The following is a 58,104-nucleotide window of genomic DNA, read 5'->3' as shown; positions in this document are numbered from 1 at the left end:
AACAACCCTGCATTCTTGGAACGCAATGCCCTAGTAGGACAGTAGGGTATAATGAGTTCTTTAAGGTAAGATGGCGCCTGCCTATTAAGGGCTTTGTAGGCGAGAAGAAGAATTTAAAATTCTATCCTGTGTTCTATAGGGAGCCAGTGTAAGGCAGCCAGAACAGGAGTAATGTGGTCCCTTTTCCTAACTCTGGTTAGTACACGAGCCGCAGCATTTTGAATCAGCTGAAGCGACTTGACTGACTTCTTGGTACACCCTGATAATAAAGAGTTACAATAATCCAGCCTTGAAGTAACAAATGCATGGACTAGTTTCTCTTGTAGAGTTATATTTGTATTTATTCATGTTAGCAAACTATGGATAAGCTTAAAATGAGAATAATTTGGGTAAAACTGTGAGCTGCATTTGGGGCCTGTTGACATGTGTTTTTGAGGACAAAGGAAGATGGGGGAAGGTGAGAGCATGTCCTGATTTGCATTCAACTTAGATCTAGCTACCGTGTTTGTGATATTAAGAGAGGTCCCTTGGGTTTCTCTGGTGCTTATCAATAGTAGCAGTTAAGTGAATACTGTTCAAACAATACCTGTGTTTGTGTTTTATATTGATTTCTCTGTTTTATCCTTTCATAAATGTAAGGACTACAAATGGCTATAAACATTCTGGGCTGGTTGGAGTAAACAGGGTTTTATTGCTCTGTGGGGGAGGTGTAGGTATGCAGGCCTTGAGACCTTTTGTTGGAAAGTGAGCCTGTTTGGTTTCCTGCTGCGTTTCCTGCTGCGTTGCGTCTCCCAATGAGATGACCTGAAAAGATGACCAGCTGACCTAACACCAAACCCCTCCTTCTTACTCTGGTATATCTCCGGTGGATCCCTGGCGTTCGGCCTCTTCTTCACATGCTGCCCTCGGGTGAAAGTAGCTCTGCAGTATGCGGACCAGGGCAGGAGTAAGCCGGCATTACTCCTTAAGCATTACAATATAACTGTAATATATCATGTTGTATTGTAATGATTGTATTGCATTGTCATATTGCCATTAAAGTAGATTATTGTTAACGGTTACTTTGTAGATATGGATTCCTTCCTGTATTATAACCAGCTTCATAGGAACGCGCGGAGATTTGAAAAGCGGATCAGATATCCCTTTAAATCTCCAACAAAATGGTGACCCGACGTCTATAACGAAGCTGAGGAAGAATTCAGACGCTTTCAAACATCTCAGACAATCAGCAGGACTCTGCAACTTTGCAAATAAGGTAAGCAGACGATGAAAGTCGCCTGTCTGTAATTGGATACGCTAAAACTTTAGGATTGTCTGTAGGCGTTTCACAGTGTTTTTATAGTTTAAATGGAATATACAATGCATATTTTACTATGTTAGGAAAGTTATATACAAAACGTAAACGTTGATCGACAGGTAGACGAAAGTCCTGCGTGACGTAAAATAGAGCAGTTTGGCGCGGATCTGCAGGTAGTTTATTCCTGAGTGGCGTAGAGATGGTGCAGTTTGTGTGAATGCGAGGTTTGAATCCTGCACGGCAAAACCTGGAAACTCGATAAATCAGATCGAGTCGCCGTTTAAAACTGGGGTTTAAATAACAGACCAATGCTAAAAGCTTAAAGCCAGAGGTCTGTTATATATTAAACCAAGGTAGAGCGTTTCCCTTTGTCTGGAAACTTCTGCTGCTGCCATCTAGTGGCTGAAAGGGGGTATCACACCCTTGAAACTTCTGCTGCTGCCATCTAGTGGCTGAAAGGGGGTATCACACCCTTGAAACTTATGCGAGCTTAGAGTTTAATCATTACATTGCTGGCCGGTATTGAAGACGGGAAGCACGTTCCCAGTATATTAATTATAACTGATTTTGGTAAACTGGTACAAAACAATAAGGGATTGAACATTTTTTACAACGACAGCACCAGGAGATGAGTAAACTCAAGAATCTGTAGAGTGTAAATACATTGTGCAAAACACATTTTACACTCGAACTGTTTGCAAATGTAGACAATATAAATAAATGTTCAGAAAGAAGACATAGGCCTACACTTGATTCAAATGTCATTACTGTGATCCGATTGGTGTGCTCTGCAGGTTTACTATTGTTCGAAGTAACAGTGGGATTTAAAATGAGAGAAGATATGGAGATGTTCTTTCATAGTGTGTGGAATATGTGATGCTGGAAACATGTAAGTATTTCAGAGTTGTGTTGGGTAAATATGTAACAATGGATGAAACAATTTTTGGAGTGAGTTTTTGTAATATCATAAGTAGACATTAATTATGTTGTTTAGATGGCATTTAACAACTAAGACAGATAGTATGATTAGAAAGAGACAGAGTGGAAAGGGTTGGATTTATTTAACATCAGTGTGCTAGACTTCTTATAGGTAATGTGTACCGGGACCTGGACTCCCCCTCTGAGTTAGAAAGGCTTTGATCCCGACCCTCCAAGCAGACAACGAGACCTAACCCAACAGGAGACTCCTCCTTCTCCATCGTACAGACAGAGAACCAGAGCTGAACCAACAACGACCTGAGGCATCCAGAACCAAACCAGTATGCTGACAAAGAGGCAAACTCTCATCGGTCCCTCAAACAGGACATGAAGTTCCAAACTGCGCTGCGAGATTTGGCACAATAGACATGAGAGCAGAATCCGCCCTCCATAAAAACAGCAGAGAGACTGTAAAGGAGGAGTGCAACAACAGTGGCATGATGGGGCTGCAGATGTGACTGGGCCAATGGCGACCTACAAAAGTTACAGCGGATGGATTCAACAGCTGATGGACTGAAGAGAAGACAGAATCAGAGGAGTTGGCATGGTCGATTAGAAGTGAGGAGGCCGGGGTCACGGCTTGAGAAAACCAGGGGAGGAGGAAAGGAGAACGGGAATGAGTGAGTTACACATAAACACACTTATTCACGAAACGCACATTTAAATAACTTGAATTAACTTCATAAATACGTAAAGACAGAAAGATTTATTAATCATTTGGTAAATAAAAAATAGCAGTAAAGAGGAAAATATTAAAGTAAGATGATAATCATCCTAAAACACACTGACAGAGTAGAACCATATTCTTCAATATTTTCATCATGTTAACAATTCATTCTTTAAGACATTTTTATTCACGTGTGAATAAAGTAGTGATCTCATTGGTTACAATATTGATCACCATTAAAAGGATAGTTTTAGGAACCACTCTATAGGACAAATCTTTGTTTGTATTAATGGCTAGTGCCAAGCCACATATTAAATTCTAATCTAAAGTGTTGATTTCACCATTGTGGCATAGTTATTACCAGACTTCGGTTTTAAATCCTTGATAAAGGAGGGAGTAATTGTTGCATGTTCGGACACCCAAGGTTCCACACACTGCTAAAGAGTTTAACATCGTTTTTTTAAGTAGACCAGAATTATAATGAGCTATGAAATGCAGAGCGACACAGATCCTAGTAATGTTTTGACTCAAGATAATAGTTATTGTACAAAAGTTTCTGAAATAGATCATTAGACATTTTAATACTAATTAGGTGTAATTGGATTGCAGTAGTAGTGGTACTCGAAGGAAGTGAGTTTTGTACCAAGTTTCAGGAAAAGTGGGAGGCGGAAGTCCCAATGACAAGTGAGAATCATCTTGAAAATTATAGTTGAAATCGTGACATATTTTTGTAGACAAAGGATACTGGCCTATGCTGAAATGTCAAAGTCTCTGCAGAGCACGACACATGGCCAAAAAAGACGGAGACCAACTGACCTTTGACCCTGACCGACAGTGTAACTTGACAAGGCACTGTGGATGACTGACTCTGGGGTGAACCTGACCAAACTTGACATGACAACCAGACAGTGTGAGTGTGAATGAATGCCGGCATGTGATCAGTGTAACTGCATGATTCTAAAACAATAACTAACCAAGCATGTTTTTGGACTAACATATTATTTTGGAGCTCCAAGGGAAACGAGAGGTTTCCTAAAAATTCCACAAAAAGGGGAAACCGCACATATGATATTTTACTCTCACATGAGTTGGCGGTTTGCAAATGTAAAACTACAATCTGAAGATTCTGTTTCTTTTAGGCCGGAAGGACGGAGAGGAACACTTCTTTTCACTGAAGTGTTCACTGTGGAAATAATGATGATAATGTTCGTTATGTCCCTAACCAATTACCTGACAGTTTTTGTTCCCCTCCCATTACAGGCTTTTGTTACACATGATTTCATGTGTAAAAGGGGGGAGTGAGTATAATGTATAAATGTCAACATGGCTGTAAAATTCACAATTTAAATTTTTCTTTTAAGGATTGACAGAAACCTTCCGCCCCAACCCAGATGTTCAAACTGAGCATTGAATGTAATTAACCTGCTCCATATCTGGGGATAAGATACTGTTTGATGAAGGTTGAGATGTTTCTAAATATTGATTTGAATTATAACAGGTAACAAAGAAGCAGTGGCCAAGGGGCTACTGTGAAACCGAAGAAGTTGACCTGTGATAGTTAAACAATTTTGTAATATTTTAACAGACATTAGAGTAACTGAGGTTTGAAATGTAGAAAGAACATATTACAGTTAAGTTAAGCTAAAACATAGTAATGTAATGAGACAGAATTTAATTTAGACAACATCATGTAACTAGCCTGGTAAAGAAGTAAAAGCCATATACTTTATTGCTTAGGTCATTATGGGGATATACATTTCATCTAAATTTATAATAGAAAGACATTTGATGACAGTTTGTTGGAATTCTATATTCATTTTTTCAGCGTGATAATATCTAAGCACTGACAGGTAGAAGCAGTATCACCAGGAAATCATTCACTTTGTTAGTATCGTGATTTTGGTTGTTTTTGAATCCATAACATTAGTGTGTTTCTTTACCAGAAACATTAGCAGTTCATATTATATTTGGATTTTAAATAGGATTTCATTTAAAAATAAACACGGATGCTTGTCAGAAATTCAGAGCTATTGAAATATGTTATTTAGTTTACCTAAAGATGTTGAGGTTCTTATTTAGTTGGCACAGTCCAAGTATTAAGATTCTGATGCACTGGCAGATAGGAGGTCTACAATTAATTTGGAAAACCTGTTCACAGACGGCTGTTGTTTCAAGACACCCCACCAACAGGCTCCAAGTGGGTCAAAACAGCTGAGCGTAGGCTTGAGGGAGTTGTATCAGATTTCTCCACACAGGTCACTGGCGCCAAAAGGGGGACCCGAGAAGCACGAGGACAAAGTGGCTCAACCCCAGGCTCTCCGACCCCGACCGAGTGACCCAGCGGACCTCTTATGCCGTCTGCCTGGGAGAAAAGGGGGACAGCTCGTACCACGGGAGCCAGTGTGCGGCTGGGAAACCACCTGCTAGGACCAGGGGACGACATCAGGACGGACGTGGCCCTGGCAGACGTGGAATACTCGGAAGCAGCAGACTGGAGGAGCAGGACCCTGGAGACATCCTTACAGCAGACGACCCGGGAGGCATCATCAGCGGGCCGGAGAAGGAGGACCCTGGAGACATCTCTACAGCATCGACCCGGAAGCCGCCATCAGCGGGCCGGAGGACGAGGAGGAGGAAGACATCTCTCTAGCAGGCAGCCCAGAAGCTGCCGTCAGCGGATTGGGGGACAAAGACACGGCAAGCCAGGACGGCACAGGGAACTTGTCGAGGCAGCAGAGGAGTCTACTTCGCTCTGATCAGTTCCACCCGTGAAGGGCAAGCTGCATCTCCCCCTCCCTATTAGCTGTCCTTGTGGGCTATTCCTCCGAGGGGGGGGGGGCTGATGATTCTAGCACTCAGCTACCCCCTCATGGTTCCTTTACTGCCATGGAAAGTGGTGTTCTGTCTCCATGAAGGTTTCAAGTACTCTAAATACCAGCTTCGGATGGATTTACGGACACAGTAGAAAATAATGACAGTGGGTATATTTCAAAATGCCTTGTCTAAGTTTATCTCTGGAGAAGGAGATAAAAAGGGGGATTTGTAGAGTTATATTTGTATTTATTCATGTTAGCAAACTATGGATAAGCTTAAAATGAGAATAATTTGGGTAAAACTGTGAGCTGCATTTGGGGCCTGTTGACATGTGTTTTTGAGGACAAAGGAAGATGGGGGAAGGTGAGAGCATGTCCTGATTTGCATTCAACTTAGATCTAGCTACCGTGTTTGTGATATTAAGAGAGGTCCCTTGGGTCTCTCTGGTGCTTATCAATAGTAGCAGTTAAGTGAATACTGTTCAAACAATACCTGTGTTTGTGTTTTATATTGATTTCTCTGTTTTATCCTTTCATAAATGTAAGGACTACAAATGGCTATAAACATTCTGGGCTGGTTGGAGTAAACAGGGTTTTATTGCTCTGTGGGGGAGGTGTAGGTATGCAGGCCTTGAGACCTTTTGTTGTAAAGTGAGCCGGTTTGGTTTCCTGCTGGCCAGAGTTGCGTCTCCCAATGAGATGACCTGAAAAGATGACCAGCTGACCTAACACCAAACCCCTCCTTCTTACTCTGGTATATCTCCGGTGGATCCCTGGCGTTCGGCCTCTTCTTCACATGCTGCCCTCGGGTGAAAGTAGCTCTGCAGTATGCGGACCAGGGCAGGAGTAAGCCGGCATTACTCCTTAAGCATTACAATATAACTGTAATATATCATGTTGTATTGTAATGATTGTATTGCATTGTCATATTGCCATTAAAGTAGATTATTGTTAACGGTTACTTTGTAGATATGGATTCCTTCCTGTATTATAACCAGCTTCATAGGAACGCGCGGAGATTTGAAAAGCGGATCAGATATCCCTTTAAATCTCCAACACTCTGCATCGTTTTGAGGCAAGATATGCCTGATTTTTCTAATGTTACGTAGATGGAAGTAGGCGGTCCTTGAAATTGATTTTATGTGGGCGTTAAAGGATAAATCCTGATCAAATATAACACCAAGATTCCTTACAGTCTCACTGGAGGCCAAATTAATGTCATCCATAGTTAGTATATCCTTAGATAATTTGTTTCGTAGATTCTTCGGGCCAAGTACAATAACTTCAGTGTTGGTCGTGTTTAACATCAAAAAGTTTAAGGTCATCCACGTTTTTAAGTCCTTAAGGCAGTCTTGAATTTTATTTAGATGATTAATTTCATCAGGCTTGATTGATAAATATAGTTGAGTATCATCCGCATAACAATGAAAGTTTACAGAATGATTCCTTATAATATTGCCTGACGGAAGCATATATAATGTGAACAAAATAGGTCCAAGCACTGAGCCCTGTGGCACTCCATGGCTAACTTTGGTTTGCGTGGAAGATTCATCATTGACACGTACAAACTGAGAGCGTTCAGATAGATAGGACCTAAACCAGTCTAAAGCAGTTCCCTGTATGCCAACTAAGTGCTCTAGTCTTTGCAATAACATATCATGGTCGATAGTATCAAATGCAGCACTGAGATCGAGCAAAACAAGAATAGAGACACGTCCCTTGTCAGAGGCTATTAGAATGTCATTTGTGACTTTAACCAGAGCTGTCTCTGTACTATGATGTGTTCTAAAGCCAGACTGAAAAGCTTCAAATAAATCATTGTTTTTTAAGTAATCACACAACTGTTTTGCGACCGCTTTCTCAAGAATTTTTGAGAGGAACGGAAGATTGGAAATAGGTCTATAATTGGCTAAAACCTCTGGATCGAGGTTGTGCTTTTTAAGAAGCGGTTTTATCACTGCTACTTTGAATGATTGTGGAACATAGCCTGATAATAAAGACATATTCATAATATTTAATAAATAAGTGCTAATTAATGGAAAAACTTCCTTCAACAGCTTAGTTGGAATTGGGTCTAACATGCACATTGATGGTTTAGAAGAGAGAATCATTGAATTTAATTGTTCAAGGTTTATGGCTGAAAAGCATTCTAGTTTACTATCTAGTGTAATATTAGAACTTACGTTTCCGGGAGCTGTTGATAACACTATACTGGTCAAAGGCAAGAGGTCATTAATTTTGTTTCTAAGAGTAACAATTTTATCGTTAAAAAAGCACATAAAATCATTACTACTGAGTGCTATGGGAATAGAAGGCTCAATCGAGCTGTGGCTCTCTGTCAGCCTGGCTACAGTGCTGAAAAGAAATCTTGCATTATTCTTATTCTCATCTATTAATGAAGAGTAGTAGGCTGCTCTCGCTTTACGCAGTGCTTTCTTATATTCATTGAGAGTAATATGCCAAATTAAACGAGATTCTTCAAGTTTAGTGGAACGCCATATCCTTTCAAGTTGTCTCGACTTTTGCTTTATTTTGCGGGTTTCGGCATTATGCCATGGAGCTAATCTATGTTGTTTTATTTTCTTCTTTTTCAAAGGAGCAACAGAGTCTAATTTTATTCGCAGCGCATCTGTAGCACTATCAACAACATGATCAATTTGGGGTGGTGTACATTTTGTATAAGTTTCCTCCCTTACATGCAGACATGCTATCGAGTTAAGTATTGGTGGAATCTCTTCCTTAAATGTGGCTATAGCACTAACAGATAGGTTTCTGCTGCAGGAGCTTTTGACTAATGCTTTGTAGTCTCGTAACAGTACTTCAAAAGTTACTAAGAAATGGTCGGATAAAGCAGGATTATGCGGTTCGACTAATAGTTGCTCAATTTCAATACCATAAGTCAGAACAAGGTCGAGAGTGTGATTATAGCAGTGGGTTGGTTTATTTACACTCTGACAAAAACCAACAGAATCTAATATAGAGTTGAATGCAACAGTAAGGCTATTTTTATCATCGTCAACATGAATATTAAAGTCACCTACGATAATTACTTTATCTGTTTTAAGAACCAAAGTTGATAAAAACTCAGAGAATTCAGATAAGAATTCTGAATAAGGACCTGGTGCACGGTACACTGTAACAAATAAGATTGGCTGCAAAGTTTTCCAGGTCGGATGCGTAAGACTAAAAACGAGACTTTCAAAGGAGGTATAATTTAATTTTGGTTTAGTATTGATAAGTAAACTTGAGTCAAAGATTGCTGCAACTCCACCTCCTCGGCCCGTGCCTCGGGCAATATGAGTATTGATATGGCTGGGTGGAGTGGCCTCATTTATGCTGACATATTCTTCATGTCTCAACCAAGTTTCAGTGAGACAGCATATATCAATATTATAATCTGATATTAAATCATTTACCAATATTGCTTTAGATGCTAGAGATCTTATGTTTAAGAGACCACATTTAATATTCCTGTTTTGTTGCACTGTAGTAGTTGTTACATTTACTTTTATTAGGTTATTATGTATGACACCTCTATTAGGTTTTACCTTAACTTGTCCTTGGGCAGACACACACACCGCTAATATTGGGTATTTTATTGGGTTCGGGATTCCTATGGATGACTGCCTAGGAGAGAGCGCAGAGAAGCGTGTAAGACTGCGACTCCGCCTCCTGGTCTCAACTCCAGTTTGTCATGGATTAAGTCCACAAATCCCTGAAATGTTTGCCGAAATGAGATCTGCACCTTCCAAAGTAGGATGAATGCCGTCTCTCTTAATCAGACCAGGTTTTCCCCAGAAGGCTGTCCAATTATTTACGAAGCCCACATTGTTTGCTGGGCACCACCAAGACAACCAGCGCTGAAATGATGACATGCGGCTATACATGTCATCATTGATCAGATTGGGGAGAGAGGAGGTGAGGTCCCCCCCCACTTAAATCATGTTCAAATGGATAGGAAACTAAATACAGTTGCACACATCTTGTGTCCATATCTGTCTGTGTGTTGGTGGTAATGCCACAACCATGCATGCGCGAGTCATAGTAAGTGTAAGTTTCTGCATTTGGGGGGGGGGGGGGGGGGGGGGGGGGGGGGGGGGGGGGGGTGGGGGGGGGGGTTGCCAGCTAAAATCTTGCCTAGGGCAGCAAATTGGTCAGGGCCGGCCCTGCCCCCAGCCCGTCAGACATGCGTCTGTAGCGACCACCTTCCGCGATAGGACAGCACCCATAGGCACGCCCCGTACTAGAAAAGTCGGGTGCAGCCAGTGGCGCAGTGCCATTACGCATTTCATAGTGACCATCACTCTCCGCGCGCCATGACGCACGGGGTCCAGTCTGAGGGCAGCTACCCAGCGCTGAAACTCCCTCATGTGTAAGCGTCCCAGTCGTACCACCAGGATGGCTGACGCCATGAGCCCCACTGACCGCAGACATGATCTGAAGAGAACATAATCATTTTCATAATCATCATTTCCAGCCACGCAAATATTATTTGCGTGGCTGGAAATGAGCGAAGCAAGCCCTGAAGGCTTTCACTCTCTCTGCTGACAGGCGGGCTGTAAAGGGCACCGAATTCAGGCGTAGGCCCAGGAAGAGTACAGTCTGGGCTGGGGACAACATGCTCTTTTCTGTGTTTATTACGAAACCCAGGTCGAGCAGGTGTTTTACGAGGACATTCGTCTGCGTAATAGCCTCTTGCTCCGACTGTGCGAGAAGGAGGCAATCGTCCAGATAAGTTGCCAGGCGAATACCCAATTGTCTTAACGGGGCTATCGCGGCTTCCGTACATCGTACAAACACTCGTGGGCTGAGAGACAGACCGAAGGGAAGTACTCTCTACTCGTAACAGACACCCTGAAAGGCAAACCTCAAATATTTCCTGTGTGGATAATATACTGGGATGTGGAAATACGCGTCTTTCAGGTCGACTGATGTGAACCAATCGTTTTGGCGCACGAGACGCAACAGAGATGTGTGAGTGAGCATTCTGAATTTGTATCTTTTGAGATATTTGTTCAGAGCAGTGGCGGCGCTAGGGGGTGGCTACTTGGGCTCAAGCCCCGGATGTTTTCTGAAAAGCCCCGGATGTTTCACTTAAAAAATAAAAATAATTTAATTTCCATTTTTTTAATTTTTATAACGTCTCGGGAGTAATGTGCAGTACCGGAGTCCACCAGAGAGGCAGCCACTGTGGGACATTAGCCTGCGTACTGCGTAGCCTGCCCTGAAGAAGAAGTGATCCTTCCTAGTGCCTGACGAGTTTTAAGCTAATAGCCTATACAGTTATGGATATTAGAAAGTTATTGTCATCGAAGCAGGCCACAAGCTGCAGCAGCAGCAGTATCAGCAGCTGACAACAATGTCATCACCAGCAGTCAAGAAATGGATGATGTTTCAGGTTTGTGAATCTAATGGTGATATCTGCACTCTGGCTGACTGAGTAAGAAGTGAAAAAGAGTGATGTAACGTTAATGTTATAGCTAGTAAACATGGAGTAACCACACTAAGTATACCCTTATATGTTAGTATGTATACAGAACATGACTAAAAATTATCCTAAGATGTAACGTTAACCCTTCATAACTCAGTCTACTTTTAAGACACTAAAATAACGTATTCCAATGTTTCTTTTGTTTTCACACGTGGAATTATACCGGCTCTCGTTTCAGTACACATAACAACAGAACTGACAGGCAACCCTCTGAATCAGATTCCGATTGGCTGTGACTGCATCCACTCAGAGTGTCCGATTCAGAAACGTGACTCTTACACTCTTTACGTCACAAACAAAGATGGTGGATGAGAATAGATCTATAAAACGATAAGCAATGCGCCATAATCAAGGTGAGACTATCCGCATCCTTTAAAACTCTACGCACATTCGTTACACCTTAATAAGTAAACGACTATTTGAGTGAGTTAAGGCATTAGTTTGCTTCATTAAAGGGTGTTAATGAGTGTTCTCCAGTGCCTTTTGTCCGCTTTAAGGTGTTATTAAGGTAGGGTTAATGTTGCTCTCAAAGTGCACCAGATTGATGCTTTCAACTTCAATATTTTAAAAAAAATCTTCCCGGGGGAGCATGCCCCCGGACCCCCCGAGAAGAGGCGACAACCCCCCTAAAGGATGTTCGGTCCACCCCCCACTTATAAAAAATAGCACTGTACCCCTGCGAAACCCAACGAGTCCTGGGCTAAGCCCCGGATCTCCTACAATCCTAAATCCGCCTCTGGTTCAGAGCCCTCAAATCTAGTATTGGCCGAATCCCGTTCCCTCCCCGTTTGGGAACGAGGAAATACTTGGAATAAAAGCCGCTCTGACTCTGTTCGGAGGGTATTATAGATATAGCCTTCTTGTCTAGTAGCGAGAGGATCTCTTGCTCTAGAATATGGGCCGACTCTCCCCGGGCTTGCGAATGCAGAATGCCCGAAAAGTGAGGGGGGGGTGACAGCGAATTGGAGCCTGTAGCCCCGTGTTATTGTCTTGAAAACCCAAGCAGAATCTGTGAGCATCCTCCACTTTTCGCTTCTCAAAGCGAGTGGAGATGTCACATCTCTGTTGTCTGCCCTCTGTGTCTTTATTTGTTGTGTTATGGGGCCCTCTAGTGTCTGAACACGGTCGTACCCCAGATTGACAACCCCGGTCGACACTGCGCATGCGCGTGGCGGTGATGCCTTCACAGCCACGTCCATCGTCCGCCTTCTGAGAGAGGTAGCAGCCACTCTTAGAAGGGGGGTAGACGTCAGACTGTTTATTGTTTTATTGTCTTTCTTTTCATTTTTATTGACTGCGCCCTTGGCTTTAAGCCTGGAAACGACAGTGGAAAATGATTTATTAAAAGACAATAGTGATGACATGTGTTTGTGTGACTTAAACGAGCAGCGGAGCTTGCTGTCGTTGATGTTAAGTCCACTTGAGGATGACATTCTGACATCACTCGAGGCGGCGGGAAGATGGGGGCATGGTTGCACCCCGGAAACACATGAGCATCTAACACTGGAACGTGTTCTGGAGCTGGAGAACAGGGAACTTCCAGCTCCTTTATCGAGGAGAGGAGTGGAGGCTGTCAGGCCGCCCTCTTCTTCTTCCTCGTCTGGTGGCTGGAAGTCTGTGCCGGCTGTGCCTGAGCGGCTGCTGCCGGTTCCTGCTTGGTGCCGAAGCCAGCCGCGGTTGGAGGTGGGCTGCCACCAGCGGTTCCATTGGCGGCATGCGGAGCAGGCCGAGCTTCTCCATGCCGACACAGTCCAAAGAGCACCCTGGATTGGGGCCTTGTTGCTGAAAGGGCGGTCTCTCCACGAGACCGACACCTCGTCCAGCATCTCTGGAAAGACTGGGAGAAGCTGCTTCCTCATCCTCGCTGCTTGGGGCAAGTTCTTCCCCTCATAGCGAGATCTGGAGGTCTCCTTGGCCACTTCAGGCCAGGGGATGTCCAGCCTGGACGCAGCGCATTGGCACACGGTCTGCAAGTCCATACTTAGGCAGGGCGAAGCTGGTGTGCTTTCGCCCGGGGGAGCGGACATCGCCTCCGGCTTGGCAGCCTGGGCAGATGAAACGAAGATGTCATCTTCGTGCTCATCCGAGTCGGATAAGAGGAACTCAGAGGCATCCTCTTCATCATCCTCCATATAATCCAGCTGTAGGACATCCTCCGCGGGTGGAACCACGGTGAGGTCCAGTTGGGAGCCCCAGCTTGACACAGCGCGGGGCTCCGCTCTCGCGGCTCTTGCCGCCACCGGGCCCCAGCCTGACACGGCGTGGGGCTCCGATTCCGCGGCTACCACCGTTGTTGAGCCCCAGCCTGACACAGCGCGGGGCTCAATCTCCGCGGCGGTCGCCACCATGTCCCGATTGCCGGCCGGCGAATCAACGGACATGAAGGGGTCCCGTCCCGACAGGCTAGCTTGGCGCGCTAGCCGTCGGCGGAGGCTCTTGATGGTGAAGCGTGCACAATGCCCGCACGAACCGGGGGTATCGATAGCTTCCTGGGCGTGTTCCAGCCCAAGGCAGGACGAGCAGACCTGGTGTGAGTCCGTGCCCGAGATCCTAAACCCGCAGCCGCAGAGCCGAGCCTCCAACTCCTCTGGTGTGAGGGAGAGAAGGGTCCATCCTCGTTTGCCGGGGTGTCGGCGCGGAGGGACAAGCTAGTAACAGGTATGTTACCGAAAAAAATCCAACCTTATCGTTATTCCGAAAGGAAAAAACGACGGGGTAGATTTTTCTTTAAAAAATATTAACTGGTGTGTTAATATCTTTCTTATCTCCGTCTCCTCTGGTGTGAGGGAGAGAAGAGTCCGTCCCCGCTCGCCGTGGTGTCGGCGCGGCGGGATAAACTAGCAACAGGTATGTTACTATCAAAATCAAACCTTACCGTTATTTCGAAAGAAAAAACGGCGGGGCAGATTACAATATTAACTGGTGTGTTAATATTTGTTAAATTCTTCTGCAAAGCAAAAAAAGTAACCGGCAAGCGCCCGTCGACCGAATGTTAGCTTGGGTTCAGTCTGTGGACCATTAAGCTAGCCCGGTTACTGATATTCGAGATGTGCTCTGAAGCGAGAAGAGGTGTTTAAATGACGCTGCGACGTAGGCTCACGTAGCGCAAGATACTTAAAGGGTGGGTGGATTCCCTGACGTAGACGTCAAGATCACCAGCCAATCAGGATTGGCGTAATGAGATTGATGCTTCCGTTTGCATACGCGTTGAGGCGCATCCCATAGTGAGACATCGAACGGAGTGTTATGAATGAGAACTTACATTAAACTTTACCAAGAAGATATCTACTCTCATTTTGCTGACATTACCTTTCGCCTTGTTTAGAAGTAGTTGAAGTTTTATGCTAATAGAGGGGTTATTGTAGCCGGCTTCAAAGTCCCGCCCTCTGCGCAAATAGCGGTTCTCTTTCCTGATTGGCCGAGAGACGTTTGATGAATCATGATCCCTGGGCTGCAAAGTGTGTATCGTTGTGTCAATGGTATTAAGGGGGATCCCAGAGGTTGTTTTTTAAAATTACGTTTATCGGTTCGGTCGCTTGTCTCTTTAGTCATGAACAAAACAGCAACATATTTCTAAGGTGAATAGGAGTGATGGAGTGTATTATGTACCAAGAGTCATTCTACAATTTAGAGAGTGTGTTAACATTACACGTTGAACCACAATTACTGAGTTTAGCCTTGACCTGCTTGAAGAATACAGAATAAAAATACCTACATGTTAAGCATTCACGTGAACTAAAAGTTTAATGTAATCCAATTGCTTTCAAGATTCATTTAATGTGAATAATATTTTTGGGAAATTGACACATCACAGGGAAAAAAAAACACCTTTGAAAACCGACCTGGAAATGTTCCCAAAACAAACCATGTATTGCAACCAGATGTGTGCATCTTTGTTTTAGCCAGAAATTAGGTCATCATGATTCAGTAAAACAGCTTAGTTTAAACCGTTTCACACAAAAGGCAAGTCAAACTTAAGAATTTCAATTAAGTGGTTCAGATACATTGTTTTATTAGCAACATACAATCTGAAATGCAAAGAGACAGGCTCGCACTAAGCTTACGAAACAATAAAACTCAAATTCAGATTGAAGAACCCAGTCAGGGAAATGGATCCATTCCTGTTGGGAGAACAAAGTTTAAAGTAGCCGTTCAGAATAAATGAATATTGAAATATGAAACCCTTACCTTCAGGAATTCACATCTGTGATGGTAAATGGACCAATGACTGCTTTTTGTACCATTCCATGTTTCTCTGCAAACATATATATTTTAGTACAAGTCAACAAATCAAGTATAATACAGCAGAAGTTGTGTACATACCTGACGCAACACTCCTCTGCCTCCTTGACTTGCATTTCGATTCACAGCAGTCACAAAGATTGCTCTGGGCCAAGTTGTCCAGCAACTCCCAACTAAGTTCATGAAGATTGGATGAAAAGATTAAAATGCATCTCAACTCTTCTAAATAAAGTCTTCACGAAGTTTGAACAGTTATGAATGGGATCCATCTGTATCTTCAATAGACTGAGCTAAAGCTGAATAAGTCATCTCATGTAAAACAAATTAACGTACAATTCAAATTCTGATATATTGAAGTAATATTTTTACCCATGCCCTTTGACAAAGTGGCAGGCTTTCTTAGTGTTGTCAAGACCATTGGGATCCCAAGCCAAAAGTTTGCAGTGGATAAAGACCTGTTGAATAGAGGGAAAATATAGGAGTCATAAATTAATCTCAGTTTCCACAATCAAACCTTGCATCTGAACAAAAATGTACAATTTAGAAGGCCAATTTACCTCTTCTCCCATAGCAAACTTAAAGGTCTGAAGTGATAGGCGCATCTCCGATGACTTTTGCCTCGGTTCAAATTTTGATTGTGACGACACACTTTCCAAAAGACATCTGTTGGGTTAAAGAAAATTAATTAGCATATTACCAAAACACATTTTTTAAGTCAATGCTTATTGCCATTAGAGTACCCGTTATTGGAGATTATAGGGTACATGGTGCTTTCAGGGTGCAGCTCTGGTGTGGTAGCTGCTACACATTCCTCAAGAAGCAGCAGCAAGGGCTGATGGGTCTTCTGCACCACACTAGCCATGATGGGGATGATGGAGCCCAGAGGAAAATTTGTAGATTCAGCGGGGCCTGAGAAGTCGTCTAGGGCAGTAAAAAGGAAAAGAGTCATTAAATTACAAAAGTCAGGGAGAGCTGCCGTTTGTAGAGAGTTTGTCATGTTGTTTACCCACCATTCATAAGGCCAATGGTAAACTGCAGATCTCCTAGACCGTAGGTTTTAAACACCGGGTCATAGATCTGCTGGCTGGAATACCAGTCTTTGGGCCTGCACAAAATAAAGCAGAATGTGTATAGAAAATGCTGCCATGGAAATGCCACATTGGAATAGTTAGTGAAGGGTCACCCTTTAGCACCTTATGTTGTAGTTGGTATGAACACTAACCTCTCATATGCACAGACAACTGGGTGAGTGAAAGCCAAATTGTAAGAATCCTCAGAAGCAACGTAGGTCAGATCATTGCTGTACAGCAGCACATCCCCGGTGACCTGTTGACGAGACAAAGATCCCCCTGAGAGAGCTGTAGGAAATATAGAAGACTCAGCTTGCAGGTTTCAAATATATATATATATTAAAGCACCCAGATATTGTTCTAAACTGTATTGAAGTGAACATGTATTATTTGGGACTGTTTAAAGTAATCCTATATATCTAAACCTTCTTACTTACACTCCATGACCCAGAGACCCTGACACACACGAGGTGTGTGTTTCAGTCTCCATGCAGCACACACACATAAACTCCTTAACCCAGATATCAGCAACACACACGCCTCTGCTTATCAGCATGCACACACACACATACACTTTCCCTCACTAACACACACATGTTCTTTTTCCAAGGTTCTTTCTGTGGCAAATAATCCCAAGCACCAATATATCTGTGTACAATGTTCAATATATCTGTGTACAATGTTTGATTGTTTTAAAAGAATAGTTTGTGTGAAACCTTCCCTGGGAAATTAAAGGAGTTGGGTCCGGTGGAAGATAAGTAGATGTCCGCCCCAAATATGTCCATATATACTGTTGTTTCTTCATGCAAAGGGCCCCCTGTTTCTGACTGGCTGGTCCTGATACCTGTATCGCACAGCAGTAGAACTGGGAGTCCGGAGTACTCTGTAAACTTGTATTGGTGTTTTTTTACCATTAAAATCAGATTACTGTTATAACTTTTATGCCGGTGTGTTGAACTCCCTCTTTTATCAATCTGACCAGGCTCATCTAAAGGATGGCGCGGAGCAGAGGTGGGCTTTAAGCCACCACTATTGTGTTTGCTCCTACAATATACACACATACCAGTATCCTAAAGTTACAGTCAGTGAGATCCACATAGAAGTAGGCCTCTCCTGCTGAGAAGCTGGTTGGGAAACAGCTACCCAGACGGAGAAGCGACGTGTCGGCCTGGGGTTGGCTTTCTGTCCACATCAGCGTCACAAAATCTGGCCCACAGTCCACTTTCATGTCTGCAACACAAATAAATTAGCTTTAGACTCAACTATTTGAGTCAAGGATAATAACATGACTTTAATTGTTTCCAGTCTTACCTGCATATACCGCCATAGCAGCTGCCAAGCTCAGAAGCAGTGCACCTTGACAAAATGAAACCATCATGACTGCATGCTTGCTACTGACACAGTGCATGTTCTTATACCTTGTTCCTGAGAGGCATCAATCAAGATGACGTCTTTCACCTGGTGCCTGTCAGCAGGCCCAGCTGCAGCAGCCAGCACACTGATTACAGCATGGGGAGCATCCAATCACATTAGTCCTTACACCCAATTCATTTTCATTCGGCTTCATCAGCAGCACAAAATTACCATTTGTTAATCAATTTATTATCCTGTCTGACTACCTTCAATTCTTATTTAAAACACTTTAGGGATGATAGTGCATTGGATGTCTTCCTGAGGTTTTGATTTAGTTTTGCTGTTATATATATTAACATTAATATATGTATACGTTGGGATTCTTTGTTCAACGTCAAGTCATGCAAGAAAAAGTTTTCTTTGAGAACTGAAAGGCGAGTCAGTTCTAAACAAATCATTTGGGGGAAGGTAGTATTCCTTTATCAGATGTCCTGTATTCAAATGTGATATTTTTATATCTGAAATGTTTCAGTTCATTTAAGTTGTATTCAGTGAGAAAATATCCACACACATCTGAATATTAGAGTTGGTGCTATGATGTAATCTTTTAACTGCATAAACACGTGCCATGCAGGCCATCCCTATTGATTTTATATTCATGGCCAGAAAGTAAACTATGCTACATTCAACTGCAGGCATTAGTGCCTAGAAAATAAATTCAGATCAGAATTGTCTTTTCAAATGAAGCTCAACATAAACAATTGCCATAGTTGTAATACCAGACAGATCACTAATAGCTTTTGAATCTGGTGGTGTATGTAATGTCAGAATTTATATCATGTGCAGAGCTCAATGTAAAATGGAAAGTAAAAGAAAAATTCAGGGCTATACTCCAACTCATATGGCCATTACAATTTGTCTGAGGACTTAAAGGTTACATTATAATTGACAGAACCTTTCAATGACAAAAGTCACACATAATTAGTAAAATTCTACTGATAGGACAGATGGACACAGTTGAAGAGTTAACAACAGTTTTATTTATACAGACAACTTTAATCTGCATATGGATGTCGTCCACCACTGGGCCCTCTGTTCAGTCTCCCCAATCCTAGACTGGACTTCCTGTTGAGAAAACGTTTAGCAACGTTAGTCTTATGGCAAGTTTTGAACAAAACTTCAAGACAAATACCATAAATAAATACTCATTAATCTTGGTCAGCAATGGAAACATCTGATGCATTGTGGGTATTTTGTTGCGATGGATCCATTATGATCAGGGGTCCTAACACAGAAGTGTGCCGGAAGCCGTTGGATTCTGAGGTGGAAAACAAAATATATAACTTCAAATTGAAAAAGACTACACTAGATCAAAAAGCATACAAGTTGGCATAAGAGCGATACCCCATTCGTCTCCTCTCTTTGAGCGGGTGTTGCAGGTCCTAGAACAGCAGTCACAAATGGAGCTCTGCATGGGGTCATCCAGGAGTTCCCATCTAAGGAAGCAACAACAGTCAAGGCTCAAATACATCAGCATGGCTTTAAAAAAATAAAATAAATATCAAGTTAATAACATTTGCTAAAAAGGACCAAAAGATACATTTCCATCTACAGTGCAGAAAAAAAGTGAACAGAAAAGCTCAGGGCTTTTTTTAAATATAGGCCCATCTCATTAGGTTGGCTAATCATTTGAGTGCCACTCCTTTTAAAAAATATTATATTGTTATTCTTAAATATTTTACAATTATCATTTGTCACAATTGTTGTCTATACTTTGTTAGTTAGAGATCATTTGTTATAGATATATAAAAAGCACAATACTGATCAAAGTACATGCATTAAACTACTTCAAGTTGGATATGTTATACTAAAATAAGCTAGCCGCCTTGGCTAATAGTGCATACTTGTTGCACATGGCATCAGTTGCATTCATTCTATTAAACTTCTGGCAAGAACATGTTCACATACTTCCAACATATCAAACTCTTCCCTTACCTCTCATTTTCCTTTACATAGTGGCAAGCTTTCTTGCTTTCACTTAGAACTTCAGGATCCCATGCGAGCAGTTTGCAGTGAATGTACACCTGAGGAGCAGATGAAACATACATTTTAGCTAGGAACCAAATATTTTTTAGAGCACTTTCCATTTACACCCTCACCTCCTCGCCAAGACCAAACTTGAAGGACTGCAGGTAGAGGGTGATTGCAGAGGACTGGTACCGCTGGAGAAACATGGAGTTTCCCTTCTCACTGTCCAAGAGACACCTGAAGACATTCAGATAAGCGATAAGGACTAAACTCCAGAAAACAATTAAATAAATCAGAGACTGGATCTCACCCCTTATTTGTAATGATGGGGTACACATTGCTGTTAGCCTGCAGCTCAGACGTAGTGGCTGCCACACATTCCTCCATGAGCAGCAGCAATGGCTGATGGGACTCCTGCGCCACTGTTGCCCATATTGGCATGAAGGAGCCCAGGGGGATGACATTTGTCTCCGCTACCGCTGTTATTCTTTCTGTAACGGGAAAAGTAAAAACTGCTTAGTTTGCTTTTTTAGAGTGTTTTGCCTTTGGGAGCATGAGCCCTCACCATTTAGGAGCAGCATGTGGAACTTCAGACCTCCCCGGCCTTCGGCAACACCTGACCCCGCGTTCAGGAAAGGAGGAATCCACCCCTTAGGTCTGAAATATATTAACAACATTTATCCCATATATCAGCTTTAAACTTGAATTTAAATAAGAACGAAACTCCTACCTTGGATAAACACACTCGATGGGATACACATAAGATGCAGGACTCGACCTTGGTTGGGGCCTGAAAGTCAACTCATTTTTGTAGAGGAGCTTTTTCCCTTTCATCTGAAGAATTTAAAAAAAGCTCATTATGACATTAATAAGGCTGAGAGATATTCTGGTGAAACATGGCAGTTACATTACCAGTCTTTTAAAATTGCAGTCATCTAGTGTGTAGTTAAACTCAGCGTTCCCCTCTCCGCTGGGCAGAACATTAAACCGGGATGCCATGCAGTTTCCGAGGAAGTGACGAGCTGCAAATGGCACCAGCATCGGATGGATCCTCCATGTGATGCTTATGGAGTCTTTTTCACAGTTTACTTTGATTTCTGCAAACAAATCATTATTATATATTTCCCCATACATTCCCCAACAAACGCAGATGTTTACATGCATGTGCTAAGAATACCTGCATTAGCAACAGTTGTTGCAAAAAGAGCCACGACTATCACACCTAGGTAGAGTTGAGTCCCCATGACTGAATGATCTAGATCACACAGGAAGTGACACCATTTGTAGACTAGCTGCCAAATTAGCTGAACGAGCAACACCTGTGTGAGAGCAGGGCAGCACTTGGTCCTCTGTCTACTTATACTGGGGTGTAATTTCACATACTTGCAATTTCATTGTAGAGTTTTCATTTGGATAATATCTAGAACACTTATTCAAGTACATTTTTATTTATCTGCTTAATTACTTCTTTTTTTTAACTCTACTTAATTTATTTGTCAACAATTACCTGATTATTTTACATACAACAGTATTTTTAAAACAATACAATAATTCAGATGAAACTACTTAAAGGCAATTTTCTAAAATCAGCCCAACCATAACAACCTTCCAAGTCAATATACTTACATGTTATAATAGTTATCAAACAATTGAATGTGTACTTTTATATAACCGATAACATTATTTTACTTAATTAAAATGTGTATTGTAATGCATTATTTATTTGGAGGTTATATTGCAACATATGTGTAATATCTAAATACATCTTTCTATATACGTAACTTACAAATCTATTTTTGTTTTGTTTACCAAAGTGGAACCACTTTTCCTTGGGCTCTGGCTCCATCACGTCCGGAACGTTTAGCTTGGTACACAGAAAGTGGGTTTTAATGGTGTCAGTTAGCTCAATAGAAATATCTGGTTTAGATTACAATAAAGTCGATCAAGCAGTGTCACTTTGTCATTGTATTAGTAATGAAGCATTAATGCTGGTGGAAAATGTCCACAACGCTTAGTGTCTTCCTTTGCAGATGTCTTCCATGTATTTCATCCAGTTTGATATTTTGCACAATTGTGTCACTGGAAACCAGTAAAGGATTTGCCTTTCTATTCATGTGTGAGCAATGTTTTTTTGTGTGCTGTAATGAAACCAACTGATCCTGACGGATAACATTTATTTTTATATCAATGTAAACTCCAAGCAAAAGCAATTTGTAGAAACACATACAATTGTACTGTCATAAATTGAACATCAATTTATGGCAGTAAAACGGTTAATTAACGGTCAATCAATAATAATATGATAATATGGAACCACAGGGTAACGTCAATGGAACAATGATAAATTGTGACATTAAATCAACATCCAACTGTTACTGGGCAAAAACATGTTTTTCTTTAACTAACTAAGAAAACAAAGCTGATGTCAACTGTCAACATCAACTGACAAAAATATCCCAGCTTCATCAGTGCCTGGGTGACTGTAATGATAATCCACTCATAAACGGGAACTGGAAGGCATTAGGAGTCTGACGCTGAGTTCTGGGGAGGACAGAATTGGACTGACTCAAGACTACACGAGAAAATCCTCTCTTCTTGAAAATGTGATACAAAGTTTCACAAGTTATTCGTAAAGCATTTCTTACCTTGTAGGAGTGTTGTAGGATATGGGAGTTCCTTTTCAAAGACAGAGGTGAAAGGATTAATGATTAAAGAAGGACTGCATGTTACAGCCAAAGCGTCTTCACAACACTTACTGTGTGCATGTCCATGAAGTGAACTGTGGCTGTGAATAGAGGTAGCTGATCCAGGAGTCTGAAAAAAACAAAGAGCAAACAACATTTTAATTGATAGCTGAATATGAATTACTAATGACCAGGGTCGGGAGGATTACTTGTACAAATGTATTCCGTTAAAATGATTATTTAGCTGTAAAATAAATAAATCAGTAACCTAATCTGAGTGTCAAAATATAGAAGTAATGTAACATGATTACTTTCTGTTACTTAGGATTACCTCAATATCAAATGCAATGAAAATAAATACAAGACAAAATATTATCAATAAGATTTGTTTTTACTTAAGTGTAGTAGTAATAGTAGTAGTAGTAGTAGTAGTAGTAGTAGTAGTAGTAGTAGTAGTAGTAGTAGTAGTAGTAGTAGTAGTAGTAGAACCTTTATTTATCTAGGAAAATCAATTAAGAACAAATTCTTATTTGCAATGATGACCTGGCAGGAGGCAAAAGGCTTCCTGAGGGGAAGAAAATAAAAAGACAGACTCCGGGAACTACAGAACACAGGAGACAACACAAACACATAGAGCAAAGAGGACAGGCATAGCAGTTAAACATATACAAACTCTAAAACAATATTGCTGTGGTTCAATCAGTCATTAAAATCAGCATCAGGCAAAGCAGCTACATGTGTGTACCAGGGTGTCTATAATAGTGACATTGAAGGTGCGGGGGGAGACAAAGGTTTTCATTTTCAACGTTTTTTGGATGACATTCCAGCTATCTGCTGCTGCAAATTGAAAGGCGGAGCGGCCAAAGGATGTATGGGTGTTGGGGATCTTTAGCAGGATGCTTGGAGCTGACCGGGTTTTGTGCGTCGGGGGTGGGCGGAGTTGCAGTAATTGTGTGAGGTAGAAGGGGGTGAGGCCTAGGAGTGTTTTGTAAACAAACATCAGCCAATGGATGTTGCGCCTGGTCTCAAGAGAGGGCCAGTTAGCCAGAGAGTACAGGTCACAGTGGTGTGTCCTGTAGGGGGCATTGGTGGCGAAGCGGATGGCGGAGTGATACAGAACGTCTAAATGATCAAGAACTCCTTTACACGCCGAGCGGTAGATGGTATCACCGTAGTCGAACAGAGGAAAGACAGTCATCTGGACCAGAGAGAGTTTAGCAGATGAAGTGAATGAGGAGCGATTCCTATATAGAAAGCTGAGTCTAGCTTTAACCTTGGTCTGAATTTTGGAGAGATGTTCTGAGAATGACAGATTACTGTCAATCCAAAATCCAAGGTATTTATAAGATGTAACTATTTCGAGGTCCCGGCCATCGGCGGTCACAATAGTGCCAGTTTGGGAGGCACCACTGCGGCCAAACCACATGATCTTGGTTTTAGTGGTGTTCAGGACCAGGCCAAGGGCAGAGAGATGTGACTGGATTCTCTGAAATCTATCCTGAAGAGTTTTCAGGACAGTATCTGGGGAAGGGCCAGCAGTGTACATAATCGTGTCATCGGCATATAGGTGGATAGAGGAGTTGCCCACTGATTTCTCCATGTCAATTATATATATTGAGAATAGGATGGGTGCTAGGATAGAGCCTTGTGGTACTCCCTTAGAGATGGATAGGGGCTGTGTCATCAGATTTTCAGATTTTACACACTGGGTGCGCATAGACAGGTCGTTTTCAAACCAGGCTATCGATTGGTTAGTGACACCAATGCATCTAAGCTTTCCCAGAAGCAGTTGGTGATCTACAGTGTCGAAGGCTTTAGCAAGATCGATGAAAATGGCAGCACAGTATTGTCTGGAGTCAAGGGCATTGATGATATAATTTAAGACTTTGAGAGTCGCCGTCTCACACCCATGACCTGCACGGAACCCAGACTGCATGTCTGAATGTCTGCATGTCTGCATGTATGTTGTAAGTCTTCAGAAACCATGTTAGCTGTTTGCAAACTAACTTTTCGAACACTTTCGCTATACAGGGTAGAATGGATATTGGACGATAGCAGTTGGGGTCAGCATGGTTTCCCCCTTTAAACAAAGGTTGCACTGAGGCTGCCTTCCAGGCAGAAGGTAGCACTGCTGTCTGTATGGACAGATTACAAAGGTGGGAGATAGCTTCTGCAATAATCGGGGCTGCAACTTTAAAAAAGAAGGGGTCTAGCCCATCAAGACCTGCAGGTTTGTTGGGGTCAAGTTTGCTAAGGACCTCCAGCACATCATTCTCACTAACTTCCTGTAGGCAGAAGCTGTGACATGGGGCTGCGCTAGAGGGGTGGCGGAGTGTTGGTGGGGGGCTTAGGAGGCGCTATAGAGTCAAATAGGTTCCCACATTTAACAAAGTGCTGGTTAAAGAGCTCTGCTATGCGTTCAATACCGGTGACTACTGTGTCCTCAATAACGAGGGAGTTAGGGAGATGAGAGGATGGGGGTTTATTCTCCATCTCTTTCACTGTTTTCCAGAATGTCCTTGGATTGGATCCACAGAGGTTGAATTGATTATGGAAGAAATCAACTTGGCTTTGCGGATAGCCTGTATAGATTTATTTCTAATTTTCCTGAATGATAGCCAATCGTCGTGGGATTTTGAGTGACGAGCCCTGCGCCAGGTGGAGTTCTTGAGGTGAAGCAGTTCAGCTAAATCTCGGTTGAACCAAGGACTGCATCGGTTTTTAATCCTCGTTTTTTTTATGGGAGCATGTTTATTGATTACCATACTAAAGGAGTCATAAAAGAAGGACCATGCAGCATCGATGTCAGGGATCATTAGGGAGTGTATTACGTAAGTCAACAGTAACCTTATGTTAACTTAAGAAATAAGAAACATATATATAGATATATATAGTATCGAAAATGCCAAATTGAAAATGTCTAATTGAAGCCACGATGTTAAAGAATTTTGCTTAAAAAGTGAAAGGAAATCGATTTAGCGTATTAGCTGTCTTATTAGTAGCAAAGTGAAAAAAATCAATATACACCATCAACTTGTATCAAAAACACTAATTGTCAAGTAATATTTTGATAGCTTTTTGTGAGTTGTTATTGATGTAACCTTTTTCTTGCATGGTACTGTGATATATTGTCATATCGATGGCGTGCCACTGAATTTAATCAAGTGAAAGTCGCGTTGTGGTAGACTTTGTGATATCAGCAAATTGTCGTATCGGTTTCCAAAGAATCGATACAATATCTTACCGTGTTGTAACTTGGAATTCACACCTCTACTTACCAGATGTAATGCATGCTTCACAGCAGATGTGGCCACAGCTGCTCACGGCAAACTTCGACCCACTCCTTGTAAAGCACTGATTACAGTGGAACCAGTCCATTTTAGATTACCTACTTTGCACACAAGATGACAATTCACAAATGATAACTTTTCAGACTTTCATTATATTAATTCATTAGTTTGTACCCCTTCTTGAGGCTGAATGGGAGCATATCAGTGCAGGCCAGTTACAAAATCTTGTGGAAAGTCTTCCAAGAGAATTAGACACTTCTGAGAGCCTATTTTTTTGTTGTTGTTGTTTTTAGTCAGTTTATTGAACATGTCAGAAACAAAAACATACAACAATAATATATATATATATTCTCTTTTTTCCCTTTTTTTTTCTCACTCAAATTAATAATTATAACAAAGTACAAAAAAAATAAATAATAATAATTCTCAGATTCTCAGAATTAATGCCCATGATTTTGAAATGACATGTTCAAAACAAGGTGACGAATGCCCTATAACTCTGACAATATAGTGAACCAGTATGTAAATCGATTTAATTTGATTTGACCTATTTATTGGTTTTTTAATTTACTTTATGGTTTGTGAGCTGAGCTGTGTGATTTTTTTATTTCATCTATTAATTTATATTCTGAGGTTTTACAGTCATTTACAAATAAAGCTGTATTGTATGATTTATTTATTTTTTACTCAATTAATATTTTTACATTTGGGTTTACAATGAGGTTTTTTTGCCCACAATGTATTAGTTGTAAATTCATTACACCCACACCTTTGCACAAAGTTATACATCTAGCTGAATTCTGCAATGACAAGACACACAGTTAGGTATGGCAACTTAATAATGTGTGCATCTGGACCGGGTGACACATTATCTATTGACGCAGCAACCACTGTAAGTTATATTCTTGTTTAATTAGACTTCTCTGTTTCATTTATTCTACTCTGTATAATTGTTCTGTAGTTATTGTAGCTAAAACGGCGCTTTTGAGAGATTTTAAATCTCAGATCTGCTCAGGCGAAACCTGCTACACAAGTCTCAGCACTCAAGCCTGCATTACAATATAGGCAGGGCCGGTCTACTGATTGCGCGAAGTACAACAGCGTGACTCAGTCATCTTTCACCTAAAAAAGCATTTAAATACCGCATTTAAAATCTGATGAACTCAGTGTGCATCTGGACCGGGTGACACATTACCTATTGACGCAGCAACCACTGTAAGTTATATTCTTGTTTAATTAGACTTCTCTGTTTCATTTATTCTACTCTGTATAATTGTTCTGTAGTTATTGTAGCTAAAACGGCGCTTTTGAGAGATTTTAAATCTCAGATCTGCTCAGGCGAAACCTGCTACACAGGTCTCAGCACTCAAGCCTGCATTACAATATAGGCAGGGCCGGTCTACTGTCGCCCATCAGCTGTAGATAGTTAACTAATTAGAGGGGCGTGGCCCTACAGCTGTGAGAACTCAGCAATCAGGCCTCCATTTTAGGTAGCTCTTTCCTGGAGCGTCAGCTTAAGCGTCAGACAGCCGAAGACTGACAAAGACATTGGAGTCCTGCGGGAGTAAGACTGACAAAGACATTAGAGTCCTACGGGAGTCACGAGGGAGGCAAAGAGGAGGCAAATCCTACTCTGATTGAGCTGGTGTCTTATTTCTCTTTTCCTTAGTTTTCTAGCCCCTCATGCTATAATCATGTGTATTTTCTCCATTCCTGTTCATGTGTCTTCTCGCAATTGTCACTGGCCCCGTGTATCTCCTAATCGCTATAACCGGCCTGCTCTCATATATCCCACATGCTCCACTGAGATACAACATCTAGTTTCAGGTGGCCTGTGGAATTGCCAGTCAGCTGTTCCTAAGGCTGACTTCATCTCTGGCTACGCCTCCCTGCAATCTCTGGATTTCCTTGCTCTCACTGAGACCTGGATTACTCCATCCAACACATCCACCCCAGCAGCTCTCTCCACTGCATATTCCTTCTCCCATACACCCAGACCAACTGGCAGAGGAGGTGGCACTGGGCTCCTGCTCTCTCCCAAATGGAGCTTTTCCCTCTTCAAGCTACCTAACTTCACTCCTTCCACCTTTGAATTCCATGCCGTCACAGTAACCCATCCTATACAGTTAACCATTGTTGTTCTCTACCGTCCACCAGGCGCCTTGGGGGACTTCTTGGAGGAATTAGATAATCTCCTCTCACTCATCCCTGAAACTGGCCCTCCCGCTGTACTTCTCTGAGACTTCAACCTCCAGACAGGGAAGATAGACGAACTAACATCTATGTTAACCGCCTTTGCTTTCTCACTGTCTCCGTCCCCACCAACTCATAAAGCTGGCAATGTCCTTGATCTCATATTCTCAAGGAACTGCGCTAGTTCTAACCTCTCTGTAAACCCGCTCCACACATCCGATCACTTCTTCATTTCATTCTCTCTACCCCTTTCCAAACATAACAAACTAATCTCTTCTCATCCTGCACTTGTCCGCCGTAACCTTCGTTCCCTCTCCCCCTCAACCTTTGCCTCATCGGTGCTCTCAGCCCTCCCTTCCTCTGACTCGTTCCAACTCCTGCCTCCAAACTCTGCTGCAGAAACTCTCCTCTCTACTCTCTCATCCACTCTGGACTCTCTCTGTCCTCCCACATCTCGGCAGGCTCGTCAGTCCCCTCCTGCTCCCTGGCTAAATGATGCACTGCGTGCTAATAGAACCGTCCTTAGGGCAGCAGAGCGGAAACGGTGGAAATCCAAACACCGTAACAACCTCCTAACCTATCAGGCTCTCCTCTCCTCTTTCTCTGCTTCGATCTCTCAGGCAAAAAGCACTTTCTTTCAAGATAAGATCCAATCTTCCTATTCCAATCCCAAAAAACTATTTTCCATCTTCTCCACCCTCTTGGACCCTCCAAAAGCCCCTCCCCCTCCTCACTTCTGTCAAGCGACTTTGTTACCCACTTTGAAAAAAAGGTTGATGATATTCGCTCTTCTTTTTCTGACTCACTTTTACTCACCGCTGGGTCACCAGACCCTCCTTTCACCCACACACTAACCTCCTTTTCCCCTCTCTCTCCAAGTGAGGTTCTTACCCTCATTACCTCTGCCCGCCCTACCACCTGTCCTCTGGACCCTATCCCTTCAAACCTCCTTCAGACTATCGCTCCTGATATTCTACCGTTTCTCACCCATTTCATCAACACTTCTCTAACTTCTGGTCACTTTCCAAACAGTCTCAAGGAGGCAAGAGTAAACCCTCTCCTAAAGAAACCCACTCTCAACCCGTCTGATGTTATAAACTACAGGCCTGTCTCTCTCCTCCCGTTCCTGTCTAAATCACTTGAACGCGCTGTCTTTAAACAACTCTCCTGTTATCTCAATCAGAACAACCTTCTGGATCCGCACCAGTCTGGTTTCAAGGCAGGTCACTCCACAGAAACTGCTCTCATTGCTGTGACTGATGAACTGCACACTGCCAAAACTGCATCCCTCTCCTCTGTCATCATCCTGTTGGATCTGTCTGCTGCATTTGACACGGTGAATCATCAGATCCTCCTTCGCACTCTCCAAAAACTTGGAGTTTCAGGCTCTGCACTTTCCCTCCTCACCTCATACCTGAAAGACCGTACCTACAGGGTGACTTGGAGAGGGTCTGAGTCCGACCCTTGTCAATTAACTACAGGGGTCCCTCAGGGCTCTGTTCTTGGTCCCCTTCTCTTCTCCCTGTACACAAACTCGCTCGGATCAGTCATTACCCCGCATGGTTTTTCATACCACTGCTACGCTGACGACACCCAATTAATTCTGTCCTTTCCCCGCTCAGAGACCCAGGTCGTCGCACGCATCTCTGCTTGTCTAGCTGACATCTCTCAGTGGATGTCTGCTCATCACCTCAAGCTCAACCTTGACAAGACTGAGCTGCTCTTCCTTCCGGGAAAAGATTGTCCCACTCTTGACCTAACAATCAACATCGGCACCTCAGTTGTTTCCCCGACTCAGACTGCAAGGAATTTGGGTGTGACCCTAGATAACAACCTGTCCTTCACTGCAAACATCGCTGCTACAACCCGCTGCTGCAGATACACGCTTTACAACATCAGGAGGATACGTCCCCAGCTGAGACAGAAAGCGACGCAGGTTCTGGTCCAGGCTCTCGTCATCTCACGCCTAAACTACTGCAACTCCCTCCTGGCTGGTCTACCTGCATGTGCCATCCGACCTCTGCAGCTCATCCAGAATGCAGCGGCTCGTCTGGTCTTCAACCTTCCTAAATTTTCCCACACCACTCCGCTCCCTTCACTGGATTCCGGTAACTGCTAGAATCCACTTCAAGACACTGGTACTTGCTTACCATGCTGCGAATGGATCTGGCCCTTCCTACATCCAGGACATGGTTAAACCGTACACCCCAGCGCGTGCACTACGCTCTGCATCAGCCAAACGACTCGCTGCACCCTCGCTGCGAGGGGGACCCAAGTTCCCATCAGCAAAAACACGTGGGTTTGCTATCCTGGCTCCAAGATGGTGGAATGAGCTCCCCATTGACATCAGGACAGCAGATAGCTTGCACATCTTCCGGCGCAAACTGAAAACTCATCTCTTTCGACTCCACTTCGAGCGATAGAACTATTAACAAAGCACTTATATACTAATAAAGGACTGGCTTATCTAAAGCCAGTTGAGTAGCACTTGAAATGTTTGGCTCTATGAAACCTGATATACTTATATGATTCTGTTTTCTTCAAGGTTGTGTCTTCCTTGTCGAATGTACTTATTGTAAGTCGCTTTGGATAAAAGCGTCAGCTAAATGCAATGTAATGTAATATAAAGTTAGCTTCTCATTAAATCATGCTCAGGGGCGGTTCTAGGGGGGGGGGGGCCATATCTCTCGATATGGACATAAACGCGAGTGAAGTCTAATCTGACAGGACGGAGACACATCTCAAACTACCTAAACTAGTTATAAATATGTTTATTTTTACGGTCGGCCGGGTCACTCATTACTGGATCAGCTGCTGAATGAAACCGACACTGACGCTGTCCGAAGAGAGGGAGGAAAAAGAGAGGCTCCGTGTATTTTATTATATAGAGTCGTTATTCATTAGTTTTAAAGCTCAATTAAGACATTTGACCAGCACTTTTATAATTTTGTCGGATGATTTAAACTTTAATACACGTTGACTGGCGAAAAACTCTGCCCGGTTCCCTCGGCCCCCACCGCGGAGAATAAACAGAAGGGCAACCATGACAACCAACGCTGCTTTTGTGGAGGAAGTTACAGCGCCACGTACAGGCTCCTGCATATGTACTGCAGTTTCTTCAGTGGTTGGAGCTAAACGGAGCCGTCTCGTGTGGACAGACACTATCCGGATGACTATTGCGTGTGGACGGAAGCTTTGTTGCGTTTGCGTTAATCCTATGCGTTTAGCTGTTTTCGTCCTCGTTTGGCCGGGGCATTAATGTGAATAATATTTTTGGGAAATTGACACATCACAGGGAAAAAAACACCTTTGAAAACAGACCTGGAAATGTTCCCAAAACAAACCATGTATTGCAACCAGATGTGTGCATCTTTGTTTTAGCCAGAAATTAGGTCATCATGATTCAGTAAAACAGCTTAGTTTAAACCGTTTCACACAAAAGGCAAGTCAAACTTAAGAATTTGAGAACTTCAATTAAGTGGTTCAGATACATTGTTTTATTAGCAACATACAATGTGAAATGCAAAGAGACAGGCTCGCACTAAGCTTACGAAACAATAAAACCCAAATTCAGATTGAAGAACCCAGTCAGCGAAATGGATCCATTCCTGTTGGGAGAACAAAGTTTAAAGTAGCCGTTCAGAATAAATGAATATTGAAATATGAAACCCTTACCTTCAGGAATTCACATCTGTGATGGTAAATGGCCCAATGACTGCTTTTTGTACCATTCCATGTTTCTCTGCAAACATATATATTTTAGTACAAGTCAACAAATCAAGTGTAATACAGCAGAAGTTGTGTACATACCTGACGCAACACTCCTCTGCCTCCTTGACTTGCATTTCGATTCACAGCAGTCACAAAGATTGCTCTGGGCCAAGTTGTCCAGCAACTCCCAACTGAGTTCATGAAGATTGGATGAAAAGATAATTAAAATGCATCTCAACTCTTCCAAATAAAGTCTTCACGAAGTTTGAACAGTTATGAATGGGATCCATCTGTATCTTCAGTAGACTGGGCTAAAGCTGAATAAGTCATCTCATGTAAAACAAAGTTACCTACAAGTCAAATTCTGATATATTGAAGTAATATTTTTACCGATGCCCTTTGACAAAGTGGCAGGCTTTCTTAGTGTTGTCAAGACCATTGGGATCCCAAGCCAAAAGTTTGCAGTGGATAAAGACCTGTTGAGTAGAGGGAAAATATAGGAGTCATAAATTAATCTCAGTTTCCACAATCAAACCTTGCATCTGAACAAAAATGTACAATTTAGAAGGCCAATTTACCTCTTCTCCCATGGCAAACTTAAAGGTCTGAAGTGATAGGCGCATCTCCGATGACTTTTGCCTAGGTTCAAATTTTGATTGTGACGACACACTTTCCAAAAGACATCTGTTGGGTTAAAGAAAATTAATTAGCATATTACCAAAACACATTTTTTTAAGTCAATGCTTATTGCCATTAGAGTACCCTTTATTGGAGATTATAGGGTACATGGTGCTTTCAGGGTGCAGCTCTGGTGTGGTAGCTGCTACACATTCCTCAAGAAGCAGCAGCAAGGGCTGATGGGTCTTCTGCACCACACTAGCCATGATGGGGATGATGGAGCCCAGAGGAAAGCTTGTAGATTCAGCGGGGCCTGAGAAGTCGTCTAGGGCAGTAAAAAGGAAAAGAGTCATTAAGTTACAAAAGTCAGGGAGCGCTGCCGTTTGTAGAGTTTCACATGTTGTTTACCCACCATTCATAAGGCCAATGGTAAATTTCAGATCTCCTAGACCGTAGGTTTTAAACACCGGGTCATAGATCTGCTGGCTGGAATACCAGTCTTTGGGCCTGCACAAAATAAAAGCAGAATGTGTACAGAAAATGCTGCCACGTGAAACTGAAAACGTATTTGCGCGAGCCTGTGTACTCACATTTACTTAAAGCTCATTATTAAATGTTACTCCTATGGTAACATCAATGTTTATCTATACAGTCAAATATCACAAATGTTACATTTGTCTCAGTGGACTTCACAGTTTGTACAGAATATCAGTATGACAATACAAAGTCATAAAAGACAGTTGAAAATAAGTAGACATTAACTACTTCCTCCAAAATGCTAAAAACAAGAGTCCTGATACTTAAATGTGTGATGTCCATTTAAAACTATGGGAGCAACTTAATGGACAATGATTTGGGAAAAATGATAACACAGAGTGCACATTGGGGAATGTTCTCAGTAAATGGGTAGATTTTTTGTTGAGAATACTGAACCCATTCATTGTCTATGTAGCAGCTTCAGGCTTTATACCTGATGATAACAAGTTTGTGACGGACTTCATTGGTGGATGGCTTTGAGGGAGAAGCTTATTATCAAATTGAACTTTCCCAGGCCATGGAAATGCCACATTGGAATAATTAGTGAAGGGTCACCCTTTAGCACCTTATGTTGTAGTTGGTATGAACACTAACCTCTCATATGCACAGACAACTGGGTGAGTAAAGGCCAAATTGTAAGAATCATCAGAAGCAACGTAGGTCAGATCATTGCTGTACAGCAGCACATCCCCGGTGACCTGTTAGAGAGACAAAGATGCCCCTGAGAGAGCTGTAGGAAATATCGAAGACTCACAGCTTGCAGGTGTAAAATATATATACACACACCAGTATCCTAAAGTTACAGTCAGTGAGATCCACATAGAAGTAGGCCTCTCCTGCTGAGAAACTGGTTGGGAAACAGCTACCCAGACGGAGAAGCGACGTGTCGGCCTGGGGTCGGCTTTCTGTCCACATCAGCTTCACAAAATCTGGCCTACAGTCCACTTTCACGTCTGCAACACAAATAAATTAGCTTTAGACTCAACTATTTGAGTCAAGGATAATAACATGACTTTAATTGTTTCCAGTCTTACCTGCATATACCGCCATGGCAGCTGCCAAGCTCAGAAGCAGTGCACCTTGACAAAATGAAACCATCATGACTGCATGCTTGCTACTGACACAGTGCATGTTCTTATACCTTGTTCCTGAGAGGCATCAATCAAGATGACGTCTTTCACCTGGTGCCTGTCAGCAGGCCCAGCTGCAGCAGCCAGCACACTGATTACAGCATGGGGAGCATCCAATCACATTAGTCCTTACACCCAATTCATTTTCATTCAGCTTCATCAGCAGCACAAAATTACCATTTGTTAATCAATGTATTATCCTGTCTGACTACCTTCAATTCTTATTTAAAACACTTTAAGGATGATAGTGCATTGGTTGTCTTCCTGAGGCTTTGATTTAGTTTTGCTGTTATATATATTAACATTAATATATGTATACGTTGGGATTCTTTGTTCAACGTTAAGTCATGCAAGAAAAAGTTTTCTTTGAGAACTAAAAGGCGAGTCATTTCGAAACAAATCATTTGGGGGAAGGTAGTGTTCCTTTATCAGATGTCCTGTATTCAAATGTGATATTTTTATATCTGAAATGTTTCAGTTCATTTAAGTTTTATTCAGTGAGAAAATATCCACACACATCTGAATATTAGAGTTGGTGCTATGATGTAATCTTTTAACTGCATAAACACGTGCCATGCAGGCCATCCCTATTGGTTTTATATTCATGGCCAGAAAGTAAACTATGCTACATTCAACTGCAGGCATTAGTGCCTAGAAAATAAATTCAGATCAGAATTGTCTTTTCAAATGAATCTCAACATAAACAATTGCCATAGTTGTAATACCAGACAGATCACTAATAGCTTTTGAATCTGGTGGTGTATGTAATGTCAGAATTTATATCATGTGCAGAGCTCAATGTAAAATGGAAAGTTTAAGAAAAATTCAGGGCTATACTCCAACTCATATGGCCATTACAATTTGTCTGAGGACTTAAAGGTTACATTATAATTGACAGAACTTGACAGTATCTTTCAATGACAAAAGTCACACATAATTAGTAAAATTCTACTGATAGGACAGATGGACACAGTTGAGGAGTTAACAACAGTTTTATTTATACAGACATTATAGACAACTTTAATCTGCATATGGATGTCGTCCACCACTGGGCCCTCTGTTCAGTCTCCCCAATCCTAGACTGGACTTCCTGTTGAGAAATTGTTTAGTAAAGTTAGTCTTATGGCAAGTTTTGAACAAAACTTCAAGACAAATACCATAAATAAATACTCATTAATCTTGGTCAGCAATGGAAACATCTGATGCATTGTGGGTATTTTGTTGCAATGGATCCATTATGATCAGGGGTCCTAACACAGAAGTGTGCCGGAAGCCGTTGGATTCTGAGGTGGAAAACAAAATATATAACTTCAAATTGAAAAAGACTACACTAGATCAAAAAGCATACAAGTTGGCATAAGAGCGATACCCCATTCGTCTCCTCTCTTTGAGCGGGTGTTGCAGGTCCTAGAACAGCAGTCACAAATGGAGCTCTGCATGGGGTCATCCAAGAGTTCCCATCTGAGGAAGCAACAACAGTCAAGGCTCAAATACATCAGCATGGCTTTAAAAAAATAAAATAAATATCAAGTTAATAACATTTGCTAAAAAGGACCAAAAGATACATTTCCATCTACAGTGCAGAAAAAAAGTGAACAGAAAAGCTCAGGGCTTTTTTTAAATGTAGGCCCATCTCATTAGGTTGGCTAATCATTTGAGTGCCACTCCTTTTAAAAAATATTATATTGTTATTCTTAAATATTTTACAATTATCATTTGTCACAATTGTTGTCTATACTTTTTTAGTTAGAGATCATTTGTTCTAGATATATAAAAAGCACAATACTGATCAAAGTACATGCATTAATCTACTTCAAGTTGGATAGGTTATGCTAAAATAAGCTAGCCGCCTTGGCTAATGGTGCATAGTTGTTGCGGATGGAATCAGTTGCATTCATTCTATTACGGCCCGTCCACACTACTGCTTCGACAGCTTCAAAAACGGTTTCCAACGCGTTCTGCCCATTCACTTTGAATGGGGGCGACGTCACTTTTCGCCAAACTGCATTGTGGGAAGCAGAGCGGAGCTTTCCTGGCATTTCAGGCTGCAAAAGTTGAGCAATGTTCAACTTTTGAAGCTTCTGAAGCTTCTGAAGCTTTCGGTGGAAGCGTCAGCCAATCAAATCATATATCAGTACAAGCTCTAGCCAATCAAACCGCTGCTTGTGTGTCAGGGGCGGGAGATTCATGTGATTGGTTGTTGGTCGACCTTCAGACACGCCCAGCTCCAAGCTTTTTTTTAAGCTGTGGTGTGGACGGGCCGTTAAACTTCTGGCAAGAACATGTTCACATACTTCCAACATATCAAACTCTTCCCTGACCTCTCATTTTCCTTTACATAGTGGCAAGCTTTCTTGCTTTCACTTAGAACTTCAGGATCCCATGCGAGCAGTTTGCAGTGAATGTACACCTGAGGAGCAGATGAAACATACATTTTAGCTAGGAACCAAATATTCTTTAGAGCACTTTCCATTTACACCCTCACCTCCTCGCCAAGACCAAACTTGAAGGACTGCAGGTAGAGGGTGATTGCAGAGGACTGGTACCGCTGGAGAAACATGGAGTTTCCCTTCTCACTGTCCAAGAGACACCTGAAGACATTCAGATAAGCGATAAGGACTAAACTCCAGAAAACAATTAAATAAATCAGAGACTGGATCTCACCCCTTATTTGTAATGATGGGGTACACATTGCTGCTAGCCTGCAAATCAGACGTAGTGGCTGCCACACATTCCTCCATGAGCAGCAGCAATGGCTGATGGGACTCCTGCGCCACTGTTGCCCATATTGGCATGAAGGAGCCCAGGGGGATGACATTTGTCTCCGCTACCGCTGTTATTCTTTCTGTAACGGGAAAAGTAAAAACTGCTTAGTTTGCTTTTTTAGAGTGTTTTGCCTTTGGGAGCATGAGCCCTCACCATTTAGGAGCAGCATGTGGAACTTCAGACCTCCCCGGCCTTCGGCAACACCTGACCCCGCGTTCAGGAAAGGAGGAATCCACCCCTTAGGTCTGAAATATATTAACAACATTTATCCCATATATCAGCTTTAAACTTGAATTTAAATAAGAACGAAACTCCTACCTTGGATAAACACACTCGATGGGATACACATAAGATGCAGGACTCGACCTTGGTTGGGGCCTGAAAGTCAACTCATTTTTGTAGAGGAGCTTTTTCCCTTTCATCTGAAGAATTAAAAAAAAAGCTCATTATGACATTAATAAGGCTGAGAGATATTCTGGTGAAACATGGCAGTTACATTACCAGTCTTTTAAAATTGCAGTCATCTAGTGTGTAGTTAAACTCAGCGTTCCCCTCTCCGCTGGGCAGAACATTAAACCGGGATGCCATGCAGTTTCCGAGGAAGTGACGAGCTGCAAATGGCACCAGCATCGGATGGATCCTCCATGTGATGCTTATGGAGTCTTTTTCACAGTTTACTTTGATTTCTGAAAACAAATCATTATTATATATTTCCCCATACATTCCCCAACAAAAGCAGATGTTTACATGCATGTGCTAAGAATACCTGCATTAGCAACAGTTGTTGCAAAAAGAGCCACGACTATCACACCTAGGTAGAGTTGAGTCCCCATGACTGAATGATCTTGATCACACAGGAAGTGACACCATTTGTAGACAAGCTGCCAAATTAGCTGAACGAGCAACACCTGTGTGAGAGCAGGGCAGCACTTGGTCCTCTGTCTACTTATACTGGGGTGTAATTTCACATACTTGCAATTTCATTGTAGAGTTTTCATTTGGATAATATCTAGAACACTTATTCAAGTACATTTTTATTTATCTGCCTAATTGCTTATTTTTTTAACATTAGTTTGTACCCCTTCTTGAGGCTGAATGGGAGCATATCAGTGCAGGCCAGTTACAAAATCTTGTGGAAAGTCTTCCAAGAGAATTAGACACTTCTGAGAGCCTATTTTGTTGTTGTTGTTGTTTTTAGTCAGTTTATTGAACATGTCAGAAACAAAAACATACAACAATAATATATATATATATATTCTCTTTTTTTCCTTTTTTTTTTCTCACTCAAATGAATAATTATAACAAAGTACAAAAAAAATAAATAATAATAATTCTCAGATTCTCAGAATTAATGCCCATGATTTTGAAACCAGTATGTAAATCGATTACATTTTATTTGACCTATTTATTGTTTTTTTAATTTACTTTATGGTTTATGAGCTGAGCTGTGTGATTTTTTTATTTCATCTATTAATTTATTTTCTGAGGTTTTACAGTCCTTTACAAATAAAGCTGTATTGTATGATTTATTTATTTTTTACTCAATTAATATTTTTACATTTGGGTTTACAATGAGGTTTTTTTGCCCACAATGTATTAGTTGTACATTCATTTCACCCACACCTTTGCACATAGTTATACATCTAGCTGAATTCTGCAATGACAAGACACACAGTTAGGTACAGTATGGCAACTTAAAGTGTATATAAAGTTAGCTTCTCATTAACCATGCTAATAGGTGCATTTATACTGTTAGCCCTAGTCTATGTGTTAGCCACCAAAGTGTTTGTAAACTAGCTTAAACAATTGTTTGATTTGGCTGTCTACTGGCAACCATTAGGGTAAGAAACTGACTCAAATCTATAGGTTACTTACGTAACCCCAGTTCTCAGAGTAACATGAAGTGAGATGTCTCACTATGGGATGCGCCTCAACGCGTATTCAAACAGAAGTATCAATCTCATTACGCCAATCCTGATTGGCTGGTGATCTTGACGTCTACGTCAGGGAATCCACCCACCACCCTTTAAGTAGCTTGCGCTACGTCGCAACGTCATTCAAAATAAGCACCTCTTCTCGCTTCGCCTTAGCAAGAAGGGCCGTCTGGTGAGACATCTCACTTCATGTTACTCTGAGAACTGGGGTTACGTAAGTAACCTATAGTTCTCATTCATAACACTCCGTTCGATGTCTCACTATGGGATATTGAAACTCCCGTATTGCTAGACATGCTTATCTCGAAAATCACCAAAACAACCAGAACTTAACAGTTAGAACCCTGTCTCAACACGGGGCCCAGCACTGCGCGGGGCACACTTGGAGCAGAAACATCTAGCCTGTAAAAGCGGACAAAAGTGAGGACCAGCTCGCTGCTGCACAAATGTCTTGGATGGAAACACCCTTGAACAAAGCCCAGGATGTAGCCAGTCCACGAGTAGAATGAGCACGCAGGCCCGTTGGTGCCTGCAAACCCTGACTCGTATAAGCCAGAGCAATCGCTTCCACAATCCAGTGGGAGAGCCGTTGCCTGGTAACGGGCTTGCCCTTATGAGGGTTAGCCCAGGATACAAAGAGTTGGTCATTGCATCGAAACTCTTTTGACCTTAATAGGTGCGTAAAGCACGGACTGGGCACAGCAAATTCGGCCGCTGTTCCTCAGAGGAACACAGTGGCGGAGGAAATTTCTCAATGTCAATGGGGGTACATGAGCCAACCACCTTAGGTACAAATGCAGGGTTGGGCTTCAGCAACACTCTCGTTTGCCCCAGGGCAAACTGAGTGCATGAAGGATGTACAGAGAGCGCATGAATGTCACTGACTCGCTTGGCAGATGCCAGAGCCAGTAACAACACTGTCTTCAGTGACAGGTGTTTCATGTCAGCTTCTTCCAGGGGTTCAAATGGAGGTCGAGTGAGCCCATCTAAAACCACTGCCAAGTCCCATAAGGGCACCAGTGACCTGGAAACAGGGAGGAGCCTGCGAGCGCCTTTCATAAAACGGCAGACCAAGGGATGTTGGCTAGCCGTCTTTCCCTCAAAGCCCACATGGCATGCAGCAATAGCAGCCAGGTACACTTTGATCGTAGAGAAAGCTCTGTGTTTATCAATCAGGTACTGTAGAAATGATAGAATCACCCCGACAGGACATTGAAAAGAGATGTGTCCTTTTTGAAGGCACCACTCCTCAAACACCCTCCACTTACAGTCATAGAGGGACCTGGTGGAGGAAGCTCTTGCACTCTGAATAGTGTTTATCACCTTCTGAGGCAGTCCCACTGTATTCAGGTTATACCACTCACGGGCCAGGCCCATAGTGCCAAGCGCTCTGGGTGTGGGTGAAAAATCGTCCCCCCCGCCTGAGACAGTATGTCCCTGCGTAGCGGGAGCTGCCACGGCTGCCCGCACAGCAGCTGATATATCTCCGCCAGCCAGTACATTGCAGGCCAGTGTGGAGCTATTAGGATTGTAAGGGAAACTTCTGTGTAGCAATGCAGTGGGAGTCACCGACTCAGGAAGGAGACACGGTGGAGCAGGAGCTTTGATGTCAAACACTGATGGTTTATTTGGAGTTTCGGCCGGAGAGATTCACATCACAAGTCCAAGAGCCAGAGGTTCTGACTTCACGGTAGAGTTGCCACGTCAATTCTAGAGCGCCTCTCTCTTGTTAGCCCATTTAACTGGTTTCACAGAGAGTAATCAACATATTTTGATAAGATAGCTTTAGACAGTTTGGGCACACTGAGTTACTTGCGTCCGTCATTTATGGCCTCGAAGATGTCATACGTACCTTGGAGTCCACAAACAACAAAGAAGGAAATGTCCCAGTGCACCCACAACAACAGACCATCTGTGACCTAGTGTTGACCGGTCACAGAATGGGAACAATAACATTATGGCTGAAGCAGCCTATGTCCTTAAAGGAGATAAACAGACGTCAGGGTTGGTCCTGTACGTCATATCTAGGAGTCTAGGACAATTATTTCCCTAACAGTCTTCTCTTTTTATCATTTATGATAACCTAAAAATATTAGTCTAATAATAATTTGGTCAATACTTAACTCAATAAGCGTCTCTAGATTTGAGTGTGGTCTCACCTTACATTAATTACATCACAAAGTAGAATAAGATTGAAACATTCAATCACAATGATTGATACAGCCAATCATAATAGGAAAAATCATCTCTCATCAGTGTTTGATCATCTTTCGTCAAAAGCACAATAATGAACACACATTAAACACAAATGCATAAATAGCTAAATATTTGTTTTAAACTAATATCCTTTATCATTTACCATTAGTTAATTTCATTCATCAAACTATAAAATCAAAACCAGCTTGCCGCTTTAAAGATTTACTTCAAGGCAATCACTAGTCAAAAGCATTTTAAAACTCAGGATCGTAAGAGATCCAGCTAAAGATGCACAGTTAGAGTATAGAATTCACACTGGTGATTTGATCAATCTGTAATCTGCAAAAGTGCAGTGTCCTCAATTTTAGGATTACTTTAAGTGTCAGGTACTTAGTGAAATCAATACATTCATTTTAGTCAAGTACATTGTTCAAAATCTGAAAAGGAAAAGTTAGGCAAATATTCAAAGACTTTTGTAAAAACCTGGAAAGGAAGGATTAAACATTCTTAAAACTTGAATTATTACATTTGTGAATGCTACCACTGATCTGTACCAAATTAAGTCTATCAATTATTCCTATTAGCCATACTTACCTGAGCATCTACTTATGGTACTTGGAAAGGATTCTTCTGTGTTTATCTAATGTTGAATGTATAATATCAATTTCTTTAAATTATACTTCTCTAATTTGAGGATCAAATATGCTACATAATTGTTATATGAAATATTATAAATATTGAAATTAATCCAGTACTTGAAACATCATTGTAGGTCTTTCTGTGCATGGATAATACATGAAAGAGTAGTGTTGTTAAGCCTGATTGCTGGACGATTAAGGATATTAACATTATCTGTGATAATAGTAGAAATAACTTATGATTTAATACTTTATAATCTGAAAATATAAATTAATTAATTTTGTTAAGTGCGAATGTGTAATCTGATCCGGCAAAAATATATTAATCACCACTATTCAACACATGTCTGGTCATTGGAAATATAAAGACAGTCATTAATTGTACCTCTGTAAACATCCAAGATATAAAATCAATGCAAAGATCATCTTTGTACGAGAGCTGGAAGAACGTGTCCTTCAGTCTTTCTGACTCGTTCTCCTCCTCTCTTTATGACAAAGAGTGTCTGGTGTGTAAAGGCATCCTGATACTGTAGATTAGCACTGAGGTGCTGATAGGCTCAAACTCTTCTTCATCAGAGCGCCATATTTAAACCCCCCAATTGCTCTGCTTTTGTGGCTCATTAGTGAGCACTGTAGTTGATCCCCCCCAGTGAAATGGAGGCTCATCCGCCTGCATTCCTTCTGCTATCTGCTTGAGAGCAGTGCCAGACAAAACTGCGTATTCCAAGTGGCGCATCCAGGTCTCCCCCCGTGATGGGAGAGGTTAGGAAGATATCTGCTCCTCCAACAAACAAGGAACCTTGTATGAAGCCTCTGAAGTCCTCGCTCGTCCCGCAGGGTTGTCTGCCTGAGCCCACCGAGCAAAATGGTGAAGAAGCATCCCATCTCCTCAGATAGTTGAAGGTTAGAATCCTCTCATCTCGAACGACCTCGTGCCTCCTTGCCCGTGGCTGGGGGTGCCCTCTGCAGCCGGAGAGTGTGACCCTCTCTCTCTGACCCTTGGCCTTCAGAGCTGTCAGAGCTAGTTATTGGGTCAGAGCTAGTCAGAGCTAGTTATTGGGTTAACACTTGATAGGGATGTTTTCCTGAGTGCAGACAACTCAAAGTAATAGATTAGCCCATTATCATTTAATTACAAAAATAGGATAGGCCCCTCAGAATTATTGGGGAGCCTTCCTGACACATGCATAAATGTAAGGTTTGTGTTAGTCATTTAACATGCAAGAATCATATACTCATCAGTCCAAAGTAGAGAAATGTTATTGTAATTTAAAGGTGAGCTAGTCCCTGTGGATATCACCCCTTCTCAATGATTGAAAATGTTATATTAATTCACCATTTGATAAAATATTAGTTTATCAGAAATATATATTTTTTCCTCTTCCATAAAACAGGTTTGAATAATAAATGTTCCCAATATAAAATCAATTACTCAATATAATTGACTCTTCCCTCCCTTTTCTTACATTTGTCACATATGAAATAATAACTTAGGAGTCTATTTAAGCATGGTGTAGTTTATAATCTATTACTCGAGAAGACTCAGTATCACCTGTGTGCAGCTCGCAAAAAAAACAATTGTGAGAAACATATTATGCAGGAACTGTATACCTTTGTTGAAAAACAAAGCATATCTGATTAGGGTGGAAAAGCTTCATCCCCCTTAACATCTGAGTTCTCATTCATAACACTCCGTTCGATGTCTCACTATGGGATGCGCCTCATCGCGGAGCAAACAGAAGCATCAATCTCATTACGCCAATCCTGATTGGCTGGTGATCTTGACGTCAGCGTCAGGGAATTCACCCCCTATAAGTAGCTTGCGCCACGACGCATGCGTCATTCAAACACCTCTTCTCGCTTCAGAGCACATCTCTATAGTAGCCGGACAAGCTTAACGGTCCACAGACTGAACCCAAATATAACCATTTCGGTCGACGGGCGCTTGCCGGCTACTCCTTCTGCTTCGCAAGAAGACGGTAATACTAACGCCAGTTAGTATTAAAATCGACCTCGCCGTTTCTTTCCCCGGAAAGTAAGGTAAGGTTTTGATTTTTCTCAAGCTAGCTACGCACCTGTTGCTAGCTAGCTTCCCCTTACTACCGATACCACGGTAGCGAGGACGCTTTTCTTTTTCTCTCTCACGGAGGAGAAAAGGATTAGAAGTATATTGACACACCAGTCAATATTCTTTGAGAACAAAGGACCCACACCGTCCCTTTTTCTCCGGATTAAGGACGGGTTGGTAACACTTTTTCTCTCAACGACGTACCTGTTACGAGCGGGTCCTCTCCACGCCACGAGGCGAACAAGATGGACGCCTCTCCCCCTCACACCAGAGGAGTCAGGGACTTGGAGGCTCGGTCATGCGGCTGCGGGTTGAAGATAGCAGGCACAGACTCACACCAGGTCTGCTCGTCCTGCCTCGGGCTGGAACACGCCCAGGAGGCTATCGACAACCCCGGCTCGTGCGGGCATTGTGCCCTTTTCACCCGAAAGAGCCTCCACCGACGGCTAGCACACCAAGCTAGCTTGTTGGAACAGGACTCCCTCATGTCCACTGATTCGCCGTTTGGCAATCAAGACACGGGGGTGTCCGCCGCAGAGACTGAGCCCCTCACTGTGTCGGTCTGGGGCTCACTAACAGCGGCAGCTGCGGAACTGGGATCCCACGCCGTGTCAGGCCGGGACCCGGTGGCGGCAAGAGACGCGGGAACGGAGCCCCACGCCTCACCAGGCGGGAGCTCCCGGCGAGACCTCACCATGGTCTCGCCCGCAGAGGCTCGGCCTGCTCCGCATACCGCCGATGGAACTGCTGGTGGCAGCCCACCTCCTACCGAGGATGGGCCCGTCACCAAGCAGGAACCCCACGCTGCCAGCGAAGGTGGACCGTTTCCAGTCGACCATGACTGAACGGTCCTACAGAGCCGCAGCGTTGTCCGCCAGGGCTCTGAACGTTTCCTCACTGCTAACCGCATACCAAGCGGAGCTCTGTGAGGATATGTTGAGTAATCCTGGACCGGCCGTTCTGGATGAGTTGGCCGCGGTCACAGACATTTGTCTCCGTGTCCAACGCTGCGCCGTCCAGGCCACGGGCAAAACAATGGGGATCATGGTGGTGCAGGAAAGAGCTAGATGGCTCAACCTCACCAACCTCCCAGACCGGGAAAAGGAGGATGTGCTTGACATGCCCATCGTTCCCGAGGGGATTTTCAGCTCCGCTCTTGCCTCCATGCAGAGGAGATGCGAGTCGAAAAAGAAGGAGGACGAGGCCCTCCACCTCTGCCTCCCTCGAAGGGCCCAGCCGCTGCCTTCGCAGCGGCAGCCCTTCGTCCAAGCTGCTCCGAACCCTGCTCGGTTCAAAATACCGAAAACGCAGAGGTCGCAGTCCGCCCCGAGTCCCCAGCCCAGGCAGGAGACGAGGGCGAGCTGGCCTAGAAAATCTCCGGTTCCGGCTGCAGCCCAGGCGCAGCCAACCCAGAATTTCGGCCAGCAGTCGAGGAAGAAGAAGCGAGCGGCGTGACAGCCCCTCCTTCTCCCCTCTGTGACAGAGCTGGAAGTCTACGGTTCCCCAGCTCTAAATGTGTTCCCGCCGCCTCGAGAGATGCCTCAACACCATCCTCAAGTCCGCGTAAACACATGTCACACACTTATTGATTTTTCTGTCATAAAACATTTTCCGCTTACGCATCCAGGCTTCGAGCCAAGGGCGCAGCTCGAAAATGAAAAGAAAAACAATAAACAGTCCGTCAACTGTTCCCCTTCTGAGAGCAGCTACGGCCTCTCTCAAAGGGCGGACAATTGACGGGTCTGTGAAGGCACCACCGTCACGCGCATGCGCAGTGCCGGCTGGTGTTGTGAAGGCACCACCGTCACGCGCATACGCAGTGCCGGCTGGAGCCGTAAGGGCACCACTGCCACGCGCATGCGCAGTGTCGGCTGGAGCTGTAAAAGCACCACCGTCACGTGCATGCGCAGTGCCGGCTGGAGCTGTAAAGGCACCACCGTCACGCGCATGCGCAGTGCCAGCTGGTGTTGTGAAGGCACCACCGTCACGCGCATGCGCAGTGCCGGCTGGAGCCGTAAGGGCACCACCGCCACGTGCATGCGCTGTGTCGGTGGGGATTGTCGAAATGGGGCACCACAGTGCTCAGATACTGGAGGGCCCCATAACACAACAAATAGAGACTCAGAGGGGAAGAGACGTGACATCTCAGCTGGCTCTAAGGAGCATACAGCGGGAGATGCTCACGACATCTGCTTGGGTTTCTCAAGACAGTTACACGGAGCTACAGACTCCAAGTCACCGTCACCCCCCCCCTCGCTTCTCGGGCATTCTGCATTCGCAGGCCCGAGGAGAGTCAGCCCATATTCTGGAGAGAGAGATTCACTCACTCCTAGAAAAGAGGGCTATATCTATTGTACCCGCCGAGCAGAGTCAGGGCGGCTTCTATTCCAAGTACTTCCTCGTTCCCAAACGGGGAGGGAACGGAATTCGGCCAATACTTGATTTGAGGGCTCTGAACAAATATCTAAAAAGATATAAGTTCAGAATGCTGTTGGAGATTTAAAGGGATAACTGGTCCGCTTTTCAAATCTCCGCGCGTTCCTATGAAGCTGGTTATAATACAGGAAGGAATCCATATCTACAAAGTAACCGTTAACAATAATCTACTTTAATGGCAATATGACAATGCAATACAATCATTACAATACAACATGATATATTACAGTTATATTGCAATGCTTAAGGAGTAATGCCGGCTTACTCCTGCTCTAGTCCGCATACTACAGAGCTACTTTCACCCGAGGGCAGCATGTGAAGAAGAGGCCGAACGCCAGGGATCCACCGGATATATACCAGAGTAAGAAGGAGGGGTTTGGTGTTAGGTCAGCTGGTCATCTGTTCAGGTCCTCTCATTGGGAGACGCAACGCAGCAGGAAACGCAGCAGGAAACCACACAGGCTCACTTTACAACAAAAGGTCTCAAGGCCTGCATACCTACACCTCCCCCACAGAGCCATAAAACCCTGTTTACTCCAACCAGCCCAGAATGTTTATAGCCATTTGTAGTCCTTACATTTATGAAAGGATAAAACAGAGAAATCAATATAAAACACAAACACAGGTATTGTTTGAACAGTATTCACTTAACTGCTACTATTGATAACCACCAGAGAAACCCAAGGGACCTCTCTTAACATCACAACCACTGTAGCTCGTTCTAAGTTGAATGCAAATCAGGACATGCTCTCACCTTCCCCCATCTTCCTTTGTCCTCAAAAACACATGTCAACAGGCCCCAAATGCAGCTCACAGTTTTACCCAAATTATTCCCATTTTAAGCTTATCCATAGTTTGCTAACATGAATAAATACAAATATAACTCTACAAATCCCCCTTTTTATCTCCTTCTCCAGAGATAAACTTAGACAAGGCATTTTGAAATATACCCACGGTCATTCTTTTCTACTGTGTCCGTAAATCCATCCGAAGCTGGTATTCAGAGTACTTGAAACCTTCATGGAGACCGAACACCACTTTCCATGGCAGTGAAGGAACCATGAGGGGGTAGCTGAGTGCTAGAATCATCAGCCCCCCCCCCCCCCCCCCCCCCGGAGGAATAGCCCACAAGGACAGCTGATAGGGAGGGGGAGATGCAGCTTGCCCTTCACGGGTAGAACTGATCAGAGCAAAGTAGACTCCTCTGCTGCGCCGTCCCGGCTTGCCGTGTCTTTGTCCACCCAATCCGCTGACAGCAGCTTCTGGGCTGCCTGCTAGAGAGATGTCTTCCTCCTCCTCGTCCTCCGGCCCGCTGATGGCGGCTTCCGGGTCGATGCTGTAGAGATGTCTCCAGGGTCCTCCTTCTCCGGCCCGCTGATGATGCCTCCCGGGTCGTCTGCTGTAAGGATGTCTCCAGGGTCCTGCTCCTCCAGTCTGCTGCTTCCGAGTAGTCCACGTCTGCCAGGGCCACGTCCGTCCTGATGTCGTCCCCTGGTCCTAGTAGGTGGTTTCCCCGCCGCACACTGGCTCCCGTGGTACGAGCTGTCCCCCTTTTCTCCCAGGCAGACGGCATAAGAGGTCCGCTGGGTCACTCGGTCGGGGTCGGAGAGCCTGGGGTTGAGCCACTTTGTCCTCGTGCTTCTCGGGTCCCCCTTTTGGCGCCGGTGACCTGTGTGGAGAAATCTGATACAACTCCCTCAAGCCTACGCTCAGCTGTTTTGACCCACTTGGAGCCTGTTGGTGGGGTGTCTTGAAACAACAGCCGTCTGTGAACAGGTTTTCCAAATTAATTGTAGCCCTCCTATGTGCCAGTACAGCTTCAGAATCTTAATACTTGGATTGTGCCAACTAAATAAGAACCTCAACATCTTTAGGTAAACTAAATAACATATTTCAATAGCTCTGAATTTCTGACAAGCATCCGTGTTTATTTTTAAATGAAATCCTATTTAAAATCCAAATATAATATGAACTGCTAATGTTTCTGGTAAAGAAACACACTAATGTTATGGATTCAAAAACAACCAAAATCACGATGCTAACAAAGTGAATGATTTCCTGGTGATACTGCTTCTACCTGTCAGTGCTTAGATATTATCACGCTGAAAAAATGAATACAGAATTCCAACAAACTGTCATCAAATGTCTTTCTATTCTAAATTTAGATGAAATGTATATCCCCATATTGACCTAAACAATAAAGTATATGGCTTTTACTTCTTTACCAGGCTAGTTACATGATGTTGTCTAAATTAAATTCTGTCTCATTACATTACTATGTTTTAGCTTAACTTAACTGTAATATGTTCTTTCTACATTTCAAACCTCAGTTACTCTAATGTCTGTTAAAATATTACAAAATTGTTTAACTATCACAGGTCAACTTCTTCGGTTTCACAGTAGCCCCTTGGCCACTGCTTCTTTGTTACCTGCTATAATTCAAATCAATATTTAGAAACATCTCAACCTTCATCAAACAGTATCTTATCCCCAGATATGGAGCAGGTTAATTACATGCAATGCTCAATCCTTAAAAGAAAAATGTAAATTGTGAATCTTACAGCCATGTTAACATTTATACATTATACTCACTCCCCCCTTTTACACATGAAATCATGTGTAACAAAAGCCTGTAATGGGAGGGGAACAAAAACTGTCAGGTAATTGGTTAGGAACATAACGAACATTATTATCATTATTTCCACAGTGAACACTTCAGTGAAAAGAAGTGTTCCTCTCCGTCCTTCAGGCCTAAAAGAAACAGAATCTTCAGATTGTAGTTTTACATTTGCAAACCACCAACTCATGTGAGAGGAAAATATCACATGTGCGGTTTCCCCTTTTTGTGGAATTTTTAGGAAACCTCTCGTTTCCCTTGGAGCTCCAAAATAATATGTTAGTCCAAAAACATGCTTGGTTAGTTATTGTTTTAGAATCATGCAGTTACACTGATCACATGCCGGCATACATTCACACTCACACTGTCTGGTTGTCATGTCAAGTTTGGTCAGGTTCACCCCAGAGTCAGTCATCCACAGTGCCTTGTCAAGTTACACTGTCGGTCAGGGTCAAAGGTCAGTTGGTCTCCGTCTTTTTTGGCCATGTGTCGTGCTCTGCAGAGACTTTGACATTTCAGCATAGGCCAGTATCCTTTGTCTACAAAAATATGTCACGATTTCAACTATAATTTTCAAGATGATTCTCACTTGTCATTGGGACTTCCGCCTCCCACTTTTCCTGAAACTTGGTACAAAACTCACTTCCTTCGAGTACCACTACTAATTAAAATGTCTAATGATCTATTTCAGAAACTTTTGTACATAACTATTATCTTGAGTCAAAACATTACTAGGATCTGTGTCGCTCTGCATTTCATAGCTCATTATAATTCTGGTCTACTTAAAAAACAATGTTAAAGTCTTTTAGCAGTGTGTGGAACCTTGGGTGTCCGAACATGCAACAATTACTTCCTCCTTTATCAAGGATTTAAAACCGAAGTCTGGTAATAACTATGCCACAATGGTGAAATCAACACTTTAGATTGGAATTTAATATGTGGCTTGGCACTAGCCATTAATACAAACAAAGATTTGTCCTATAGAGTGGTTCCTAAAACTATCCTTTTAATGGTGATCAATATTGTAACCAATGAGACCGCTACTTTATTCACACGTGAATAAAAATGTCTTAAAGAATTAATTGTTAACATGATGAAAATATTGAAGAATATGGTTCTACTCTGTCAGTGTGTTTTAGGATGATTATCATTTTACTTTAATAGTTTCCTCTTTACTGCTATTTTTAATTTACCAAATGATTAATAAATCTTTCTGTCTTTACGTATTTATGAAGTTAATTCAAGTTATTTAAATGTGCGTTTCGTGAATAAGTGTGTTTATGTGTAACTCACTCATTCCCGTTCTCCTTTCCTCCTCCCCTGGTTTTCTCAAGCCGTGACCCCGGCCTCCGCACTTCTAATCGACCATGCCAACTCCTCTGATTCTGTCTTCTCTTCAGTCCATCAGCTGTTGAATCCATCCGCTGTAACTTTTGTAGGCCGCCATTGGCCCAGTCACATCTGCAGCCCCATCATGCCACTGTTGTTGCACTCCTCCTTTACAGTCTCTCTGCTGTTTTTATGGAGGGCGGATTCTGCTCTCATGTCTATTGTGCCAAATCTCGCGGCGCAGTTTGGAACTTCATGTCCTGTTTGAGGGACCGATGAGAGTATCTCTCTGTATGTCAGCATGCTGGTTTGGTTCTGGATGCCACAGGTGGAGATAGTTCTGGCTGCAGTCTTGATGTAGTCTTGTTGTTGTTGTTGGTTCAGCTCTGGTTCTCTGTCTGTACGATGGAGAAGGAGGAGTCTCCTGTTGGGTTAGGTCTCGTTGTCTGCTTGGAGGGTCGGGATCAAAGCCTTTCTAACTCAGAGGGGGAGTCCAGGTCCCGGTACACATTACCTATAAGAAGTCTAGCACACTGATGTTAAATAAATCCAACCCTTTCCACTCTGTCTCTTTCTAATCATACTATCTGTCTTAGTTGTTAAATGCCATGTAAACAACATAATTAATGTCTACTTATGATATTACAAAAACTAACTCCAAAAATTGTTTCATCCATTGTTACATATTTACCCAACACAACTCTGAAATACTTACATGTTTCCAGCATCACATATTCCACACACTATGAAAGAACATCTCCATATCTTCTCTCATTTTAAATCCCACTGTTACTTCGAACAATAGTAAACCTGCAGAGCACACCAATCGGATCACAGTAATGAAATTTGAATCAAGTGTAGGCCTATGTCTTCTTTCTGAACATTTATTTATATTGTCTACATTTGCAAACAGTTCGAGTGTAAAATGTGTTTTGCACAATGTATTTACACTCTACAGATTCTTGAGTTTACTCATCTCCTGGTGCTGTCGTTGTAAAAAATGTTCAATCCCTTATTGTTTTGTACCAGTTTACCAAACAATACCGGCCAGCAATGTAATGATTAAACTCTAAGCTCGCATAAGTTTCAAGGGTGTGATACCCCCTTTCAGCCACTAGATGGCAGCAGCAGAAGTTTCCAGACAAAGGGAAACGCTCTACCTTGGTTTAATATATAACAGACCTCTGGCTTTAAGCTTTTAGCATTGGTCTGTTATTTAAACCCCAGTTTTAAACGGCGACTCGATCTGATATATCGAGTTTTCAGGTTTTGCCGTGCAGGATTCAAACCTCGCATTCACACAAACTGCACCATTTCTACGCCACTCAGGAATAAACACCTGCAGATCCGCGCCAAACTGCTCTATTTCACGTCACGCAGGACTTTCGTCTACCTGTCGATCCACGTTTACGTTTTGTATATAACTTTCCTAACATAGTAAAATATGCATTGTATATTCCATTTAAACTATAAAAACACTGTGAAACGCCTACAGACAATCCTAAAGTTTTAGCGTATCCAATTACAGACAGGCGACTTTCATCGTCTGCTTACCTTATTTGCAAAGTTGCAGAGTCCTGCTGATTGTCTGAGATGTTTGAAAGCGTCTGAATTCTTCCTCAGCTTCGTTATAGACGTCGGGGTCACCATTTTGTTGGAGATTTAAAGGGATAACTGGTCCGCTTTTCAAATCTCCGCGCGTTCCTATGAAGCTGGTTATAATACAGGAAGGAATCCATATCTACAAAGTAACCGTTAACAATAATCTACTTTAATGGCAATATGACAATGCAATACAATCATTACAATACAACATGATATATTACAGTTATATTGCAATGCTTAAGGAGTAATGCCGGCTTACTCCTGCTCTAGTCCGCATACTACAGAGCTACTTTCACCCGAGGGCAGCATGTGAAGAAGAGGCCGAACGCCAGGGATCCACCGGATATATACCAGAGTAAGAAGGAGGGGTTTGGTGTTAGGTCAGCTGGTCATCTGTTCAGGTCCTCTCATTGGGAGACGCAACGCAGCAGGAAACGCAGCAGGAAACCACACAGGCTCACTTTACAACAAAAGGTCTCAAGGCCTGCATACCTACACCTCCCCCACAGAGCCATAAAACCCTGTTTACTCCAACCAGCCCAGAATGTTTATAGCCATTTGTAGTCCTTACATTTATGAAAGGATAAAACAGAGAAATCAATATAAAACACAAACACAGGTATTGTTTGAACAGTATTCACTTAACTGCTACTATTGATAACCACCAGAGAAACCCAAGGGACCTCTCTTAACATCACAACCACTGTAGCTCGTTCTAAGTTGAATGCAAATCAGGACATGCTCTCACCTTCCCCCATCTTCCTTTGTCCTCAAAAACACATGTCAACAGGCCCCAAATGCAGCTCACAGTTTTACCCAAATTATTCCCATTTTAAGCTTATCCATAGTTTGCTAACATGAATAAATACAAATATAACTCTACAATGCTCACTCACACATCTCTGCTGCGGCTCGTGCGACAAGACGACTGGTTTACATCAGTCGACCTGAAAGATGCGTACATCCCAGTATATTACCCACACAGGAAATATCTGGGATTCGCATTTCAGGGGATCTGTTATGAATACAGAGTACTCCCCTTCGGTCTGTCTCTCAGTCCAAGGGTGTTTGTACGATGTACGGAAGCCGCGATAGCCCCGTTAAGACAACAGGGTATTCGCCTGGCGACCTACCTGGACGACTGGCTGCTTCTCGCACAGTCGGAGCAGGAGGCTGTTACGCAGACAAATGTCCTCGTAAAGCACCTGCTCAACCTGGGTTTCATAATAAACACAGAGAAGAGCATGTTGTGCCCCGCGCAGACTATACTCTTCCTGGGTTTACGCCTGAACTCGGTGCCCTTTTCAGCTCGCTTGTCAGCGGAAAGAGTGAAAGCTTTCAGAGCTTGTCTCGCTCTTTTCCAGCTGCGCAAACATGTTCTCTTCAGATCATGCCTGCGATTGCTGGGGCTCATGGCGTCAGCCATCCTGGTCGTACGACTGGGACGCTTACACATGAGGGAGTTTCAGCGCTGGGTGGCCGCCCTAAAACTAAACCCTGCGCGCAATGGCGCGCGGAGAGTTATGGTTACTGTGAAATGCGTAATGGCACTGCGCCACTGGCTGCACCCGACTTTTCCAGTACGAGGTGTGCCTATGGGTGCTGTCCTTTCACGGAAAGTGGTCACCACGGACGCATGTCTGACAAGTTGGGGAGGTATTTATGAAGGTCGCCCGGTGAGGGGTCTCTGGAGCAGAGACCTCCAGCAGGCGCACATAAATTACCTGGAGCTTTTAGCGGTGTTTCTCACCCTAAAACGCTTTCTGCCTTTCCTCAGGGGACATCACGTCCTCGTGAGGACAGACAATACGACCACAATATCGTATATTAACCGCCAAGGGGGTTTGCGTTCTCTCCAGTTACACACACTGGCGCGCAAACTGATCCTATGGAGCGGTAGACGTCTCCTCTCTCTGAGAGCGACGCACGTACCGGGAGTGATGAACCTCGGGGCAGATCTACTGTCCAGAGGTATACCACTTTATGCAGACTGGACTCTACATCCAAGGATTGTGAGCCAGCTGTGGGTGCGTTACGGCAGAGCCGCGGTGGATCTGTTCGTATCGAAAGACAACGCTCAGTGTCAGCTGTTCTTTTCGATGCACGATCTAAATGCACCGTTGGGCGTGGATGTACTCGCGCACGATTGGCCCCCGGGCCTTCTGTACGCGTTCCCACCCCTGGCTCTGATACCCCCAACTCTGGCCAGAGTGAGAGAGCAACGCCACACACTTATCCTGATAGCTCCGCACTGGCCAGCTATGTACTGGCCAGCGGAGAAATATCAGCTGCTGTGCGGGCAGCCATGGCAGCTCCCACTACGCAGGGACATACTGTCCCAAGCGGGGGGGGCGATCTTTCACCCACACCCAGAGCGCTTGGCTCTATGGGCCTGGCCCGTGAGTGGTACAATCTGAATACAGTGTGACATGAAGCTGACCCTGGCAGCTGCCAAGCGAGCCAGTGGCACTCATGCGCTATCTGTACAGTCTTCATGCACTCAGTTTGCCCCAGGGCAAACAGAGTGTGGTTGAAGCCCAACCCTACCTTTATCTTAAGGCGGTTGGTTCAGGTACCACATTTAACATTGAGGCATCCTCCCCGCCACTGTATTCCTCCGGGGAACAGCGGCCGGATTTGCCGTGTCCAGCCCGTGCTTTACGCACGTACAGGGACAGATCAAGGGTGCTTCGTCATAATGACCAACCCCTTGTGTCCTGGGCTAACCCTTATAAGGGCAAGCCTGTTACTAAGCAATGGCTCTCCCACTGGTTTGTGGAAGCAATTGCTTTGGGGCCCATATGAGTCAGAGTTCGCAGGCACCCTCGGGTCCGCGAGCTCTTTCGACTCAGGGTCTGGCTGCATCCTGGGCTCTGTCCAGGATGTCTCCCATCCAAGACATTGGTGCAGCGGCGAGCTGGTCCTCGCCGCTCACTTTTGTCCGCCTCTTGATGGAGATTTAAAGGGATAACTGGTCCGCTTTTCAAATCTCCGCGCGTCCCTATCAAGCTGGTTATAATACAGGAAGGAATCCAGAGCTACCAAGTAACCGTTAAACAATAATCTACTTTAATGGTAATATGACAATGCAATACAATCAATACAGTACAAATTCAATACAGTTATCTTTGGGATCCCGAATTTACCTGATGATCACGTGAGCCAGTCAGAGGAAAGAGAGTGAACACAGCGTGTGTCTCTGTGTTTATACTTTCTAACAATGGGAGGAGTTATCTGATCCTCCCTTTCGGACCTCCTTGATTGGCAGCCCAAATATCACAAACACCTCAGATCTTAGGTTTCCCCAATCACTGTAGCTCAGCTCTATTATCTCTAGATCTAAGTTGAATGCAAATCAAGACATGCTCTCACCTTCCCCCATCTTCTTTTGTCCTCAAAAACACATGTCAACAGGCCCCAAATCCAGCTCACAGTTTTACACAAATTATTTCCCATTTTAAGCTTATTCATAGTTTGCTAACTTGAATACATACAAATATTTCACTACAAATCCCCCTTTTGATCTCAATTTAAGAGATCAACTATTTCAAGACATTCACATTATAACCTGGGATTCAGACTATTTAAACGTTCAGGAATGGCTCCACATATCAACTTCATATGACCGTGTAGAAATACCAAAATATGTAAATAACTCCATACATCAATTACATCACTTAGTAACAACAAAGTTAAAAACCCTTCAATCAGAATGATTGAGTACAGCCAATTGTAATAGAAAATCATCTCTCATCAGTGTTTAGACAAATCGTTCATCAATAGTACAAAAATAAACATACCAAAAAATATAGAAGAAAATAGTAAAATATATGTTTCCAAATAACATCTTTTATCATTTATCATTCAGTCCTCCTTAATCATCAAATTACAAACTTTAAAAAAAATAGCTTGCATCTCAAAGATTTGCTTCAAGACAATTATAGTAAAAACACATTTAAAATTTAGGATTATTAGAAATCCACCTGAGGTATAAAATCTGGATTGTAAAGGTCCAGTTGAAATTCACAGTTTAAGGTATAACATTCACAGTGGTGATTCAATTAATCTGTAATCTGCAAAATTGCAGTGTCTTCAAGCTTTAACATTACTTCACGTATACTTCATTACGCTTTAGTCAAAAGTAAGGCACTTATCTATACATTCATTTTAGTCAAATACATTGTTCAAAAATCTGAAAAAGAAGAATCAGACATTTATTGCGTAGTGTAAAAATCCGAAAGGGTAAAATCTATATACATCTTCTACATTCTGAGTGTCAATTTTAATCAACTTGTCATTCATTTTGTGGGGTCCCCATGGCGCAGAAGCCGTGATTGAGCCCCACGGATCTGAAAGCTGGGCGTCGTACATCAACACGGAGTCATCAACTGTGGAATATCCTACTAGTCTCTGTGGAGCCTGGAGGGCGGTTTTGGTCATCTTTCGTATGGCTAGTTTAACTACAGTGACCAAGCAGATTATCACAATTAGCACAACTAAGATAAACATTGAAACGGTCACTGCAATCGTAACCAACCCCGCACCCCACGATCCAAAAGTTCCAGTTAAATCCCCAAGGGTAAACCCATGAGTTTCATGCAACTCTTTTATCCCCCTGGCGGTATCATGAGCCATATCCATTACCTCAGGTGTAGCATCAGAGATGAAAGAACAACACTCAGATCCAATCACCTTGCATGTGCCCCCCTGGGCGGCTAATAGAAGATCCAGTGCCATACGATTCTGTAATGCCACAGTCCTAACCTCCTGTAATTCTTTATGTTCGGCCAACATGGCTGTGTTAGATGCATTTAAGTGATTTTCCACTACTTTGGACAACGCCACAATTTCCTGCTGAGAAACATAAATACCGTACCATGGTAAAAATAGACTAGCCATCCGCTGTCCTTCTGTAATCGACCTGCTGTTTCTATGTAGAGAGGGAAGTATAGCTGCAATCTCATCAGTCTTTACTTTACGGATTAAAGGGATTAGATAGGCCAGGTAACAGGTGCCATAGAAAATGTCATAAGGCATACAGCCATAGGCTCGGTCCCCACAAACTAAGTAAACTCTCTGCGGGAGGGGCGTTCTGCTAACTGCACCTTTATGACGGTATTACAGTCGCTGTGGCCCACATCTGGAGAGGTAAGAGATCCTCTTTCATTCTGGAAACAGATGGACACATTCTTCCACTCATGTACTACAACTGGGGGAACATAGACAGAACAGTCACGGGTAGGGGACTTACCTAAGGGTAATGGCTGCGAACAGTCATGTATTTTAACCTCAACTGAGTCCACTGTTCTGGAGCCAAACCAGGGCACTACTGTTACCAAAGCCTCAACTAATAAAGATGGAGTGTGTGGTTGCAGTGTACATATTGGACTGGTAAAGTTAACCGAGCAATTAGTCTGGGCTAGAGCTAATTGAAATCTGTATTCAAAAGCTAGGTTCATATATTTCTTCACATATATTAGTCTTAGGACCGTCAACTGTTTGAACCCCTCTGGCAGGTCATCTTTATTTACTGTCTCAACAATGAGCGAGATGAAACCCTTGTATTGTAGAGGTTTCTCAGAGTTTATTGGGTACGAAGGAGTGTAACAATCCTCGGCATCATCTCCAATGCGGGATGCTATGTCATTCCAGCTAACTAAACCGTAGTCAGCTTTCGTGAAAGGAATTGGGCTAAACATGGGAGAATGCACGGATTCTGGCATGTTTTGGCACAGCCAACAGTTGCTAACATTGCGTTCATGTGCATAGTCTAACATTAAACTCATTGCCGAATTGGTCTTAGTTAGTTTAGGTGGAGCGATTAAGGCCTTTTTTGAAGAATCTACATCCTCTCCTGTTTGTTTAGGTGGAGTGGATATTAGGGCATTTTCCGAAAAACCTGTTTCATGATATGGTTCAATATATGTTCTAATAGAGGTGTGTCCGGCGACCCCTAAATTAGAAAAATCTGTTTCATGCTCTGGTTCAATAAATGCACATCCAGTGACCCCCAAATTGGGAGCTTTGTAATCTGGTTTCCTTGTCGTGCACTGGGACTCATATTTTAACTGTTCTGCCGTGCTACACCACAGTTCTGAGGGCATATTTGCAATGGTGTTGAGTGTTATTCTTACCATCCGTGATGAGACCCGGAACTCCTGATACTGCGTCCTTGGATACGCTTTCCACACCGTGGAGTCGCCACCCTTGCTAAAAAACACAGGGTACTTAATAACACAGTTTGGTGAGTCACATATTGCAGTTGGGCAGTTAAAAGAAACATTCTGTGGTTCGTGAGCAGAGAGAGGGGCATTCCTCCTTCTTCTCTCTCTGTGTCTCTCTCTTTGTCTCTCTCTTTGTCTCTCTCTTTGTCTCTCTCTCATCGTACTGAATGTTTGTGTGGTGATTGGAAA

The 58,104-nt window shown here is 43.0% G+C and overlaps 3 protein-coding genes and 2 long non-coding RNA genes across 7 annotated transcripts; all 5 read right to left on the bottom strand.

Annotated features, from left to right (window-relative positions):
- Positions 1–15,233: 15,233 nt before the first annotated feature.
- LOC117545561 (zona pellucida sperm-binding protein 3-like) lies at positions 15,234–34,108 on the bottom strand. 2 transcript variants are annotated; one of them, XM_034215394.1, is made up of 10 exons: positions 34,007–34,108; positions 17,622–17,788; positions 16,711–16,814; positions 16,499–16,593; positions 16,229–16,409; positions 16,046–16,151; positions 15,858–15,943; positions 15,570–15,661; positions 15,435–15,501; positions 15,234–15,367 (listed from the first exon to the last, which is right to left on the bottom strand). In XM_034215394.1, exons 1-9 carry the CDS (start codon positions 34,101–34,103, stop codon positions 15,437–15,439), a joined length of 993 nt encoding a protein of 330 aa, XP_034071285.1. In that variant the 5' UTR covers positions 34,104–34,108; the 3' UTR covers positions 15,234–15,367; positions 15,435–15,436. The 2 variants fall into 2 exon arrangements, with proteins under 2 accessions (XP_034071285.1, XP_034071284.1); XM_034215393.1 differs by lacking the exon at positions 34,007–34,108 and adding an exon at positions 17,870–17,966.
- Positions 18,932–21,373, bottom strand: LOC117545559 (zona pellucida sperm-binding protein 3-like). 2 transcript variants are annotated; one of them, XM_034215391.1, is made up of 10 exons: positions 21,117–21,373; positions 20,852–21,036; positions 20,670–20,773; positions 20,505–20,596; positions 20,250–20,430; positions 20,071–20,176; positions 19,907–19,995; positions 19,316–19,407; positions 19,121–19,229; positions 18,932–19,036 (listed from the first exon to the last, which is right to left on the bottom strand). In XM_034215391.1, coding segments are annotated over exons 1-10 (1,026 nt in total). In that variant the 5' UTR covers positions 21,184–21,373; the 3' UTR covers positions 18,932–19,035. The 2 variants fall into 2 exon arrangements, with proteins under 2 accessions (XP_034071282.1, XP_034071281.1); XM_034215390.1 differs by having other exon boundaries at positions 19,117–19,229; positions 21,117–21,371.
- LOC117545566 lies at positions 22,367–22,836 on the bottom strand. The gene is made up of 3 exons (XR_004568859.1): positions 22,696–22,836; positions 22,585–22,615; positions 22,367–22,480 (listed from the first exon to the last, which is right to left on the bottom strand). It is a non-coding gene; the product is annotated as an uncharacterized LOC117545566 (long non-coding RNA).
- Positions 31,581–32,030, bottom strand: LOC117545564. The gene is made up of 3 exons (XR_004568857.1): positions 31,917–32,030; positions 31,782–31,848; positions 31,581–31,714 (listed from the first exon to the last, which is right to left on the bottom strand). It is a non-coding gene; the product is annotated as an uncharacterized LOC117545564 (long non-coding RNA).
- Positions 34,109–35,083: 975 nt separating the features above from the next.
- LOC117545560 (zona pellucida sperm-binding protein 3-like) lies at positions 35,084–37,709 on the bottom strand. The gene is made up of 10 exons (XM_034215392.1): positions 37,635–37,709; positions 37,370–37,554; positions 37,187–37,290; positions 37,022–37,113; positions 36,767–36,947; positions 36,588–36,693; positions 36,424–36,512; positions 35,472–35,563; positions 35,273–35,385; positions 35,084–35,192 (listed from the first exon to the last, which is right to left on the bottom strand). Exons 1-9 carry the CDS (start codon positions 37,699–37,701, stop codon positions 35,276–35,278), a joined length of 1,026 nt encoding a protein of 341 aa, XP_034071283.1. The 5' UTR covers positions 37,702–37,709; the 3' UTR covers positions 35,084–35,192; positions 35,273–35,275.
- Positions 37,710–58,104: the final 20,395 nt, after the last annotated feature.

Source organism: Gymnodraco acuticeps, unplaced genomic scaffold (assembly GCF_902827175.1).
Source record: "Gymnodraco acuticeps unplaced genomic scaffold, fGymAcu1.1, whole genome shotgun sequence".
Classification (NCBI taxonomy): Eukaryota; Metazoa; Chordata; class Actinopteri; order Perciformes; family Bathydraconidae; genus Gymnodraco; species Gymnodraco acuticeps.
The sequence above is the reverse complement of the archived record's forward strand: the minus strand, read 5'-3'. Positions and strand labels throughout refer to the sequence as shown.

Coding starts and splice junctions, on each gene's coding strand:
- LOC117545559 (XM_034215391.1), bottom strand. CDS start 21,183: ATGGGGACTCAACTCTACCTAGGTGTGATAGTCGTGGCTCTTTTTGCA. Junction 21,037..21,116: donor AACAACTGTTGCTAATGCAG/GTATTCTTAGCA, acceptor ATTTGTTTGCAG/AAATCAAAGTAAACTGTGAA. Junction 19,230..19,315: donor AAAGAGAGGAGACGAATGGG/GTATCGCTCTTA, acceptor TTTCCACCTCAG/AATCCAACGGCTTCCGGCAC.
- LOC117545561 (XM_034215394.1), bottom strand. CDS start 34,103: ATGCACTGTGTCAGTAGCAAGCATGCAGTCATGATGGTTTCATTTTGT. Junction 17,789..34,006: donor TGCCATGGCGGTATATGCAG/GTAAGACTGGAA, acceptor TTTGTGTTGCAG/ACATGAAAGTGGACTGTGGG. Junction 16,410..16,498: donor TACCATTGGCCTTATGAATG/GTGGGTAAACAA, acceptor TTACTGCCCTAG/ACGACTTCTCAGGCCCCGCT.
- LOC117545560 (XM_034215392.1), bottom strand. CDS start 37,701: ATGGGGACTCAACTCTACCTAGGTGTGATAGTCGTGGCTCTTTTTGCA. Junction 37,555..37,634: donor AACAACTGTTGCTAATGCAG/GTATTCTTAGCA, acceptor ATTTGTTTTCAG/AAATCAAAGTAAACTGTGAA. Junction 37,291..37,369: donor ACTGCAATTTTAAAAGACTG/GTAATGTAACTG, acceptor TTAATTCTTCAG/ATGAAAGGGAAAAAGCTCCT.